The sequence below is a fragment of the Gobio gobio genome, assembly GCF_949357685.1.
Source record: "Gobio gobio genome assembly, chromosome: 20".
Taxonomy (NCBI): domain Eukaryota; kingdom Metazoa; phylum Chordata; class Actinopteri; order Cypriniformes; family Gobionidae; genus Gobio; species Gobio gobio.
Window position 1 is genome coordinate 14,159,385 of NC_137113.1, and position 72,089 is coordinate 14,231,473.

At 38.4% G+C, this 72,089-nt stretch overlaps 4 protein-coding genes across 34 annotated transcripts in view; 3 read left to right on the top strand and 1 right to left on the bottom strand.

The window, feature by feature from the left end:
* Nucleotides 1-3,043: 3,043 nt before the first annotated feature.
* chmp6b (charged multivesicular body protein 6b) lies at nt 3,044-8,125 on the bottom strand. 2 transcript variants are annotated; one of them, XM_079801235.1, is made up of 9 exons: nt 8,012-8,125; nt 7,514-7,758; nt 6,903-7,012; nt 6,721-6,808; nt 6,508-6,594; nt 6,339-6,404; nt 5,238-5,318; nt 5,073-5,142; nt 3,044-4,988 (listed from the first exon to the last, which is right to left on the bottom strand). In XM_079801235.1, the coding sequence occupies exons 2-9, from the start codon at nt 7,574-7,576 to the stop codon at nt 4,933-4,935; spliced, it is 621 nt and encodes a 206-aa protein (XP_079657361.1). In that variant the 5' UTR covers nt 7,577-7,758; nt 8,012-8,125; the 3' UTR covers nt 3,044-4,932. The 2 variants fall into 2 exon arrangements, with proteins under 2 accessions (XP_079657361.1, XP_079657360.1); XM_079801234.1 differs by having other exon boundaries at nt 7,514-8,095.
* Nucleotides 8,120-41,222, top strand: sec24c (SEC24 homolog C, COPII coat complex component). Of its 7 annotated transcripts, XM_079801226.1 has the most exons (26): nt 8,129-8,270; nt 15,935-16,125; nt 16,780-16,863; nt 18,236-18,353; nt 18,543-18,712; nt 18,800-19,519; nt 19,718-19,860; nt 20,974-21,042; nt 22,233-22,344; nt 25,308-25,435; nt 25,530-25,668; nt 25,755-25,870; nt 25,953-26,077; nt 27,344-27,535; nt 29,109-29,202; nt 29,452-29,568; nt 29,778-29,948; nt 30,045-30,141; nt 31,155-31,300; nt 33,605-33,743; nt 34,219-34,337; nt 35,525-35,575; nt 37,025-37,204; nt 37,285-37,476; nt 37,686-37,775; nt 38,353-41,222. In XM_079801226.1, exons 1-26 carry the CDS (start codon nt 8,266-8,268, stop codon nt 38,491-38,493), a joined length of 3,849 nt encoding a protein of 1,282 aa, XP_079657352.1. In that variant the 5' UTR covers nt 8,129-8,265; the 3' UTR covers nt 38,494-41,222. The 7 variants fall into 7 exon arrangements, with proteins under 7 accessions (XP_079657355.1, XP_079657357.1, XP_079657358.1 ...); XM_079801229.1 differs by lacking the exon at nt 16,780-16,863 and having other exon boundaries at nt 8,120-8,270; XM_079801228.1 differs by lacking the exon at nt 20,974-21,042 and having other exon boundaries at nt 8,128-8,270.
* Nucleotides 12,910-14,826, top strand: LOC307116826 (zinc finger BED domain-containing protein 4-like). The gene is made up of 2 exons (XM_079801233.1): nt 12,910-13,270; nt 13,557-14,826. The coding sequence occupies exons 1-2, from the start codon at nt 12,930-12,932 to the stop codon at nt 14,050-14,052; spliced, it is 837 nt and encodes a 278-aa protein (XP_079657359.1). The 5' UTR covers nt 12,910-12,929; the 3' UTR covers nt 14,053-14,826.
* A 25,504-nt stretch (nt 41,223-66,726) lies between the features above and the next one.
* The window catches only part of camk2g1 (calcium/calmodulin-dependent protein kinase (CaM kinase) II gamma 1), a 102,470-nt gene continuing 97,107 nt past the window's right edge, over nt 66,727-72,089 (top strand). For 21 of the 24 annotated variants that reach the window (XM_079801237.1, XM_079801258.1, XM_079801243.1 and 18 more), the window contains exons 1-2: nt 66,759-66,936; nt 68,187-68,281. In XM_079801237.1, the coding sequence (XP_079657363.1) occupies nt 66,872-66,936; nt 68,187-68,281 (160 nt within the window). In that variant the 5' untranslated portion in view covers nt 66,759-66,871. Of the gene's footprint in view, nt 66,937-68,186; nt 68,282-72,089 lie in introns of all 24 variants that reach the window. The other 3 variants (XM_079801260.1, XM_079801252.1, XM_079801249.1) reach the window with 3 other exon arrangements.

Below are 72,089 nucleotides of genomic sequence, written 5' to 3' on the forward strand. Positions count from 1 at the left end.
GCAAGTTATACGTTCAGATTACTTTTTTCATGTAACCTGTAAAAAATTATCGTGATTTTAACGGTAAAAAACTGTAAAAATGCTATACGGTTAAAAAGAGTTAACTGGTTAACAGAAAGTTTCCATAGTGTTTAATGTTTAATTATATTGGAATTATTAGAACCATTTAAATTACACTGGGTTACCATAGTGGAGAAGAGTGGAGCGATTGCCTAATTCAACACGTCATTCTAGCATTTCATAGCACTTGGCATGTACATTATGTGCTATTGCTGGCTAATAGAATGAAAGCTAGTTAGTACAGTATTATAGATCAGTCAAGTGACAACAAATATATACAAAAATAAACTTGTGATTTGATTGGTCAAGCCCTCCTGTGCACACCACTTTTGTTAGGTAGCCATTTTAAAATCATTGTGAGACTACTCAATTCGGTTACTCAAAAATTACTTGATTCTATGATGTTGAAATTATGTGAACAAATTATGTTTGATTAACTTAATTGATTCATGTGGAACCAATGTACATGATTAAATCATGTAAATCCAACGCACCTTTTTTTTCCAGTGTACGGTGAATAACTGTAAAAGATCTAACCTTACATTTAATGTTATTTTACAGTAAAATACTGTTAAATTTACAGTTTTTGGAAGTGGAAAAACAACAAGTCGTGTAATTTAATTTACAGTGAAAAAACATAAATTGTCATTCCCAGAATTCCTTGGGTGACACTTCACATTTGATGTATTTTCATTGAAATAACTGTTTCTTCTTATTTCTTCTTATTTTTTTCTAATCAGTTATGTACATTAGGTTTTTATGTTATTTAATGTTGTTAAATGAATGTCTGTGCACCTCCTATTTATTAGTATTGTCCTCCAAAGCTTGTGATGAGCTTTGATTCATCATGTGACCCACTGCGATTCGTGGTTGTCAGTATATACCAAAGGTACATAACAGATATTAGTATTTCAATAGGTTGGTATTTAACATTATTTCAGTAAATGAAGCATGGTTATTTACTGTAAATTTAACTTAAATCTGTAAAACCTAAAACAATGCTACCGTATGTTTTACTGTAAAGTTCTGGCAACCACAGCTGCCGTTTTTTTACCGTACATTTTTTAAAAGATTTTCTTTACAGTGGGGGTTACTTTTTCAAATAAGTAACGCAACACTGTAAAAAAAATCCCCGTAAAATTTACGGTAAAAAAACGGCAGCTGAGGTTGCCAGAACTTTACCGTAAAAAAATACAGTAGTAACGTTTTAGGTTTTTAGGGACAGCACCATATAATTTAAAGGTTTATAAAGTAATAATTACGGTTAAAAAATGTTTTATTTTACAGTTCAAAACCGTATCATTTAAAGGTTTATAATGTAATAATTACTCTAAAAAATATTTTACAGTTCAAAACTGTATAATTTAAAGGTCTATATTGTGTATACACTGTAAACAATTTACGGTCAAAAATCATATTTCATTAACTGAAATAATGTTAAATTACCAACCTATTGAAATGCTAATATCTGTTATGTACCTTTTATATACGGACAACCACCAATCACAGTGGTGATGAGAATCACGTGATTAATCAAAGCTCATCACAAGCAGCTTTTAAGAGGACAATCCTAATATATAGAAGGTACTCAGTGTCATTCACACAAACACTAAACACCATCATTGTAAAACACATGAAATTTAAAAAATGCAATAAACATTAATTTAACAACATCACATGTAACATAAAACCCTAATGTACATAACAGATTAGAAAAAACAAAGAAGAACATAGTTATTGCAATGAAAATACATCAAATGCGAAGTGTCACGCAGGGAATTCTGGGAATGTCAATTTACGTGTTTTCACTGTAAATTACATAGTGACTTGTTCTTTTTCACTTCCAAAAACTGTACATTTAACGGTATTTTACTGTAAAATTAAATGAAATGTAAGGTTAGATCTATTACAGTTATTCACCGTATATAGTACGTAAACTTTCTGTTAACCAATGAACTGTTTTTCACCGTAGCATTTTTACAGTAAAATACCGCTAAAATCACAATAATTTTTTACAGTGAAGTTACTTTGTTTTTGCATTTATTGACTGAAGTCTCTCCTGTCCTGTTGAGAGAAATCAGGAGTAAGTGCAGAAGCGTTGTGTGCACTGTTTAAACATCATGGTTATTGTAGTTCTAGACTAAATGTGAGCAGGCAGTTACTCATCTTACTCATCTAATGCATTACTTTCCATAAAAAGTAATGCAAATTAGTTACTATTTTAGGGGGTAACGCAGCTTTCCCCAACACTGTGTATTTTAGGAAAAGTTATACAGTAATATTACCACAATATTTGGACCTTAATCAGAACATGATTTGCATGTAAACGTGACCACGCTTTATGGTGCTAATGGCCCTGACACCTTTTACAGCTGTTCTGATGGAAAAAGCATTTAAATTGTTGTTCAAACTTTGTTAGCACAGCTGCATGTAATTTTCGAATGAACCCCAAGACCTTGATTAGTTAGATTGTGTTGATTCCAGTTGGAGCTGATCTCCACGGGATCTCCCGAAGATCCGGACTGTGCTCTAGTGTTTCCCTGCTTTAAAGGTCAAGCGAGAGAGTAAACTGCATTTAATGGTGTGTGCTTCTTGATTGCAAAGGTCAAGAAATTCCATCTGATACAATGGAAAATTTCCTTTCTTTTGTTTCTTTTCCAGCTGTTGCACATACACAGCTCATGGAGAAAAGCGCATAACATTAGAGATGCTTCCGTCTAGAGGCCACATCGATTGATTTCACATCACAGAGGAAGTCTTATCTACTGGACCTATCAAGACCGAATGTAAAGGGTAAATAAAAAGCAACAAAGCAAAACAGAGATCAATGCAGACCCCTAAAACCAGCAGCTCTTCAGAACAGCTGTGATTAAGGGAAAACTTGCTTTAAATGTGGGATGAGAAAAGGCCAAATGTAATTTAATTAAGATAAATTGAAGCTCTTCCATGTTTTAATATATAGACTTTAAAAAGGAAGGATTTAAAATGATGTGGAGGAATTCATTTTATGTATAGCTTTTTTTTGTTTCTAGGAAACCCAGTTTCTGTCTTTACTGCACATTATTCACACCTCCCTATGTTTACCGATCAAAGTCCGTTGTCTGACAGTGTAACAGTATGAAACTGCTTCACATTGAGCTCTGGTGGAGCCATTCAGACTCGTGGGGCAGCCGCCCACTCCCATAGTGCTTTGTGTCAGGCGAGATAAGAGCAGCCCCACACAGCTCCAACTGCCTGGTTCCAGACAAAGGGCTTCCAACAAAGCAATACAGGTACTTGGTTTTAGGTCAATACCTTTCAAACAATGGTCTAACTTTGGCTTGCTCATAAAATTCTGCACAGTGATAAAAATTATATTTTTTTCTGAACTGAAAATAAACAGTTCTTTGATTTTTTTGATTGCAGATTTGGTCATTCTGATCTGAGTTTGAGACATTGTTGAGATTTATTGGTCATTTATTTCAACATCTCCGTTTGATCTCAATGCTGTCTAGTTGTTATATTGTGTGTATTTAATGTATATATACTGTACACTCCCATGCAAAAGTTTGGGCTCAGTAAGCAATTAACTTTTATTCAGCAAGGAAGCATTAAATAATTTATAAATTGATTGAAAGAGTAACGGCTGTTGAAAATTCAGCTACAATTTTTTAAATATATTCAAATAGAAGTTATTTTAAATTTTAAACTGTTTTTATTGTATTTTTTATCAAATAAATGCAACCTTGGTGAACTTTAAGAGTTCTTTTAAAAATGTTATCCCAAAAATTTGAGCGGTAGTGTATACGAGAAGATATTAAAGACATCTCATTTGTGTATTTCTTTTCTATAATTAAGATTAATGATATATCGGAGATTATTTGGGGAAATGCATGATAACCTGCAGTAAAAGCAAGCCACGTTCCTGCTAGACTTGTACCAAACATAGCTTGCATTATACTGCTGCCTAGTGGCTGCTAGGCACAAGTGATGAAAAATTATAAAATAAAATGTATTGTTGCAGAATTACAAAATGAAACGAGAAAAACTATAAACTAATGTACTTAATGAACAGTGAATTCACAGTACAGTGATAAGAGTGCCAACATGGGAAAATGAGTTAAAACCTAAAAAAAACTTGAGTTAAAATAAATCAGTGCATTGGTCATAAACAAAAAGGACAATGTGATTAGTTTTGCTTCTATATATCATGTTATACATGTATACTTCATAAAAACAAAACACTGTGTACAGCATAATGCAATAATTCTGAACAGAAGTGGTTTTGACTTTAAATGGACATTTCTGCTGTGTTATACCTGTATTTTCCCTCAAGGATTTTTATGTATCTATCTATAAATCAGCTTTTACTACTTCTTAAGCCAGGCTTGTTATAGTTGTAGTTTTTAATGACATCTTTCAGCACAGTGGAAAGTTTTCAGAGCATAAAAAAAAGAGTATGCTCATAATGGAAACGCTTCAGTTTTATGTTCTTTGAGACAAAACATGGCGTACTAAAGTTTGGGAATCATTTTTAAAAGAGATTGTTATAATAACAGTGATGCATGCATTAAAAAAAGAACAGGCTTAAACATGATATGCCTTTGATATATAATTGAAAGATCAGACAAAACTGTAGGGTGATTAGAAAGACCAGGCACTGTTAAGAGTAATCTTCAGAATGATCATCTTACTAAACTAAATGGCATACAGTATGCGATGTATCTACAATTTAAAAAAAATGGCATTGATGTAGGGTTGTCAACATGTACGATGGGGAGGACTGTCAATTACTCCCCAGAGTTTTGTGTGGGATGAGCCCTTGGGGTCTCCATTGGGGTGGCTCGAGAGCAGACACGGAGGTATGACAGATGCAGGTGGACAGATCTGTATTTACACCGCCACCATCTCTCGCTCTGGTTTCTTTTTCGCCCTCTCCTTCTCCCGCACTGAAACATTACAAAAGTGTTTTCTAAGCATTTGCATACTATGCACTGTATGCGTACAGAAACAGAGAAGAAGAAAACACGGACCTGGCTCTTGCTCTGGAACCTCTGGTAGTTCTTCTCCAGGCACGTCAGGAAGTTCAAGGTCAGCTTCTCCCTGAGCACACACAGGAAATGCATAAGCCAGATGAAAACACAGCAGCTGACACAACATCAGTAACAAGGGCTGTCAGAGTTTGTTCATGTACACACCTGAGTGATAGCCTCCAGCTCTGCTAACACAGCATCCTCATCTTCCTGGGTCAGAGATCCCGCCAGCATATCATCAATTTGCTGCATGCACACACAAACACACACACAGACAACAAGGAATGAGGGGAAAACCCACTTCTACATTGCGCACAGGAGATTTAAACAGCAACAAACACACAAGACCCAGCGTGTCTGCGAGAGAGATCCAGCTGCCTCTCAGTTCTCATAGGTTTGAGGATGTAGCACATGCGGTGTAGAGTAGAACGGATCATTATAGCCTTTTATGGCTGCTCATCTTTAGACTTTCTTTTTTTTTCTTCATTTTGACACAAAGTGCATGTCAGTCGAAAATTTCTCTGGCATGTGCTCAAATAACGATCAGTGAAAGATCATTGTGTTGCACAACAATCTGAAGAGAAATCGGTCATCACTGCAGTAGGAGACTTTTTCATCTAAATCTGGATGTGTTAGGATTTCGAAAAATTTAAAGGTAAAAAGTTTTTACGTGAACTGAAGAAACAACTTTACTAAATGTACAAATGAATACATGTGTGACATTGACCATGTGAACTCTTTGAACAGGATCAGATCAGAAGTTCTTGGGGCATACCATTGTATACATTTTTCAATTTAGTTTTCTACTCAAATTATGCTGACAATATAATAAGTGATGAAAACGTGACCCTGAACCACAAAACCAGTCATAAGGGTCAATTTTTCGAAATGTATACATTATCTAGAAGCTGAATAAATAAGCTTTCCATTGATGTATATGATGTATGTTTGTTAGGATAGGACAATATTTGGCCGAGATACAACTATTTGAAAATCTGGAATCTGAGGATGCAAGAAAATCTAAATATTGAGAAAATCGCCTTTAAAGTTGTCCAAATTAAGTTCTTAGCAATGCATAATACTAATAATAATAATTTATATATATATATTTACGGTAGGACATTTAAAAAATATCTTCATGGAACACTTACTTAATATCCTAATGATTTCTGGCATAAAGGAAAAATCGATAATTTTGACCCATACAATGTATTGTTGGCTTTGCTATTGCCACAATGAAGTTAGATTTTAAAAAGCAAAATGTACCTTCTGATACTCAATGGCATCGTGTGTTTCATCCATAATCTTCTCCACGTCCTCTATGGACAGCATCTGGTATGAGAAAAAAAGAATAGAGATATGGCTGTACAGTTTAAATTACCCAGTACATTATACTGAGCACGACCAAGAATAACATTAATTTCTCATTACGTACCTCATGCATTTTCTTCAGGCAATCATTGCCAACTTTCAGTCCTTCAATGACTTTAGTCTCTATTTGTGCAAATTCAATATCTTGTACCTGTAAAACAAAAATAGGTCTGATTGTGATATGCATGATAAATGGCAGACAAGCTACAGAAAAAGGTGCAACCATGTTAACACGTGTCATATCTAACATTCTCAAAGTAAGATCTGTTTTATTTACCATCCGCTCCAGGTTGCCTATCTGATTTTCAGTTTTGTTCAGTAACTGGTCCTGGTAGCGTTTCTTCTTGAGGAGTAGGAGTGCTTTCCTGAACAAAAAAAACACAAAATATGATGAGAGTTTCAGCTTGTTTTAGAAAGCTAGACCTCCTAGTTCTACAAGTAACACATGATCACACTCACTCTTTCTTTCCATCTTTCAATAACTGTTTGGCTAGTTGTCGCTCTTTCTCTACGTGAAACGTGATCTTCTTCTGATACTGCTTCAGTTTATCTCTCTGCTGCTTCAGTTGCTGCTCACACACAAATAATGATAAAGAAACATTAAATGAAAGCGAAAAAGAGACAAGAAGTACAGTAATGATCCTATAGCAGAGCTGTTTTCTATACAATACAACATAAACTGCACTTTCATTTTTGGTGTCCAGTTGTCAATCAGCATCAACAGAGATCCCTAGTGGTACAGTGAAATCCACTATATATATATATATATATATATATATATATATATATATATATATATATATATATATATATATATATATATATTAGTTTTCACATACATACATACACTTATATGTATGTATGTATGCAGAAAACTAACATACAACATCAATAATTTATTATATTATATTATATTATATTATATTATATTATATATATATATATATATATATATATATATATATATATATATATATATATATATATATATATATATATATATATATATACTGTACGTGTATATATATTTCTCTTATCAGACTTAGCCAGTTAGCAGCTGTCTAACACACCAGCACAGCTCTGTCGTGCTCGGTCACCCGAGTTGCTTTCTTTTTCCCGAAAAGATTTCCCATGTCGATGCCGCATCCCCGCCACTATCTGTCCTGACAGGGGTGGTGTTTCTAAGATTTAGAAAATGGTAATTCCATAGGCCGCGTACGTCTGTAAGTCCATAACAGCAACACTGAAGTCTGAGCTCTGTGGAAGAAAACGGCAACCCGGCCTACCGGAAGCTATGCCCTTCAAAATAAAAGCCCTGTAGAAACCACTTGTTTTTATCAACAGCAACAATAATAATAACAATAATTACAACTATTATAACTTAGACATGATTAAATTATTAAATATGTTAAAATGGCCGTTAGGTTTGTTCAGCAAATATCATATTGCAAATATCCCACATATCCTCACGGTTTCGATTTAGTGCTGTGGTTACAAAATAAAAGTATGCAGCACATCTACTAAATTAAAGTCTACTTGTCTGTATAGACTAATTCACCGAGCCACACCTTTTAGGTCAGATAGCAATTTTACTAGTCCAAAAAGTGAAAGTTAAATGCTGTCCTCCATCAACTACTACTTCATCATGACCGGATGTGGACGTGGCATACATCCTCAGTTCTTCCGGTGCGCATGAGGAAGGGATTAAACGTCTGTCTCTCTGCTCTCTTTCCGTGAAAGAACGGCAGCCTTATCGCGTTTACCGGCGTTTAGAACCGGAGCGGCGCCCCGACGACTCGTTCGTTAACCCATCGAGCTGTTTATGAGGTGAGCTGTCAGATGGCGCTAGATATTTGTTCTTTTATTTCGTTATTTATTTTCCTGTCAGTGCTAGCTTAGCTTAGCACATTCAGCGCGAGCCGCAGCGTCGAGTCATTTATGAGTTTTATTTACACTTAATACAATAAAGTGACACATTTTGCTGTAATTCATACGAAATAAGGCTCTATTGATATGAGATACGTGTTGGCAGACCAAGTGGGTCATTTCCTGGTTGTGTTTTAATATCCAGCAACAATAAACATCCCAAATTAGCTTAGCAAGAGGTGAGAGAGTGAGTGGATTTAATGTCCTCACACGCCACTTAGTGATTTTAAAAACACAATCGTGTATTAAAGCTTAACGTGTGTAATGTTACTTAATGTCCCAGTTAATAGTATGTTATTCGCTTTTATTAGCACATGTGTTGGTGCTGTAATGCATCTGTTTGACTTGTTATGATTTTGTTACTCAACTTCTTGGGGTCTCTTAATATCATGATATTAATGTAGTTTTAGTTGTGTGTGTTTTTTTTTATATATATATATATATAGTGTGTGTGGAACACGGTCATGTCCCTCTCTATTGCTTATATTTTCCAAGTGTGTGTATGAAAGTAAAAGGACGACAGCACGTTCGAGTCTCCGACGCAGAGTGAAGTCATAATTACATTTTTCTTAAGTTGTCAGAAAAGGAATATTCACTAACACTAAACTTTAATGCAAGTTTTCTGTGAATGCTCATTAAAAAGGAAGGTCTCTTAGTTTTCCCCATGGTAAAGGAATGGGTAATTGAGATGTTTTGTTTTATTCCAGAACACGCCCCTTTATTGACAACTGTATCTCTATCTCCATTTAAAAATTTTAGAGGATCCTGCTTTTTCTACCAGGCTTTTTTGTCAAATCCACTGATGGACAAGCTATTGAATTTTTAGAGGCAGCTTGTTTGTTTGATCATCGGTGTCTTTAAGCCTTAGGCCATGAAACCGGTTGCTTAGGTCAAGAGACTTGCGACTCAAGTTTGAGTCTCAGACTTGAATTTCCATTTCTGCTGGTTTCCCTTTACGTAATGTTGTCACCCATGTTGTGATCTTTTACACAACTCCTCTGAGTATGTTCAGGTCGTGCAGCAGGCCTGTCATTTCATTTCAGACAGATAGATGGAAAATGAGCGTGTTTATCTCTGGAAGTCCTCACACATGGGATACTGTATACTATTACGGTATCCATTGCCTTGAATTATTCAACATATTATTCAAGGCTGCGTTGTGCTAAAGCTCCTCAGCTGTTACATGCTAGAAACCAGAGGAACCGTATTTTTTTTTTATAGAAGATGCTTTGAAATCTAAATTTAGATCTAGATATTTCATAATAGCTGTTGAATCTCCTTTCCATATGCATTTTAAAGTCATCCTAACACCTGCTGTTAAGAAAGCAAGTGTGCTGGCACTAATTGTGTCATTTGAGTCCACTCCAATCTGCTTGTGTTTCATTGATGTTTGTGAAATTGATATGTGGTAGACACTATTAAACACTATTATATAAGCAGCTTCAGGAGTTACTCCAGTAAAGTGTGGACTAGTGAGTTGAGTTCGTCATGAGTCTCAGATGTTTGGGATGGGTGTGGAACACATTGCCGTCAGACATCTGCTATGTTCTGTGAATGTTATTAGGGTGTGCTTTCTTTAAATATAGGTAATGTTTTTGTTGTGTGTCATCATCATCCTTTTTACTTTCATAATGCCTTTTCTTTTATTTAAATATATGTATTATTTCTTTTATTTATATTTTATTTGTGTGTTCTATTACGTAATTTTATTCATCATAATTAAATAACTTGTTCTATTCTGAAAGAACATTTCTTTTTCTTATTTGGCTGGAAAATACTTACCAGGCCACGTGGTCCTTTAATGCTAATATCCAAATAGCTATTTGGTATGGGTGTAACGGTACACAAAACTGATGGTTTGGTACAGCTGTTTTACAAAAGTGCTTTTTATTTATTTTTATTCAACAGTGGTTTACTGAAAAAATTGTCGGCCCTTAAATTAATTCAATTATAACAAACATTTTCTTAAAGATAATGCTGTGTAAACTGTAAACTATACATGGAGCCCTTACTTACACATTATAATATCAAAGGTTAACAACAGAGCCCAAACTATTAGCCTAAATTCAGTTGTTATTTATTTTTAGATATAATAATCAACACTCATAAGCTTCACATAAGGCAGTTTTTGCATTAACTACTAAATCAAAATTTTTATTTAAATTTTTTTTCTTCTCCAATTTGTTGTTGAAATATAATAATTTAGGGCGTTTTCACACCTGAAAGTCCGCACCAAGGCCCGAACCGAAGTTCATGTTTTGATACATTTTATACATTCGGTTAGTTTTGGTTTGGTTTGGTTTCACATTGCAATTATGCGAGCGCACTAAAGAACTTTACATGACACACTTGCGTCCACTCGTCATCATCTATGTGGGCTGTATCTGGACATTATTGGTTTGTAAACAAACGTGCGTCTGACGTCAGCGTCTTTGACAAGAATCGGGCGCATATTGTTGCCACTATTGAACAGTGCGCATTGCTTGACTATTTTCTTTCCGTTACATTTAAAAGTGGACATTTCAAGCTTTATATACACATATTTCTCATGTTTGTTAGACAAGTAACAGACCTTCTGTCTTCTGACATATTGCACATCTTTTCACTTTTCATAATCAATGTAGCCTAGATGAAATTTAAAAATAACATTATAATATTTAAACATAAACAGGAGTTTCCTGTAAATGGTCTGAAAGTATGAACCACACAGAAAATGCTTTCACACTAGAAACGAACCAAACCTTTGTTCAGTTTGATCCGGACCGAGACTACCTCTTTTCGTCGGACCAAATTTCGTCTGTTTGGTCCGGACCGTGGTACAGGGGAGGTTTCACACCTGTAATTTTGATTCGGACCAAACTGAAAAGTCCGAAAATCCAGACCAAACAAGGTAGGTGTGAAAGCGCCCTTATACACAGTGGCTGTCATTTTCATGACAGATTTATTTAAACATACATTAAATAATCAAGACAGCACTGATAGGTTCAGTGGAATATAATGAATATATAGGCTAATGTAGTGCATATATTTAGCAAAAGAGTTTGTTTCTCTAGTGAACTAACAGCTGTGGACTCTGAATGACTTCTGAGGTAAATGTGATGCTACGTGACATTGTTTAAAAGCCATTTTATTGTCTTTCCGTGGTTGAAACACCGATTGAGCAATTAAACGACATATGATACATTTCAGTAAGTTGTGATGTATCCTCAACATACCTTAAGAGATATTATTTCATGTTTATTCTTTAGGAAGAGATGAGCGCGTTCACTCGCGCCCCGCCGCTTGAACTGACATGCCTATACAGTGATCAGTCACGTCACATTAAAGAGCGTCAAAACGGCATTTATCGTTTGAATTTCGTGATAAAATTGACTGAATACTTAATATTAGTGATGCTCCGATCGATCGGCCACCGATCATGATCGGCAGATATTGACTAAAATTAGCTTGATCGGCGAACCCCAAAAGCGCCGATCAAAAAAGCCGATCACGTGACGTAAATTACTCGTGCGACTTTTTCACACGTGCATGCACGGCGCACAGGTACACAACAGCAGAGCGGAGCTTGTCAGTGGCAACATGAGCTCTCCCATCTGGAAGTTTTTCAAAGTGTCCGATAAAGACGTAAAGTTAGCCGTTTGCAATGTATGTCGTGATGAAATCCCCCGAGGTGGAAGCACGCAACGTCATTTTAACACCACTAACATGATTAGGCATCTTCGAACACGCCATTCAACTGAATATGCCGAGTATGAGAAACTAAACCAACCGAAGCCAACAACATCCGCATCCCTCAACCAGCCGACTGTGAGTGATGCATTCAAACGACGTGAACCATACAGCAGGGATAGCAAGAGGTGGAAAGACATCACGTTCAAAATTATGGAATTCATTTGCCTCGACGAACAACCTCTATCCGTTGTGGGGGATAAAGGGTTCCGTCGCCTGCTAAGCTGCCTTGATCCACGATACGACCCCCCAGGCAGGAAATACCTAACTGATGTGTGTCTCCCCGCGTTGTACCAAACAGTGTACACACACATTGACAGGCTTCTGAAGGATAGTGTACATATTAGCTTCACGAGCGATATATGGAGTGCAGACGCCTGTCCAATGTCCCTGCTAAGTTTAACAGCACACTTTATTGACTCAAACTTCGAAAGACACAACGTCGTGGTACATTGTCAGGATTTCACAGGGTCACATTCTGCGGAGGCTTTGGTGAACGCATTTAGCGGCATGTTTCAGTCACGGGGGATACAAAGAGAAAAAATCCACGCAATTTTAACAGACAACGCCAAAAACATGCAGAAAGCAATGAGAGACGCAGATTTCCCTGGCTTGCCGTGTGTAGCGCACACTCTCCAGCTTGCTGTGCATGAGGGTGTATTATCCCAGCGAAGTATTTTGGATATCACAGCCTCAGGGAGACGAATTGTTGGGCACTTCAAGCATTCTCCGTTGGCATATACCCGGCTGGAAAATGTTCAAAAGCAACTCGGCCAGCCGATTAAAAAACTCCGCCAGGATGTGTCCACTCGATGGAACAGTACATTGTACATGTTCCAAAGTCTGTTAGAACAGAAATTGGCGCTTGCAGCCTATGCTGCAGAACATGAATTGCCATGCACGTTCACAATTCACCAGTGGAAATTAATCGAAAATATGGTCTCTATCCTCGCCCCGTTTGAAGAGCTCACACAACAAATTAGCTCATCAACTGCGTCCGCTGCGGATGTGATTCCGTGCATAAGAGCTCTCACCCGACTCTTGGAGAAGACGGTGGAGTCTGACCATGGTGTGAAAACATCAAAAACCGTACTACTGGAAGCTGTCAGAAGACGGTTTGCTGACATTGACACACAGAAGCTATATGCAATTGCGACGGTGCTAGATCCAAGGTAAGAAAAACTTATATCACTTATCATTAGTCTTCCCTTCTTTCAATATTTGTCCAACTATCTCTTTGTTTTAAATAGATAATTAGGCTTTTCCTATGCCTTATTTGAAGGACGGCTTATAGTAATCTAAAATATTTTATATTTTTCGTCATAGTTGAAAATGGGTTACTCTGGTAGTATTTAATTTTTGTGACTATGTAATCTGACACAAATGTATGTGTGTGACCTGCGTGGCATGTCACTATAACTGATTTCACATAGTTTTTCATTTTTATATCCATTTCAGATACAAAGACAGATACTTTCCAGAGGCAATCAAACCAACTGTGCGTGATCTTTTTCGGGACGTTGTTACAGCCCATTGCCACACTGAACTGCCAAGTACAAGCAGCGTGGAGGTGCCCAGTTCCAGCAGGTCAACAGACAAAAGCCCACCAGCTTGCTCTTTACAGGCAATGTTTGCTGAACTGGTGGAGGAGGATACAGGACAAACTGATGAGGAAATCACGATCGTCTCACAGATCAACCAATATCTAGCAGAGACCGTAATGCCACGCAGTGGTCAGCCACTTGCTTATTGGCAGGCGAATAAAGGCCGCTTCCCTGCACTTGCACAGACAGCAAGAGCATATCTTTGTTCACCATGCACAAGTGTGGATAGTGAGCGACTGTTTAGCACGGCTGCAAATGTTATTGATGACAAAAGAAACCGACTGACATCAAAAAATGCGGAGATGCTCATAGTCATCAAGAGAAACTTGCCTTTTATGATTGAGACCTGAATGATTTTGTACACTGTAAAAAAAAAATCAGGTCTCCAATTGAAAATTTTCTAGTGACCGATCACATTTAAATTTTTTAGTTGGCCAAATTGAATTTCTTGAACTTTAATTTAATTAAATTGCATCAATTCACAGAAATTCAATTTGGCCAACGGAAAAATGTAGATGTGATCGGTCACTAGAAAATGTTCAATTGGAGATCTGAATTTTTTTTACAGTGATACTCTGTGTTAGTAGGCCGAGGCCCAGCAAGTTTAGGTTTGAAACGTTTTGTGGCCAATTGTTTAATTTTAATATAAAAAAAAAAAGGCTATATTTTACAAGCAGCCTGGGCCTATGTGACCTCATCCCATCCTAAGTTCATCTGGTTGGTAACTATCTGCTTGGCCTCCTTGTTTCTCTGTTTTGTTATTTAGGAAGGATGGCATTGGCATACAATGTAGCTTACATTCTTTTTTTTTTTTGGATCTGATGTACTTGGTTTCTCAACTACATCAGACATTCATAATAATAACAGAAAAAAAAACTTGCCATAGTTTTGTCCTTTGTGGCAGTAGCCAGTTTTGGTGTAAGAAGTTTTTCATATAGCTGCCAATTATTACATGTAATCAGTGTTTTAAGAGGCTACATCCCATTAAGCTGATATGATGTGTGTTGGTCTGCCTAACCCCTCTTTGTTTGGAATCATTTTATGTTACTCTACCTTATTTGGGAAAGATGGCCTACTGTAGCCTTAAATTCTCATTTTCTAAAATAAACACTTGGTGGTTCTTCAAGATCTTGACTCTAGCCTATTTCTACAGTTCTGTTTCATTTCTACAAATGGTGCAAACTCTGCAAGATTATAGATAAAAGATTCCCATTCCCCTGCCATTCTGTGATCGGCAGTGATCGGCAATCGGCAGATCATGATCTTGGTGATCGGTAATCGGTGATCGGCCCCAAAAATGCTGATCGGAGCATCTCTACTTAATATGTTCATGTGGGAACTGTGGGATTGAAGTGTGTTCCGCGCTTATAACAAGCCGACTGTTAACCGTTAAAGATTGCATTCGGAACCGTTCGGTACACAAGTGCACCTGCACCGAAAGCCCTGTACCGAAACAGTTCGGTACGAATACGTGTACCGTTACACCCCTACTATTTGGACATTTTAGGCTACTTTTTTAAACCTTTCTAAATTCTTGAAAATAGTTAATGTGGTCGTTTGCCTGTTAACATTTTATAAAATGAATGTCAAATCATCTTAAGAATGAACTTGACCTCCACCTCGTAGCTTTCATTCACATCTGGCTCTATTCTGATCTAAAATACATGATCAAAAGAATCCATTCCCTTTGATAATTTTTGTAATGTAATTTTTCAAAAACTGTATCATTAAGAAATGTCACATTATGCAAGTTAATAGGATTGCGAATGCTAATGTTTACCCTACATATTTATTATTTGACCATGGAATACAACAATAATGGAGTAACAATTCCTCTTGAATACTGGATCCTGTTTCACTTCAAACAGGTGTGAGGTCTATGCTGGGTTTGATTCTAATGCTTAAATTTAAAGCAAAATGTTATTTGTTTGCTCATCAACTTCCTTGTGTTGCTTGCTTTTAGAAACCCCAAACCTTTTTTGGATTGAAGAGTGAAAGAGCTTTTCTGGCAAAATTCTCTTTTATGTCAACATTTGCTGCACTGGTCTGAGCTTAAATGATTAGTCGTGAGTTTTGCTGTGCCAGCAGTCCAGCAGCACATGTCTTTAGACCCCTGAAAGCGTCAGAGCGACTAACAAGACCTCTTAAGCACTTCTCACTGCAGTACCTCATAAATATAGATTTACTCACTCACTCACTTTCTCCTTATCCTTTTTTGTGCCCTGTCTTCAGAGTTAGGGATGAACTGAGAATGAATGTCAACCAGCAACCTCATATGGCCTCTCCTTATGGGCAGCCTCAGCCTGGGTATCAGGGCTACCCCCAGCCTGGCTATGGGGATGCCCACGTGCCATCGGGATATCCAGCTCAGTATGCACCTTATAACGGGCCCGGTTCTACCTACCCACAAGGTCCACAGCAAGGTAAGGGGATAAAAGTTCAATATGATTGTGACTGATTAAAAAAAAAATGTTATGACTGGTTATTATCATTTAATAGGGCCTTAAAGGGATGCTACTTCACTCAAAAATGTAAGTTCTTTCATTTGCTCATGTCGTTCCAAACCTGTAAGACTTTCAATCATCTGCGAAACTCAAATTAAGATATTTGAAATGAAATTTCCTTTTCTGTCCCTCTGTTTACAGCTATGCAACTTTCCACTTTATAGGTGAATAAAAGCCTAAATTAAAGCTTAAAAAAATTTGAATAAACTGCTCAATTCGTTTTACGATATCTTTATGATCTTTTTGAAGCATCAAAATGGTAGTTGCATAGATGTCAATGGAGGGACAGAAATCACTCTGATTTCATTAAACATATCTTAATTTGTGTTCTGAAGATAAACAAAGTCTTACTGGTTTGGAACAACATGAGAGGGTGAGTTAATGATGACAGAATTAAAATCTTTGGGTGAACTAACCCTTTTAAGTTCAATCAGCTGTGCTTGTTCAGAGTGTGAAGAAGAAGAAAGTGACAGACAGATATATCCCTCCCAGCCTCCTCTTTTTACCTGTCATCTCCTGTTTTTACTTCTTTCTTTTTTTCATTTTTACTTCTCTCTCTTTCTTGTATTGCAGGATATTCTCCTTATGCAAGCTTTCCCTCTAAGACTCTTGCAACAAACTTAGTCTCTGACCTGTCCTCCTCTCCTCTTGACCTAGGTAACTGGTTTAATTCTGCTTAGCAACCTGTCCTTTTCTCTATTCCCTGGGATTTGTTATTGACTATTGTTATTGCGCTGCTGCTCCTGTGGCAATGGAAACAGCAGGATGTAGTCAACTTTTGCCAGTCATTCTGCCTGCCCGATGATATTTACATAACTTTTTTTTGTAACATTTAAAACCTTTGTAATGCTTGTATACAGAGTCTAAAATTGATTCTGGTACCAAATGCAAGTAAAAACAAGCTTTGATTTATACAGAATTATTTGACTCACTGTTGGCTGATGACGTTGTAATCAACTGCAACATAATACATAGTTTAGGTTGAACTTTAAGGGTGCGTTCACACTTGTAGTTTGGTCCGGACCAAAAAACAAAACGTACAGTCCTGGTCCGCTTAGCGTTCACACTGGCATTTTTAACAGCGAACCTAAAGTTACCGAACCAAAGGCATAGGGATACGGTCACAACCTGATTGGTCGGCTTTTATGACGTATATTTCGCGACGGAGCTTCCTTACGAACATTCAAAACAATGCTGTGTGCTGGATTAAATGCAATCATTTTATGCGTGTACATATGGTTTCATTTTTACCAGCTGAGAACTCACGAAGAGCTCATAAAATGTTCAAAAACATTCAAAACAGCACGAGGATTTCCTCTGTTGTATGCAGAAACGAAGATCTGCATATATTGATGAGGCACTTTACCTCCTCGTTGCTCCACATTTGCCCTACTCATTTTGGATACACCGATCTTTCCTTGTCGTCAAATCAGCTGACTTGAAGCAGCATCTTGTGACAGCACCTCCTGTTTTCGGTTCGTTTACATGTCTTTGGTCCGTGTTGCATTCATATATCAATCGAACCGCACCAGAGTTCGTTTGGAAGCGGACCGAGACCCATCTTTTTAGCGGTCTCGGTCCGCTTGTTTGGTGCGCACCAGGGTTCGTATGGCAGCGTTCACATATGTTCAAATGAACCGCACTAACCGAGCAATTGCACCAGGGTTCGTTTTATCAAACCAAACATGACAAGTGTGAACGCACCTTAAGAATGATAGTCCGAAAAAACTCTGGCCTATAACAATTTTTTTTCCTATCCTCTCCCATTCAGTTTAGCTCCCACATTTCTATTTACAAAAATGTAGAGAGAGAGAGAGAGAGAGAGAGAGAGAGTGAGAGAGATAGAGAAAGCGAGAGAGAGAATGAGTGACTAAAATGTAAAGACAAACAAGTCTCTATATTCTAGGCTGCATTATTTGCTTACATTAAATGCCTCTTGTTGCTCACAGATAATCATAGAAGTTTGAAATCAAAAGTGTGTTACTAGAACAATGAACCGTTTAATTATTTATTGTCTGTCCTCCTAAAGGTATGAGAGGACCCCCCACATCAGGGGCACCACCTGTCTCAGGTGCCCAGAACTATTCTCAGTTTGGGCAAGGAGAAACTCAAAATGGACCACCTCCGATGGGTGCTCCACCACAGAGGTCGTATCAGCACATAACCATGTCCTTTCCCTCTTATCGATTTATATTTGGCTTATCTTCAGTTTTGTGGCTGACATTACAAAATGGATTATAAATAATTTCCCTTCAATGCTTTATGAATGCAAAGTTATTTATTATTCTCTGCATTGTCTTGTCTTACTTTTGGTCTTACTTTAATTACTTGTTCAGGCCTCCAGTGTCGCAAACTTACACTCCAGCTGCGGTGAATCTCTCTGGTCCTCAGCCCCCGTATGGACAGCAGTTTGGAGCTCCACCTGTCAGCATTCAGCAGATGACCAATCAGATGTCCAGCATGCAGGTTGGCTCCACAGCACCATCCCCTGCAGGCCCAGGCTATGGTAAATAACTTTTCTTTGCAAACTTTAACATCATAAAAGGATCTAGAGCATCGCTGTGATCAACAATTTGTTCTTTCTTTTTTCTAGCCCCTACTTCCGTATCCCAGGCCCCTATCTCCGCTGCCTACACACCTGCAGGTCCTCCCACTTTCTCACTCACCTCCACTGCTCCCACACAGCCTCCCCCTGCTGAAGCTATGGCTCAGGCCCCCCATCATTCCTACTACGGAGCTCCACCTCCTTCCCAGCAGTCTTTCCCAAATTCTGCCCCGCCTTTCTCCTCCACTGGCCCCAGTCAGCCCCAAGCCCCACCACCTGTTTCTCAACAGTCCTTCCCTCAAGTTCCGCCTGTCTCTCAGCCTAATTTTTCCACAGCCCCGCATCCAGGTCCCACCCAGTCGTATGGAGGCCCACTTCCTCCACAGCCCTCTTTCCCAAGACCTCCACTTCCAACCTCCCAGCCCTCCACTTTCCCTGGAGGCCCACCACCCACCTCAACTCCATCTCAGCTACCAGGTGTCATGCAACCCCAACCACCAGTTTCCCAACCCTCACCTTACCACTCAGGTCCACCTCCAAACGTTACTGGGTTTCCACCACAAGTTGGTGCTCCACCAAGGCCTTCTGGAATGCATGGGCCTCCGATGTCATCGCAAGGGCCTCCAATGTCATCGCAAGGGCCTCCAATGGCACAGGCTAATCATGTACCCCCTTCACAACTTGGCATGCCACCTAGTCCTACCAATGCTTCCCTGTCAGGGCCACCACCACAGCCAGGAATGCAGGGATATCCTCCTCAGCAAAATGGTGCGCATCAGTGTTGCTAACTAAAAACTAAAACAATTAAAAAGAGTTTTCGGTAATTGTCTGTGACAGTTACATGTCAGTGTATTTAAGGAAGCTATACAGGTTTGGAACAAGTAAAACATTTTATTTTTGGGTGAACTAACGCTTTAACCACCCTAATTAATTCACATGCCTTTGATTTTTTGTTTTCCCTACCAGGGGCTTTCGGGCAGGTCAGAGGTCCGCAGCCTGGCTATTCAGGACCATATTCTGGGCAGCCAAATTATGGAGCGCCATCCGCTGCACCTGCCCCAGCACCATCTGCCCCAAAGAGGCTTGATCCTGATTCTATTCCAAGCCCGGTATGAACAGTCCAGATCTGACACGCACAAGTACCACAAAACAAATCACTGTCCACCACACATCCACTGTGTTAATTTCTCAAGTGTGCTTTTAACAGGGCTTAAACCGAAAACTTTGGATACACTTGGCCGAAAACCAAAACCCAAAAAACTTTTAATAATAAAAACCCTGTGTATTTATTATTTCAAATTAGCTTTTTTTGTATAATTGTATTAATATTATATGTTTAAATGAAATTCTATCATTTTAATGAGACTGAATTTAAGAAATACGAGACAATAAAATCAAATAACCACACTTTTATTGAAAGTAGCACACTAAAATCGTTTTTTAAAACACAACACGCTGCATATTGCCTGCCATACTTTCACTTAAATGTAATGCTTTAACGGTTGGTGCCATATCCTCATAAAAACTCAGCGCATTACCATTGTGAATAGCCTATTATGATTTGACCACTGAGCGCGGGCATTTCACTCACTGCATAGGCGGTCCTATTTGAATTCATTATTGGTTTACTGTCAAATTAAAATACTAAACAGAACGATAAAATAACATTAACCGGTTAAAGGCGATTTCAAATAAGCGTTTCTGTTCAGAACAATTAAACTTGATATTGTTTTGTTGTTCAAACTGGTTCAGAGCCCTGGTTTTTAATACATTTATCCATCATTTTCAGTACTAATGCACTTGGATACACACTCACTCACATACACACAGACAAACCCTCAGTGTGTAATGAAGAATATCTATGTATATAGGTGTGTGATATGCTTGTGTTAAAAAAGGCTTCGCTCTGGAGTCTCCTGTGTCTGATGTGCATGCACTATGGCGGCAATAAGTAACAACAACATCCAGATTCATAGATTTTTCAAGGCTTAACAATTGTGCACGTGCTGCCTAGCAATAACTGCACACATGTCTCTTATACTGCCTGCTAAACAGTGTGATTAATCATCAGTGATTCTAGGCCTGGAAAAAACAGAGGAACTGTAACTGTGGTTACACTTCTGTTTATCTTCTCTGCTCTCTCTCTTTTTCTTTTGTTTTGGATTCTCTCTCTATCCCTCTCCTCCCCTATAATTTGCTGACTAAATTGTTAAAATATAAAGCAAGCCTGTGACATGCCGCCTGTGCAGAAAACAAGACATAGAATAGACCCAGACGCAATCCCCAGTCCAGTAAGTGCCTCGTGTCTCTCTGCTGTTCTGTGTTGTCATACTGTATCCCGATTTCCCTTTTCCTTACTCATAGGGATGCCAGTGACTCTATCTAGATGAATATTTTATTCTCTGTTCTTATTATGGAGCTGATATAAATAATGGCTCTGTGCACCAGACTAACTTCCTTATTGAGATGGGCACACCTCTATAACATGAAAAGCGATAGTTCATAAAATGAGAGTAGTCATTATTTACTCGCCCTCATGTTGTTTCAAAACTATGACTTTCTTTCTTCTGTAGAACATAAAAGATAGTTAGAGATTTTGTTTTTCATCCATACTATGGAAGTCAATGGCTTGGTTTCCCAACTTTCTTCAAAAGTTTGTAACGACATGAGGAGGACTAAATAATGACAGAATTTTCATTTTGGGGTGGACTATCCATTTCAAATCACAAATTCTTTGAATAATTTTGGAAAATTGACTCGTATTTTATAATGTTTAGACCAGTCATTGGTACCCACCCAAAACAGTTCCTATCAACACCCCTGCATGCTATAAAGTGACAGTGTGTGCATGACTGGCATGTTCTTCTTTATGGTTTAATAGGCTCTCTCTAATGTAAACATTATAGCCCATCATGTAAAGGAATATTCTGGATAAGATGCAACTCAAGCTCTGTTGATGGCATCTGTGGGATGACAAAAGGACCGTAATAGAGCTGTAGGGTTGATGTAATTTTGTTGGCCAACCCGGAAGCATTATCTGGATTTTCCTCTGCAATCTGCAATTCCTCTGATTATAGATTTTATAGAACATAAACACTGTGTGACCAACAAAGTTTGTTTCTTACACATTTTTTCCCATCATAAAATAACAAAAAAAATTAATCCCCACAAGTGGGGACTTTGGGTCGATGGACCTGGAAGTTAAGAAATGCTGTTCATTCATATTGGGTCTGTTCAGTAATATTAGAGTCAAACTGATGGAGACAGCATGTATCAGGTGCTGTTGATGAAGCTTAACTTATTCAAACCTGAATATTCCTTTAATCTGGTTTAGATGATCAGATGTGGCGCTAAACTTTTAAACGTTTGGATTATTTCTATACGGGCATAAAGAGATGCATCAGGTGAATGGTTGGGGTGTGGTGTTTGTTCATGTATAAAGGTGTGTCACACTTTCATAGGTTGGTGTTTGTTCCCATAGATTCAGGTTATCGAGGATGACAAAGCAAACAAGGGAAGTGAACCGTTTACTACAGGGGTCAGAGGTCAAGCCCCACCTCTTGTCACCACCAAATTCCAAGTTAGAGATCAAGGTAAGAATAGAGATTCGATACATTTAGTGTATGTTTGGAATGGAAAACTAGCTTTAATATACTTATTCAATTCTTTATGCTGCAGTAGTAAAACAGTAGGCTTTATTCCAGTGGTTCTCAAATGGGGGTACGCGTACCCCTGAGGGTACGTGAAGGCACTCCAGGGGGTACGTGAGATTTTAAAATATAGCCTACATATATTTAAAAAGTAGCATCCATGCAACAATTCTTTTAAAAATAATTATTTAATAAATATTTCAGGAAAATATAAGAAGTTCATAAAATGAATTTTATATTCAGTAGGCTATTCAATTTCATTATCCAAAAAACCCAGAGTCTCCCCCATACCAGGATGGTTTGACCCAACCTGTCATATGCCGCCTGGCATCACCTGTCAATCACTTGGATCAACGATAGGGTGTCCAGACGTCCCTGTTTCCCGGTGACAGTCCCGGTTTTTAATGTTTTGTCCCCGACTGGAGTTGTCCCCGGAAATGTCCCCATTTTACAGCTCGTTCCAAACAACCCGCAGATATATTGGAAAAAAGCGGCCAACCAATATACAGCAGCTACGCTGACTCTACTTGGTAGCGCGAGCGCCGCTACTATGAAGAACGTACCGAGTCGAGAGCACAGAGCGCCATTATTGTAAAATATCAAAAGAAACCTTGTTGTTGCTTTCAAGGTAGTAACATACTAACTATTCGTTTTTAATTAAAAGTAATATTGTATGTGCTTTATAACTAGGGTTGGGTACCGAAATCCGGTTCCAATATGGCACCGGTACTTATATAACCGGTATGTACCGGACCGAATCAGAACGCAGATTTCGGTTCCTCATTTCGGTGCCAAAATTCAAACGTGCTTTCGCGTGCTTTGGCTGCACCGAGCCAGAGACAGACGCTCAGCGCTCGTCACATCACAACTCATGACAACTATTCAGTGTTTTCAACCACATCATGTTTATTCCAGGTTTCAGACATTTAAATGCTCATAAGTAGGCTACTAGCAACAAAACACCCACTGATGTCTATGAAAGCGGCAATGACAATCCTTTCAGACGGTTATAATTTAACTAACGTTACATGTTTTATTCACATCAGATACATACATGCACATTATATAGTAACTATATAGTTTACTCTATTCTTCTTCCAGTTCACTGGTCACTTACTTTCATGTATTTCGTGAGACGAGAATTAACTTGTGTTGTAAATCCGACAGATCCGATTCTGAGGCATAAACTAACATGGCGCCGCCCATTGCGCTTTATAGATCAACTCACACACATTCACTCACACATTTGAACATCAGATAGTTCGTGACACAGTTAAGAAGTTTGTGAATATTTTGAATAAAAAGAAAAAACGAAATAAACCCGATACAGCTGAGCCGTCAGCGCTATGGCGGCTGCTGTGTGTCATGTGAGAAACATGACGCTTCGCCATGGAAACAATAAGGCGATGCGTTCTAAAATATTTAGCCAGAGAATATGATCATATTTCAAAATAAAGCTGAAGCTCGAAGCTGGTTTGTAGCAGAGCAAGAACACAGACGACTGCTGTTATTACTGTAACTGTTATTTAGGGTTATATTAGGCTTGTTGTAGTTGGGTTAGGTGGCTTAGGTTTTACTGTGTTTGTAAATAAGTAAATTATAATTTGTAAATAAGTAAATTGTGTTTTGTATTTATTTATATTCATACATTTAAGTATACATTAAACTTTTAATAAATGGTTCAATTTAAATAAAAAATAAATAAATAAAAAGCCATTTAATGTCATCCACCTCGTTTTGTGGCCTTTTTTTTTTTTTTAAGTATCGGTTCAGGCACCGTTTAGGCACCGGAACCGTTTTAAAAGTATCGGTTTGGCACCGGAATCGAAAAAAACCCAAACGATACCCAACCCTATTTATAACAGAGCCTCAACAAGGTGCAGGATTGTTTTGTCCCCAAAAGTTCCGCAGTCACAATGCAGTGAATACCACACATCTGAACTATAACTCAAATATAAAAACCTTAACCCTAACCCCAAACAATTACACTTGCAACCAATACATGTGCAGAATACATCTACTTTCTGCTTAAAATTATCCTAAAATGCTAAATAACAAGACCAATTAAGGACAGTAATAATTATTTTCAAGCATAAACGTAACACAACTTTTGAAGTAAAAAAAGTAATTTATATAGTATAAACTTAAATACAATTATAAAATGTTACAATATTTGTTGAATAGTTTTATTTATCATATTTGTTTTATTTTTGTAATGTGTTTTTGTTAAGTCATGTTACAATATTGTTTTGACCTGCCTATTTACAATGGTTAGCTTACCATTAACTATTTTCATTGTTTATTTATAATAATTTTTTTTTTTATTGTATTAAATCCAGACCAAAAACTCCTAATAATCAAACTAAATCATAATACTTATTAATTTTAATGATAATATACTAATATAATAGGACTCCACAGCAACAACAAAAACATTCAAAAATGTATTGTCCCTGTTTTTTAATTAAAATATAATAACAAATGAGATTTGAGTGATATTTTGACCACTCAAATAGGAAATGTCCCTGGTTTCCATTTCAGAAATCTGGTCACTGTTTTCACTACATTAGTTTGAATCACTACATTTTAGTGATGAGAAATATTTTCAATAAATTTAGTCATGGAATATTATCATTTAAAATGTTCGAAATAGTAAAAAAAATTCAAATGTTTGAATTTTGTATGTGTTTATCTGTTCCAAAGTTTAATAAATCAGACACTGATGGCACAGTGCTGTTTTAAGTCTTTTTTTTTCCAACCAAAAATTCTTTGCGCTGGTTAGGGGGTACTTGGCTGAAAAAATATTTCACAGGGGGTACATCACTGAAAAAAGGTTGAGAACCACTGCTTTATTCCATGATGTTCCTGGTCTTAATAAAATATGCATTATATTCATCTCTTTAAAGGGAATGCAAGTCCACGCTACATCCGTTGTACAGCCTACAACGTGCCCTGCAATTCCGACCTGGCCAAACAGTCCCAGGTGCCCCTGGCTGCTGTCATTAAACCCCTGGCCACTCTGCCTCCAGATGAGGTAAAAGACTGCACTCTCTAAATGTTGTGGTTTGCCTTTAAATGATTGCAAAAGGGCCTGTGGGTAATGGCATGTCATTCCTTTTTACTGGCAGTCGCCGCCATATCTCGTGGATCATGGAGAAAGTGGTCCCATACGCTGTAATCGCTGTAAGGCCTATATGTGCCCGTTCATGCAGTTTATTGAAGGTGGCCGTCGTTTCCAGTGTGGCTTCTGCAGCTGTGTCACCGAGGGTTAGTCATGCTCCAGTAACAAGTTTATCACGTTGAATTCATCCTATTCAACATCTAATGTTTTTGTTCTCCTTTCACTCTCCTAGTGCCTCCCCATTACTTCCAGCATCTGGATCACACAGGGAAGAGGGTGGACTGCTACGACCGACCGGAGCTCTCGATGGGCAGTTATGAGTTTATGGCTACTGTGGACTACTGTAAGGTACAGTATAAATTCCAATCATGCCACTGCAATCTGTGCTGATATGTGTGAGATTGCTTATTTAAATATTATTTATTGACAGAACAACAAGTTTCCTCAACCGCCAGCCTACATCTTCCTAATTGACGTGTCCTACAATGCTGTGAAGAACGGCATGGTGGGAATCGTATGCCATGAGCTGAAGACACTGTTGGATTACTTGCCCAGGTGAGAGTTCAAACACCAAGCAGTTTCAACCAGGGCTCTGAACCGGTTCAAGAAACGAAAACGAAAACTGGAAACGAACGAAATTAAGAGGAACAAAAACGAAATCAAAATCAATTTGAATCGTTCTGAACAGAAACGTTAATTTGAAATGACCATTAACCGGTTAATAACGTTATTTTATCGTTCTCTTTAATATTTTAATTTGGCTGTGACCAATGATGAATAGAGTTGTACAGCGTGTGGCGTTGACGTATCAAGCGTGAGTGAAATGCCCGCGCACCAGTCATCTATGAATCTTCCGGTAACGCAAGTCAGTATGAGCGCGCATTTTCATGCCTCAAGTACATTTCTTTCCCCGCTGAGGTCTACAATGAAAGCGCAGGTATTGGAGGACATTCTTTTCGTACGTTTAAATAAGCAGTACGGACTTTAAGCTCAAATAGACTGATTTAGGCTAGTTTATGGATTCCGTTTAAGCCTATCCAAGTGGGTTACTAGCATCTATCAAACATTTTTCATATAGTCTTTCACATTGCCAATACAGGACAGGTCAATGTTTTCTATATAGACGGTTGATGCTTCGTATTAAATGGTATGTTATATTGCATTAAATGATCAAGCTTTATTAGCTGACTGAATTTTATTATGTGATGCAAGACGTTGCGCAGTGTTTGCTTTGAAATTACCAGTTGACGGTGCATTAAAAGAGCAATGGTTATCCAGTTTATTTATTCTTTATTCATGCAATTTTTTAAAACAAGTCGTGTTGAAAAAGTTATGTACAAAGAATGTTATCACGCTTCTGAAAAGAATTAGGCATAAGAGGGCCAATTTAGATTGTCTAACGCTCCATTAAAACAGGTCCGCTGTTTATGCTTTGTAATTAATGCATGTATTTCTGTTGTGGTTTTAAAAATGTTATGAAATAAATGTTCAAGTTTAATTACCATGCGTTATATTAGGCCTATTATTGAGTGAAAAAAGTCTATTTATACATATTTGTTTAAAGTATAGGCTAAATTAAAATAACGTTATTAACCGGTATTTTTTCAAATCAAACCGTTTTCGGAACAGTAATGTTTATTGAGGAACGCAAAAACGAAAACGCTATAATATCGATTCTGCTCAGAGTGAACCAATTGATATTTTTTTCCGTTTTTAAGCCCTGGTTTCAACCATCAGAAACAACTACAGAAATCTGTTGAGTTTTATTGCATGTACAATAAATAGTATAATTTTGACATTGCCTATTTATTGTTTCTGCAGACAGAATCCTGATGTGGAATCAAACATTCGAGTTGGCTTTGTCACCTACAATAAAGTGCTTCATTTCTATAATGTGAAGGCCTCCCTTGCCCAGCCACAGATGATGGTTGTGTCAGATGTGGCTGACATGTTTCTGCCCCTGCTGGATGGATTTCTGGTCAATGTCTCAGAGTCCAGGGTGGTTATTGAGAGGTAGGCTTTGGGTTTTTGTACACTGCACGATTTTATTTGTAAATCTTTTTGAAAGAAGTTTTATGCTCACCAATGCTGAATTTATTTAATCAAAATGCAGTAAAAACAGTAATATTATGTAATGTATTACTGCAATCAGTGTTAATTTAGTTGACAAATAATTTTCGTCAACAACCTTTTTTCACTGATGAAAACTAGACGATAACTAAATAAAAACTAGTGTTGGATGACAAAAACTATGACGAAAATCAACTGTCATTTTCGTCAACAAATAAAAGGGAGGGACGATTAGGGAAGAGATCCAGTCAGAACTGACCATCTGTAACAGATGCGCACATTTGATTTGAACGTGCTGATCAAACCGCTGGAAAACACGGCGCTGTTGCACACGCTACAGGCTCACGCATCCCCAATACAGCGCTCCAGAGCGGCTCACAATCAATGAATAGCGCACATTTATGCCTGGCAATTGTTTATGAACTAAAGCTGATGAATAATGACAATGTTTAGGCCCACTTTACTATGTTTATATAGTAATATGTTTTAGACGGTTGTAACCATAGACATCATTTGAGTCTATGGTTGTAACAATGCATATTTTATCTCCCTCATCTGAATTTGAAGCATCCTGCGACTGCAATAGTAAGGCGCATTTCAAAATAAGAGTCAATGTGTATTTTGACCTTGTTTATAATTAAAAGTCACGTATTATATATTCGTTTTTGGTTACACAATAAACTGTATTTAATTTCATTCCCATTTAATTCATAGTCAGGAGGAAAGACCAGTATTTGACACACATTCAATAAAGTATCAGGGTTATAATAGTTAACTAAAACCATTTAAAAAAAATCTTCATTACTTGAAATTAAATAAATGTTAACTGAAATTAGAAAAATAAAATAAAACTTAGTTGAAGCTTTAGCTTAACCTGATATGGCCTACTAACTAAAACAGAAATAGAAAGTTACGAAAACTTTATAGATGTTTTTAAAAAACAAACACAAAACTGTGAATTGAGCTCTCTTTCGTGTATTTTTAATGTCAAAAACAAAATGTCAGTTCAAGTGACAGTCGGTTATGTAATGCTTAATGTATTACAATTTAACTAAACTCATTAGATTTTAGTCGTCTAAATCTACTGTAGATTTAGTCGACTAAAACTAAAAACAATTCAGGTGACTAAAATATGACTAAAACTAAATGGCATTTTAGTCAGACTATGACTAAAACTAAATCAAAATTTGCTGTCAAAATTAACACTTACTGCAATATAAAATGACTGTTTTCTGTTCTAATATATTTTTAAATGTAATTTATTCCTGTGATGGCAAAGCTGAATTTGATCAGCCATTACTCTGGCTTTCAGTCTCTTGTGATTTTGAAATGCTGATTTGGTGCTCAAGAAGCATTTCTTGAAACCATGATATTTTTTTCAGGATTCATTGAAGAATAGAACGTTTAAATAAAAAAAATATATATGAATGTTGTGAAATTATGAATGTGTTTACTGTCCTTTTTGATCAATTTAATGCATCCTTGCATTTATTTTGAAACTGTTTATTATCCCCAGTTTGTTGGATCAGATCCCTGAGATGTTTGCAGACACGCGGGAAACAGAGACTGTGTTTGGACCTGTTATTCAGGCTGGGCTGGAAGCGCTCAAGGTATGTGATCTTATTGCATCAGCACAAGTCCACAGTGGGTGTACATCATCATATGAATGTTAATGATTACCGCAACTCGTTGTGATTTCAAAATGATGTCAGCCTTGTAGCTCCTTTTCAAGATGTTAAATAGTGTAGTGTTATTCATATTATTCACGATTTTTGTTTGTTTGTTTTTGGCTTGAGTATTTTGTGTCCACACTGAGTGGAAACATTCAGTGATAATGACATTTCTGTTTTGTCTTCTAGGCAGCAGACTGTGCTGGAAAGCTCTTTGTTTTCCACTCGTCTCTTCCCATTGCTGAGGCTCCAGGCAAACTGAAGAACAGGGAGGATAAGAAACTAGTGGGCACTGATAAAGAGAAGGTACCATGACCTTTTCCTCTCAAATCTCTACTTCTCATTACATTCTGTCTGTCTGTCTCTGAAAGACGCAATCATGAATGAACAGTGGCAGCTAAGAACTATGGGAACATTGTAACAGGATTTTTTTCATGTGGTATTTATAAGGACGTTTTTTTAGGAAGACCCTCTCCATTCGACATATCTTGAAGTTCCTCCCATTTCTTTTGCAGTCACTATTCCAGCCACAAGTTAGTTTTTACAACACCTTAGCCAAGGAGTGTGTGACGCAGGGTTGCTGTGTGGACCTTTTCATCTTTCCCAACCAGTATGTTGATGTAGCAACGTTAGGGGTGGTCCCCACTTCAACAGGCGGATCCATCTACAAATACACCTACTTCCAGGTAAGAGAGAACTATACCACCCAGTCATCATGGCCATACATGACCAGATCAAAGAAATCTCCTAACCGAAAACAACGTGCATTATGATTATTGCAGACTTCGACTGACCAGGAGCGTTTCCTCAATGACCTGAGGAGAGATGTGCAGAAGCAGATGGGCTTTGATGCAGTGATGAGGGTCCGCACCAGCACAGGTGAATAAACAGCTCTATACACCAGAATTTGAATAACCGTCCAAAAGTTTGGTTTCGGTAAGATTTTGAGTTACTAGGCTCTATACACAAGATTTTGAATGTTATTGCGTGCATATTATATTTATTTAATAAAACCAACGCTGCTTTTATTTGACCAGAAATATAGTAAAACAGTGTTTTAAAATATTGTCATTTAAAATAGTAGGATCCACTTTATATTAGGTAGCCTTAACTACTGTACTAACATTTAAATTAATCATTTGATACAATCCACTTATTGTGTACATGCATGTTTTTACATTGTACTTACATTTTTTAAATTACTTGCATGTAATTAATTTCTGTAGTTACATTTATAATGACACTGTTGACACTTCCCTTACACCTAACCCTACCCTTAAATTTACCCATATCACTACACCTGTCCCTAGCTTTACCCGTATCCCACCTCAATATCAGTAAAAGTGTGTGCAATACAATATGAACACAATTTTTTGATGTAAGTACATAGTAGTTAAGGCCACCTAATATAAAGTGGGACCCAATAGTATTGCATTTTAACATGTAATTTATTCATGTGATGTCCGTAGCTGAATTCTCAGCAGCTTCAATGTCACATGATCATTCAGAAATCATTCTAATATGGTGATTTGGTGCTCAAGAAACATTTCTTATTACCATTTCAGCATTTCAAACTTTTGCACTGTAGTGTAAATCACCTGTCATTATGACAGAGGTGCTCAACTACAAAGGCTAAGAGGGCCACTAGAGGGTTTATTTATAAATGCCCCCCAATAAAAACTCATTTATAAATGTGCCTTTTTATGATTTGGTTTGTATCGCTGTTCTGTGGTCCTGATTTTGATATTACATTTTTTTTATAAATATTTATTACACGACTCACAAAGGCATAAAGCCATGTGACCTTTGTCCACTTCCTGTTTATTTATTACATTTGATTTGAAGTTATGGCATAAAGGCTGATTTGAACTTGTGTGCGGTGATTTGAACAGGTATCCGGGCGACCGACTTCTTTGGTTCATTCTACATGAGCAACACGACAGATGTAGAGCTGGCAGGATTGGACTGTGACAAGACAGTTACCGTGGAATTCAGACATGACGACAAGCTCAGCGAGGAGACTGGAGCTCTAATGCAGGTGTGTGTGTGTGTGCGTAGTGTTGTTTTAGTCAACGAAAAGTATGACTAAATATCGTCGTCAACGAACCTTTATAACGTGATGAAAACGAGACGAGACGCAACGTAAATGCTGGTCATGTGACGATGACGAATAAAAACAAGACTAAATGTGGTTCACAAAATAAAAACTATGCTAAAATGTCTCTTCATTTTCGTTGACGAAAATGAGACGAGACGAAAAGTCGCGTTTTTATTATTATTTTGCAGTATTTTTGTGCGTCTCATTCAGGGGCTGCATCAGGGCGCACTGCTCAGACGCAGGTGACATCACTCTCTTCAAGCCCCACTCGCGCGGCGTTTTAGAAGATTTAGCTCCGGTGAGTGAACGAGACCGCTGGGCGGGCAGTCGGGGTTCGTAAGCACTATTCGGACGGTAATTATTTGTCCAGCGGTCGTATGGTGTCTTTATCATTTACAGGGGCTAGTCAGTGATTTTATTGTCGTCTTAATCCAGAATATCAGTGTTTTTCTCCCACCACCCGTGTAAAAATCTCCGGCCGAATTACCTAAATTACTGTTTGACAAACACCAAGGTCGTGTGGTGCCTTCTGAATCCACATCTCTGAGTTTTCAATAATATATAACTTCAGAATTCACGGTTTATATCCTTTTTGGCCACTGCAGAGCACCGTGCGGCTGTGCTTCGCTGTTATTTGGATGCATTTGAAAGATCTAGACTTGAATTACTGAAATGCTGGCAAGTATTTACAAGAGCAAGATATTTCATCACCGCTCAAAAAAAGAAAGAAAAGCACGTAAACATTTGAAATGGGCCGTTATAACAGCAGCAATTAGATATGTTAAAATAACCGCAGCATTATGATTACCTCATAAGCGAATAAGAGGCTGTATTCACTTATTTCCGCTCATTTCCATGTGGAATAAAATTACATCCTTTATTTTGAGATAAAATACAAGACAGAAAAACATTTAAACTATAATGTGGGTCTAATTTTAAACATTTCAAGAATTAAATAATAATTTGGATATTATTTTCCTATTATTAAATTAAATATGCATTTATTCTTAAGACATTTGGAAAAACTTTTATTACATTGAAGTGGAAAATAAAACAGGTGTTGTGGAAAAAGATGGGGAGAAATGTGGCCACAAAAATCACAGGAAAAAACACCACGAACCTTAAGAGACATCTCAATGTTTTTATTTTATTTTATTTAAATGTATGTGTGTGTACTTCTAACATGTTTAGTTGGTAAAATAAATATGTTGTAACTTCAAATCAGAGTGTCTTCCGTGTCTGGAATGGATGTATTCTTGAGTCTATAAGACTATAAGTCTATAACAATAATATAATAAGATAACAATGTTTGAAATGGGTTTGGCTAAAAGAAGATTTTGGTTTTGTCTATAATATGTACTTATACTATATTGACTGGGTTCAATAGAATTGCATTACTAAAAAGAGACTAAAATACAATTTTCATTGACTAAAACTTGACTAAAATGTCATCAGTTATCGTCGACTAAAACTAGACGAAAATAGCCATAGATAATTCTGACTAAAATAAGACTAAAATGCTCAGACTTTTAGTCGACTAAAACTTGACTAGACTAAAAATAGTATCACTATGACTAAAAATAGTATCACTATGACTAAAACTAATAAAAACTAAAATGACAGCTTGACACAAAGACTAGACTAAAACTAAAATTAAAACAGGCCGCCAAAAACGTGTGTGTGTGTGTGTGTGTGTGTGTGTGTGTGTGTGTGTGTGTGTGTGTGTGTGTGTGTGTGTGTGTGTGTGTGTGTGTGTGTGTGTGTGTGTGTGTGTGTGTGTGTGTGTGTGTGTGTGTGTGTGTGTGTGTGTGTGTGTGTGTGTGTGTGTGTGTGTGTGTGTGTGTGTGTGTGTGTGTGTGTGTGTGGGTGTGTGTGGTGTGTGTGGTGTGTGTGGTGTGTGTGGTGTGTGTGGTGTGTGTGGTGTGTGTGTGGTGTGTGTGGTGTGTGTGGTGTGTGTGGTGTGTGTGGTGTGTGTGGTGTGTGTGGTGTGTGTGGTGTGTGTGGTGTGTGTGGTGTGTGTGGTGTGTGTGGTGTGTGTGGTGTGTGTGGTGTGTGTGGTGTGTGTGGTGTGTGTGGTGTGTGTGGTGTGTGTGTGGTGTGTGTGGTGTGTGTGGTGTGTGTGTGGTGTGTGTGTGGTGTGTGTGTGTGGTCTTGCACACATGTGAAGTGTCAGCTCAACATTTAGTTACCTCAGCTGTACTGACCTTTTTGTACTCCTTTTTTTTTTTCTTGCTTTCCCTTCAGTGTGCTATTTTGTACACCAGCTGCAATGGTCAGCGACGGCTTCGGATCCATAACATGGCTGTGAACTGCTGCTCTCAGCTGGCAGACCTGTACAGGAACTGTGAGACTGACACCATCATCAACTTCTTCGCCAAATATGGTGAGTGAAACCACACACATCCTCTCACGTTGGGTGGATCAACACCACCTCACTGCTTCCTGCAGTAGTATGCTATGGGCCACCTCTGTTATACCAATGTTAGATTTAATTTTATTTAGCTAAAGTTTGTTTTATTTTGATAATTTTTTTGGTTTGTGTTGGTTTTAGTTTGGTTTGTTTTTTTGTTTTTTACGAGGGAAAGCTTTCTCCCCAGTTTACCTACATCATTTAATAAAACTAGGTCGCAAAGGCAAGTCATTAATAAATGAAATGTCAAGATTGATCGTCATAACCATCAACACCCCTACTTATTCAGCATCTTGGCAGGGCATTATTACACATTTCTCATGTTTAGTTAATCTTTATATAGGCATTTTCTTTTGAGAGTCTTAAAGGTCCAGTTTTTATTTTTTTAATTGTGCTCTTGGACCATCTAATTTGAGTTTTAAGAATATATTTTTGTATGTCTTTGCAGCATATCGGAGTCTACTCAGCAGTCCTACCAAGAATGTACGCGATGGCCTGGTGAACCAGTGTGCACAGATCTTGGCCTGTTACCGCAAGAATTGTGCCAGTCCATCTTCAGCAGGGCAGGTAACTATAGAAACCCACGCACAGAAACACAGTGCTATAATGAAGACAAATACTGTTTCTAAGGGATTTTATATATATATATATATATATATACAAAACCTTTCAAAAGTTTGGGTTTGGTAAGATCTTTTTATAGTTTTGAAGTCTTTTACAGAGGCTGCATGTATTGGATCAAAAATACAGTAAAACAGTAATATTGTGAAATATTATTACAATTTAAAATAACTGTTTTCAATTTGAATAAATGTAATTTATTCCTGTGATGGCAAAGCAGTTTTACTGCAGTCTTCTGAGTCACATGATCCTTCAGAAATCATTCTAATATACTGATGTAAAACAGCAATATTTACTCACTTTTGATCAATTTAATGCATCCTTGCTGAATAAAACTATTGATTTCTTTTTTTTTAAATCCCAAACTTTTAAATAGTAGTGTACACTGATGCTTAAAGGTAGTTTGTGTCTATCTAACTACAAATCCTGGAAAAGAAAAATGGTTTGCATGATTAAAACAGTTTACACAAAAATATTAAGCAGCAGAGATTTTTTTTTTTTTAAATTGATAACAATAATAAATGTTTCTTAAGCAGCAAATCAGCATATTATTAGGATTTCTGAAGGATTATGTGACACTGAAGACTACATAAATGATAATGAATATTCAGTTTTGCCATCACAGAAATACATTTATTTTTTTTATTTTTTAAGTTATTTTAAATTGTAATATTTCAGAGTATTACTGTTTTTACTATATTTTTTAATCAAATAAATGCAGCTGTCGTGATGCTTTCAAAAACATACAAAACATGACTTTTCGAACTATAGTGTGTGTATATATACATATGATTAAAATATTACATACTGAGGGTTTTACATTTTTTCACTCACCAACCAGTAAATGAAGTTACCACTTACCAGCCATTCAGAACTTCTAGCCAAAACAAAAATATCAGAAATAAACCAGATTATCAAAGTCACAGCTTATATTTAAATATATTTATTATTAAGATTTGATCACTGTTTGCGAATACCATTCAAATAAAATAAAAACACAATTCTCTGTGACTTCTCTTATAATTACCTGCACGTACCTATAAAGGCGCTAGGGCGCTTTTTGCCCAAAACTCTTAGACATGCGGCATTTGTGAAAACGGGTTGGAAAAAGTAGTCTCTTAATTGTCTCCTAGGGCTCTGGCGGCACAGCAGACGGGAAGCGCCGCGCCGCAGACGTCTCACAGGCAGGTTTATTGCACACCCGTCGCGTCTTTCTGTACTCGCGTTCTCAAGTTCAAGGCAGCAGTCCAAAACATTGAATCTTATCACAGTACAGGCCAAAGTAAACCTCAAGAACGAATAAAGTGGCATCAATGATTTTTAAAATTAAGGTATTTGAAAAAACAGCGCAAACGTAAAGAGAAAGTACGATCTATATTATTTATCTATGAAAAAAAAAAATTCAAGCCACATAAATAAATCTGTTACTGAAAACTGCTCAATACACAATCTCTTAGAGAAGTCAGTCCGTACATATATTTGTCCTAAATCGTTGTATTTTAATGGAAACCTATGTGAATGCAGATATTTTAAACAGCCGGAGTCGTAGTTGGGTGTTACATGATCTTGGGAGTCGGGGTTATAACATTGAGCTTCTACAAAGGCACAAGCACCTGTAATCCTGGGAGTCGGACATTTCTGTTCTAACCCTTTAACCAGATTTCGCTTCTCAGTTTGCGTTTAGATCATAGTAAGCGCTAAACTCCGGGAAAGTTTTCCGTCCAATTATCCAGTAAGCAAATCTACAATCAGTCCAAAACAACGCTAATGTAAAGAAAACCAGGCTTCCAGTATCTGTTCAGCTCTGAAACTTAAGCTCTGTCATTGTTTCTGAAGAGAGTGAGCCCTCACGCATCTTGCTCTGTGAAATACAGCCTTAACGGAACATCCCATGACACGCAAAATATGTTTATCGGCTGGATAAAGCAAGCCAGCATCTCGCTAGTAAAGTTTTAATGGATGTGGATTGGAATCAAGGTAAATAAGATTGCAGTGACGTACAGTAAGCATGCGCGAGTCCGTTACATCGATGCGCAAACGATGCACTGATCGCACATTGTATTTATGCACACATTTCACTACTTTCACGTTATTTTTCACACACATTCAGGATCATGTATTTATCTGTCATGTGTATGTTGCTGTGTTTAGTAATTGTGAATGGATCCATGTACAGTAGTGGGTATATGGAGTCAGGTCAAGGCAATTGGTTTAGGGTTTTTTGTTTTTGGCATCTCCGTGTGATCCTGAACGGTATCACAACTTGACTTGTCTAAAATGTTAACAAGCTCTTTGCTGTGGCACTCAGATTGTACACTCTTTTTCATGGTGCTTTGGTGTGTATAAATGTATGAATTATATGGACTCCTTATATTATTTGGTTATTTGCTGTCCTTTTTGAGTCTCCAAGTGTCCTTTTTTTGAAAAGGCACTTAAATTTACCTTGAAGAAACCTTGCAGAAAATACAGTTTTGCGAGAATCACCCTTCAATCTGATTGCTGGATGTAGCAAATGATGATATAATATTTTTTAATTGCATTCATCATTAATCTAGTTTAACATGTTTATTTTATCTCAGTAATTCTGTCATCCTACATTGTATTGATATTTTCTTGTCTATTTGTCTGTACAGTTGATTTTACCAGAATGTATGAAGCTGCTGCCCGTGTATCTGAACTGTGTCTTGAAGAGTGACGTTCTGCAGCCCGGGGCAGACGTCTCCCTGGATGACCGTGCCTACCTGAGACAGCTGGTCAGCGCTATGGATGTGGCCGAGAGCCATGTGTTCTTCTACCCTCGACTGCTTCCTCTGGTGAGAGACACAAAACAATAATTTCACCCATTTGATTTGGTAATTGAGCTGTGATGGTTACGTTCCCGATTTCTCTACAGCAACAGCTGGATGTTGAGAGCATGTCTCTGCCTGTGGCAGTGAGAGACTCTGAGGAGAGACTGTCTAGGGGAGGAGTGTACCTGTTAGAGAACGGAATGAACATTTTCCTTTGGGTAGGGGTCAATGCCCAGCAGGAGCTGCTTCAAAACATCTTTGGCACAACAGCCTTCAGCCAGATAGACCCCAGCATGGTACGACCATTTATAAGTGCTATATTTAAAATCAAATAAAACACATGCATATTGTCCATAAATCATTTGCTTTATACCTCCTAGAGAAGTGGTTTTATAGCTTCTAAGCACATGAAACTTGAAAACAATTTGTGCATGCAAAATGTTATGTTTTTAAAAATATTATGTGAACATTGGCATTTTTTTTATTGTGTGTGTTGCTGGTTTAGACCTCTCTGCCGGCTTTGGATAATCCTTTTTCAAAGAGACTGAGGGAGATTATCGAGTCCGTCAGGGCACAGCGCTCACGATACATGAAGGTAAATACGTCACAGGGCTTGATATTATGCTTTTGCAGATTTTTGTGATTTTGACAGCTGAAAAGGATGTTTACTTTTCTGAAAGCTTAGATCATTTTTTGTTTTACTTCAGTACTATAAAATTATTAGCAAAATGAGATGAGCATGAGAAATATGAAGGCAAGATAATCCAGGAATTATGCATGACCTTGACTAAGGGGGAAAAGTGAGTAGTTTTCAGTCCAGATTAATGTTCATCTGTGATTATTCTTCACTACCGGGTGGGCAAGGGTCACTCGTGATTTATAGGGTGTTTTTACACTTGAATCCTCCTTAAAAGAACCGCATTTCGACCAAAAAAAGGAAATCTTACATTCACACTGTCTGTGACCTCTTTCTGGACCACATAGCCATGCTAGGGATTTAATTCATTTTTATTCATTTTAATGGGTTTTATTTTGCTTTATTATAATTTATATTTGTAATTTCGCTACTTTATAGTAGGCTTGCAATTGCTACTAATGTTTTTTTCTTCCATAAGTTTACTTGCGTTCTTTTTTTCCCTAAGAATGCATGAATTGAAATTCTTGTCTTTCAGCTCATGGTGGTGAAACAGGAAGACAAGCTGGAGCTGATCTTCAAGCACTTCCTGGTGGAGGATAAGAGCAACAATGGTGGGGCCTCTTACGTGGACTTCCTGTGTCACATGCACAAGGAGATTCGTCAGCTCCTGAGCTAGGAGCATCGGGTCCACCCCCCTCCTCCTCCTCCTCCCTTGGCTCTGTACTCAGAAGCGCTTTAAGTTTTTTATTTAACATAATAAACAAAATCCCGTTGCCCATCATCTTCTCTTCCTCAAGTATAATCTCATCCACCCTGACTCTTGAGGAAGACGCCACCTTGTAAAGGAAATGTTGCTTCGTCAGATTACGGTGTTCTTTTGGTTTTAGTGGTGGGAGTTTTGACCCGACCTTCTCCTCCTCCTCCTCCTCCTCTTTCGATGGCAGGCTCGTGAGACTCTGTGCGTGTGTGATAGGGAAGCAGATATGCTGTTGTTAGCGCTCTACAGCTGATCTGGGATCAGGTTGCGTAGCCTCAATTAGAGCTTAACCCGCTTTGTGAAACGAACATCTGGTTTTAGAGTGTGTTTGACTGTGAACTTCGATGTGGATTGTACTGGGTGTTCTGACTGTGAGAAACACTAGCACTGATTAATGGCCTCTAGGCACAGAGGGACAGAAAAATAACCGCATTAGAAATTAATCTAGACCTACTCGGAATAGTGAAATGAAATCCCTCATCTTATTCCAATAGGAATCGAAAGATGTTTTAGAACAAGTTAGATTCATTTCTACTCAATTATTTGTCTTTTTCTGCCCCGTTTCCCTTTTATTTATCTCTCTCGACCTTGGCCTTACTGATCGTGTCTCTCCTTTTTCATCCGTTATTCTGTTTATCTTGTTTAATTTTTGTAATTTTCACCTTTTTAATGTGTGCGAAAAACCTAATAGACTCTATGGGAGTGTGAAGTGTGCTGTTAATCGTTCACAATGTCTTTTACTCTGAGAAAACATTTGAAATAAAAGTCTATGCATTAACTTATCATTGAAAGAAAGAGGGAAAGCTGCTCAAGAGCCTGAGCGAATGTTATCTGCACGCTTCTTTTCTCCTTGCCATCACCCTCATCCTCCATAGGATGCAGATACGCCCTAAAACCGATACGTTAGTGCCGTTTCTGCGTCCTGATGAGGAATATGGATCCCTACGGATGCCCGGACAGGGAGTTGAATTTCAGATGAGCCTCTCGGGAGGATGGGAGTTGTCAAGGCCGTTCGGATGGTTCAGTAATTGGGCATATATTACAGAAGCATTCTGGCATTCATTGATTTCCCTTTTAAGTTCTGTTTTTTTCCTTTACTGTATGGTCTGTTAGTAACCTGTATATTACATGTGCTTGATCATCATGTATCAGTTATGATTTAATATTATGTTCTAAATCTGTGTGAAGGTTTATGGTTTTGAGCAGGTGGAGTCTCTCTGCTCTAGGATATTAATCTTTGTGCAATGGAAGATTGTGCTGAGAGTGGAGTGTGGGACGCATTAGAAACTGACCATTTCTAACCGTTTTTCCAAGCGAGCGACGTCAAGCACATGCGGAATTGTGACCTTAAAAGCAATCAACACTGAATACCTTGTCATCACATTTATTACATGTACAGAATTAAAAATCACATTTTAAAAATGATGTCAAGCTAGTGTGCTTTGTTGAATCTTTAAGTGAACTGCGTATGATGTTTGGGTGAGCTGAATGATTCTTTTCTCGTCAGTCCTCATCTCAAGACTTTCTGTAATATATATTTAACTCTATCCAATATTACAGAGCTCTTTTATATAGAGGGGTGTGTGTGTGTTTTATTGGAGGTGTTTTCCTAGTGAGGTTCTCTTCAGAACGGAGGGATCAGCCTTTTTCTTCATTTTGTTTTTGTGTTCGTCTCAAACCCATAAGTGTTGGCCATAGACTTAATGTCTTTCTTGTTGAATCTATGCCTCCTGACTGCAAATAAATAACTGTATAAATTCATTGATTGACTCCTGCCCTTAAAAATACAATTCAGTTTCTTAACAGGGTTCGGATTACAATTATATGGCCAAATGATGCAGAAATGAACATTGAAATTTCAAGCAAGAGTTTAACATCCTGGCCTAATTTTTATACATTTGTTCCGAATGAGTTGGATCTTGTGTGTCGTGATCTCTGATCTTAATCTCGGCTCAAAGCACATGCCATGCTCAGAACATCAGACTCACTTAAAAAAAAAAAAACCTAAGCTCTGTTATGTAATGGAATAAGCCAGACTTTAAGAGGAAGAGATGTGATGGTTGCATTAAAGGTGCGTTATTAACTCCCAGAGAGTCAGGCAAGAGTTCTAGTTCAGAGTGTTTTAGCATGGTAACGGACAACCACCACCTACACGCAAAAATTGGGGTCAGTAAGATTTTTTTTTTTAATAAAGATTTTATTTAGCATGGATGCATTAAAATTGATCAAAAGTGTCACTAAAGATATTTATAATGTTCCAAACGATTCTTTAAATAAATGCTGTTTTTTTTTTTTTTACCTTTTCGTCAGAGAATCATGACAAAAAATCATTCACATTTTTCACAAAAATATCGCTACTAATAACGCTGCTTATCTTGAGCAGCATATCAGAATGATTGTGACACTTAAGCAATAGTGTCTGGCTGCAGTAATGATGCTGAAAATTCAGAATAAATGCAGCCTTGCTGAGGCATAAGAGTCTTCTTTCAAAAACAATCTTGCAGACCCCACATTTTTGAATGGTAGTGTAAATTATTTTATTTTTTGTTTAATACATTTTTTTATTTGATAATACTTAAACATATTTTCCTAATTTATTGGATGTGAGCCTTTATTGCTTTAAAATAAACGGTAATCTGTCCACCAGCAGCTGCTGTGTCTCTCTCGTTCACTCACTCGCCCACAGGGACTTGATTAAAACAGATATCTGCTCAGGCATATAAGCTTGAGGAGTGTTTGTTGTCATGTCTAAAACACTCAACCTGACACACACTGATGTGATGTGTATACCAGTCTTGGTTAGTTTTATGGTGTTCAGCCCATATCAAGGCCATATACAGTATATGCTTACTGCTAAAAGTTGACACAACTTAATTTATATATATATATATGCAAATCTATACACTATATTGCCAACAGTTTTCTGACGTCTGCCTTTACATGACATCCCATTCTTAATCTGTAGGGTTTAATATGGATTTGGCCCACCCTTTCCAGCTATAACAGCTTCAACTCTTCTGGGAAGGCTTTCCACAAGGTTTAGGAGTGTGTTTATGGGAACTATTGATCATTTTTCTAGAAGCGCATTTGTGAGGTCAGGCACTGATGTTGGACGAGAAGGCCTGGCTCGCAGTCTCCGCTCTAATTCATCCCAAAGGTGTTCTATCGGGTTGAAGTCAAGTTCCTCCGCACCAAACTTGCTCATCCATGTCTTTGTGGACCTTGCTTTGTGCACTGGTGCGCAGTCAGGTTGGAACATGAAGGGGCCATCCCCAAACTGTTCCCCCAAAGTTTGGAGCATGAAATTGTCCAAAATGTCTTGGTATGCTGAAGCATTAAGAGTTCCTTTCACTGGAACTAAGGGGCCAAGCCTGAAAAACAACCCCACATCATAATCCCCCCTCCACCAAACTTTACACTTGGCACAATGCAGTCAGACAAATACCGTTCTCCTGGCAACCGCCAAACCCAGACTCGTCCATTGGATTGCCAGACAGAGAAGCTTGATTCGTCACTCCAGAGAACACATCTCCACTGCTCTGGAGTCCAGTGGTGGCTTGCTTTACACCACTGCATCCGACGCTTTGCATTGCACTTGATGTAAGGCTTGGATGCAGCTGCTCGGCCATGGAGACCCATTTTAGAAGCTCTCTACACACTGTTCTTGCGCTAATCTGAAGGCCACATGAAGTTTGGAGGTCTGTAGCTACTGACTCTGGCGCTGACCCCGTCTGTGATTTTACGTGGCCTACCACTTCATGGCTGAGTTGCTGTTGTTCCCAATCATTTCCACTTTGTTACAATACCACTGACAGTTGACCGTGGAATATTTAGTAGTGAGGAAATTTCACAAATGGTCTTATCGCACAGGTGGCAACCTATCACGGTACCACGCTTGAATTCACTGAGCTCCTGAGAGCGGCCCATTCTTTCACAAATGCTTGTAGAAACATCTGCATGCCTAGGTGCTTGATTTTATACACCTGTGGCCATGGAAGTGATTGGAACATGAATTCAATGATTTGGAGGGGTGTCCCAATACTTTTGGCAATATAGTGTATAGTATGTGAAAAACAGTACACTGAATGTGTAATCTGAATATATAGGCTGCATCCAAAATCGCATACTTCCTTACTAGTAAGTGAAAAACAGTATGCAATAAAAGAAGTATGCCTGAATACTTATTATTCATACTACTCATATTCATACTATATAGAAAATAAAGTTCAAATTCAAATGTAGTACCTACTCAGACAGTTTAAATTTCGGGTGTTTCTATTCTGGAAAAAAAAACCCCGCAAAAAAATATTGATCACTCATCTTACTCTCCAGATGTTCGTCCAGTCAGAACAACCCCTGCTCCAATACTACAATGAGAAAAAGAGGCGTACGATTTATTTTGAAACAATTTTCACTTAGAAATCACTGGTATATTTCACAAATAACAACAAAAATTGGAAAGTAGCACATTGAATTGAACAACATTTGGAAGTAGAAAGACTTAAACACACTCAAAAAAAATAAAAAATATAATTTATTAAAAATAAAAAATCCATCAAATTGAACTGAATAATCCTTACATATTTTTATTGAATAACTGAACAATCCTTAATCAATTATTTAATTAAAATATATAAGGACTATTCAATTCAATATGACGGAATGTTAATATTAATTGAAATGCGTAATAATAATAAAATAAAAAGGCTTTGTGGGACTCCTGAGGCAGCTGACAGGTACCGGCAGGCTAAACGGACTGCAGCCCGGGTGGTCGTGGAGGCAAAAACTCGGGCCTGGGAGGAGTTCGGTGAGGCCATGGAAAAAGACTATCGGCTGGCCTCGAAGAGATTCTGGCAAACCGTCCGGCGCCTCAGGAGGGGGAAGCAGTGCCCTACCAACGCTGTTTACAGTGGCGATGGGCGGCTGTTGACCTCGACTGGGGATGTTGTCGGACGGTGGAAGGAATACTTCGAGGATCTCCTCAATCCCGCCGTCACGTCTTCCATTGAGGAAGCAGAGGCTGGGGGCTCAGAGGAGGACTCGTCCATCACCCAAGCTGAAGTCACCGAGGTGGTCAAGAAACTCCTCGGTGGCAAGGCACCGGGGGTGGATGAGATCCGCCCTGAGTACCTCAAGTCTCTGGATGTTGTGGGGCTGTCTTGGCTGACACGCCTCTGCAGCATCGCGTGGCGGTCGGGGACAGTGCCTCTGGGATGGCAGACCGGGGTGGTGGTCCCTCTTTTTAAGAAGGGGGACCGGAGGGTGTGTTCCAACTATAGGGGGATCACACTTCTCAGCCTCCCCGGGAAAGTCTATGCCAGGGTACTGGAGAGGAGAATCCGGCCGATAGTGGAACCTCGGATTCAGGAGGAACAGTGTGGTTTTCGTCCTGGTCGCGGAACACTGGACCAGCTCTATACCCTCTACAGGGTGCTGGAGGGTTCATGGGAGTTTGCCCAACCAGTCCACATTTGTTTTGTGGATTTGGAGAAGGCATTCGACTGTGTCCCTCGCGGCGTCCTGTGGAGGGTGCTGGGGGAATATGGGGTCCGGGGTCCTTTACTGAGGGCTGTCCGGTCCCTGTATGACCGAAGCAGGAGTTTGGTCCGCATTGCCGGCAGTAAGTCAGACTTGTTCCCGGTGCATGTTGGACTCCGGCAGGGCTGCCCTTTGTCGCCGGTTCTGTTCATAATTTTTATGGACAGAATTTCTAGGCGCAGCCAAGGGCCGGAGGGTGTCAGGTTTGGGGACCACACGGTTTCGTCTCTGCTCTTTGCGGATGACGTTGTCGTGTTGGCCCCTTCTAACCAGGACCTTCAGCATGCACTGGGACGGTTTGCAGCCGAGTGTGAAGCGGCTGGGATGGGGATCAGCACCTCCAAATCCGAGGCCATGGTCCTCAGTCGGAAAAGGGTAGTTTGCCCACTCCAGGTTGGTGGAGAGTTCCTGCCCCAAGTGGAGGAGTTTAAGTATCTAGGGGTCTTGTTCACGAGTGAGGGGAGGATGGAACGGGAGATTGACAGACGGATCGGTGCAGCTTCTGCAGTAATGCGGTCGATGTACCGGTCTGTCGTGGTGAAGAAAGAGCTAAGCCGTAAGGCGAAGCTCTCGATTTACCAGTCAATCTACGTTCCTACTCTCACCTATGGTCATGAGCTTTGGGTCATGACCGAAAGGACAAGATCCCGGATACAGGCGGCCGAAATGAGCTTTCTCCGCAGGGTGGCTGGGCGCTCCCTTAGAGATAGGGTGAGAAGCTCAGTCACTCGGGAGGAACTCAGAGTAGAGCCGCTGCTCCTCCACATCGAGAGGGGACAGCTGAGGTGGCTCGGGCATCTGTTCCGGATGCCTCCTGAACGCCTTCCCGGGAAGGTGTTTCGGGCATGTCCAACCGGGAGGAGGCCCCGGGGAAGACCAAGGACACGCTGGAGGGACTATGTCTCCCGGCTGGCCTTGGAACGCCTCGGTGTCCCCCCGGAAGAGCTAGAGGAAGTGTCTAGGGAGAGGGAAGTCTGGGCATCTCTGCTTAGACTGCTGCCCCCGCGACCCGGCCCCGGATAAGCGGAAGAAGATGGATGGATGGATGGATGGGCTTAAACATTTTTTGTGTGTAAAGTAGCAAATCGCAGTTTGTGTTTGAGATCTGAAAGGCCTTTAAAAAAATAAAAAAATGAGCCCTTAAATGTGTCACGTACATTAAATATATCAATGCAGTACAGAAATCTGCACTCATCAAGTGACTTCATCAAGTGAAGTGGAAACCATATTTTTCAGCCTCTTCTGTCAATTTTGTTCGTTAAAAGACTTTCTTGAAACGCCTGTGTAATAAATCAATATCTGCCTTTTCCGGTGAGACAGCAGTATTTTTAGAAAAGCAGAACAGAGCCTTATTACCCTCATGCCGAGTATGAAAATGTCCTATACAGTATATCATAAAAGTATATTACATTGAAGTTCACTAAATAAGATCAAATAAGTGGCTTACACTGTTATTACATTTTCTTGGAGTGTCACTAAAATATCCCTAACAGATAACAGATATAACAGATGTCATTCAAATCTGATTTAAATCAGTTGATAAATATTTTGAAGGTTGGAGCTTGTAAGTGCTGTCCAATTAGAGCGCTGCTGGCTCTGTGACGTCATGGAGAGTGAACCCGTGGAGACTGTGGCTCATGGAGACTTCCCTGTTTGTGTGCAGCAAATCAGGCCTTTGACACCTGCAGTGAGAATCAGTCGCAACTCACATCAGACATTTAGCACTAACAAGGCCCCTGCCACCCTCTTCTCTCTTACACACACACGCGCACACATACACACACACACACACACATACACACACACACAGGTTTGTTTTGCTATCTAAGTGAGAACATTCCATAGGAGTAATGTTTTTTATACTGTACAAACTACTGTACAAACCCTACCCCATAACCTGCCCATCACAGGAAACATTCAGCATTTTTACAATTTAATAAAACATTGTTTTGTATGTTTTTCATGAATCCCAAACACACACACACCTCACGTTCTGCTTTGAACCCTGAAAGGACCGTGTGATGGGTGTATATCCCAGACATCTGCAACCAAGTCACTGAACATTTCTTCCTCTGTTTTCAATAGGAAGCCTATTTACAACCCTACATATTAAAATGATATATCAACTCATGGCTTGTTGGGCACAGTCAGAGATATGCTTACTTTTCTAATTAATTACATTTTTTATTTTTTTCCCCCACAGAACCCATTATCGTTTAATGCCATTCTTTGATGGAAATGACATTTTAAAAATAATATTCACTGACATTTCTGACAATTAGACCGAGGGACATTATTGTATATATTGTGTATAATATTGTGAAATATTTTTACAATTCAAGATAACAATATTCCTGTGATGGCAAAGCTGCATTTTAGCATTATCTATCTATCTATCTATCTATCTATCTATCTATCTATCTATCTATCTATCTATCTATCTATCTATCTATCTATCTATCTATCTATCTATCTATCTATCTATCTATCTATCTATCTATCTATCTATCTATCTATCTATCTATCTATCTATCTATCTATCTATCTATCTATCTATCTATCTATCTATCTATCTATCTATCTATCTATCTATCTATCTATCTATCTATCTATCTATCTATCTATCTATCTATCTATCTATCTATCCCCATTGATATCCATCCATCATCCATTATCGTTTAATGCCATTCTTTGATCGAAAGGACATTTTAAAAATAATATTCGCTGACCATTTATGACCTTTTGAATTTTGTATAAGATTGAGAATCTATGCCTATAAAATCTAAAATCTTTACGGATTTTGAGCATTTTAGAAGTAGCAAAAATAAATGATAAACACATGGACACTGTTTCTTGGCCTTCATAAACCAAGAATTTAATTTCTTTCATTAAAAATCACAGGGGCGTAAATGTGCCCAAAGTTAAATTAATGAGCAGGGCTTTGTTTTTATTAAAGGACAAACTGCATAATAATAATAATAATAATAATAATAATAATAATAATAATAATAATAATAATAATAATAATAATAATAATAATAATAAAAAAATGCTATTATATTTACTTTTTTTTATTTAATGCAACAATATAAGTGATTTATCCCTAGGAGAAAATAACAAAAATGCTACAAAACGAAATTCAAAGACTGGCTATAAAAGTAGAGACGGTTTAAAATATATAGCCTACAAACCTTTTCTTCCTGTATATGGAATAATTTCCCCACTTTGTCCAGCAGGTGTTGCTGCTGGTGTCAGTGTGTTGAGGATAGTAAACACACACCGTCTCCTGTTCTGTCCTCTTGTAGCCTGTTTCTGTCATAACACGTTCAATTAGGCCTATCTGAGCAATCACACGGAAGAGTCAGATCTGTGTGTCCTGATTAAGACCTGCAGATGAACTTTAAGATTCTTCATAAGGAGACAGAATGAAGGCAGAGTTCCTGCTCCATCTGCATGTGTCCGTGTGTCTGTCTGTGCAGGACAGTTTTCCCCACCCACCAGGATGACCACCTGCCTACCCGAGCATCATCACCTGTCAGCTATATGGGTCACAGCTGTGCATATGCATGCGTTTGTGTGGATGAACGTGTGGGAGCCGTTGCTTTTCCCAGCCCTGAATCCAAACTCCAAAGTAAACTAGAATATATAGTTCCACATCTAATTTCCAATCAGAGAAGGAAAGCTTTGTATGCTCTATTGTAGTGGTTTCCAATCTTTTTTACTCAAAGGCCACTTTCCAACACCATATAATTAAATAAAAGCCACCTATGGGTTGTAACTGATTACATGTAATCTGGATTATGTAATTAGATTCTAAAAATGAAGTACTTGAAAACTGAATCCCACACCGCATTTGATCACTGGATTTACAGAAATCATTTCACTTTTAACAAGTGTTTTCTCAACTTTCCAACATTGCATCTAATCAACTCCTGATAAACACATTAATTATTATTTGAATTATCACTCAATGAGTCATTTAACCATGTATTGCAGTCTTTAGGTGGCCTTTGTCTTTCAAACTCATTAAAAGGTAAATTCATGTAATTTCATATTTACATGCAATGTAAATTCCCCAACTTTTTTGTCAGCTGAACCTCTTTGACATAATATATTTACTTGAAGTTCTGAGATTTTATGTTAATAAGTTAGGTCAATATTAAAATTAAGTCAATAATAATAATAAATAATAAAAGTTCATGGTTCTCTGATGTCGTTAAATGGTCACATGACATGTAGGTAAACAAATAAAATATTTTATATATTTGGTTACACTTGTTAATATTAGTTCATATGAAAAATATGGTAACAAAATATTTTAGGGTTCAATTCTCGCTATTAGCTAGTTGCTTATTAACATGCATTTAGGATATTGGCTGTTTATAAAGCACATTTTAATGCTTTATTCTGCATGACCTTAATCCTACCCAATACCTACATTTAAACGCTACAAAAACTATCTTACTAACTATCAGTAAATTAGGAGTTTATTGAGGCAAAAGTCATAGTTAATAGTGAATATGTGTTCCATTTCTAAAGCATTTCAACATTTTCTAATTATTAAAATCAAATGTTGTATTTGTTTACATTAGTTAATGAACCTGAACTTACATGAACTAACAATGAACAGTTGTATTTTTATTAATTCATGTTAACAAAGATTAATAAGTACTGTAAATATTAGTCAATGCATTAACTAACTTTAACTAATGGAACCTTATTGTAAACTGTTATGATTTATTTTATATAATAATTTTTTATCAATTTTATATAATAACATATTTTTTAGTAAGTGTTTTATTTTGATTATTTTTGTTTTAAAATTATTAATTTTACACTTTTATGATTTAATTACTCAATAGCTTTTCATTAAACTAACAAACCTCAGTCTGGGAAACCCTGACGTAATGAAATATTTAATGCACTTCATGTTGTTGGTAACAAGGAATGGAATATATTTGCTTTATTTTTGTATTTTGTATCAATATGGTACAAGATTATCCTATTCAAACCAATGTGATAAACGAGTTAGGTCAAAATTAATCCAAAAGTAATCCAAAAGTAGTCAGATTACCTTAAAGGTGTAATGCAATGGATTCCTTTACTACAGTAACTAAAACATTTTGTCATGTCATTTGGAATCAGTAACCAAATACAATTAGTAAATAATCTACCCAATATACAGTGTGTGTGTGTGTGTGTGTGTGTGTGTGTGTGTGTGTGTGTGTGTGTGTGTGTGTGTGTGTGTGTGTGTGTGTGTGTGTGTCTGTGTGCGTGCGTGCGTGCGTGCGTGCGTGCGTGCGTGCGTGCGTGCGTGCGTGTGTGTGTGTGTGTGTGTGAGAATAGGCCTACTGTATGTTAAGGCATCTTGAAAGCATATTGAAAGCAAGACAGAGCCATTAGCTCACTAGTTTGGGACGGGACCGGTTGTCATCCAATGACATACGTGGTCTGGAAACCTGTTCGAAAACAGCAATTGTATTTACATTTGTTGATGCTAAAGGAGCAGAAATAGCCATTTACTTGCTTATTTTAGCTTGGGCTTGAAGCAAAACAGCAAAACAATACAGACATGCAGTTTGCTGCTAAGGCATTGTAGGTATGTACATTCTTATCCAATGAGGTCAAAGAGGTGTGATATAGATAGCAGGCATTTTTGCTAACAGAGATAAAGAGGAAGGAAAAAAGCAAGGAATGAGAAAAGGAGGCAGGGATGTTGCACTCCTCTGCACTCCCTCGGTCCCTTGGCTCGTATATCACTGCGTTCAGCCCTCGCCGAGGACTTGTCAAGGAGAACCCTGGAGTGTGCCTCCCAGTGCCGTCTCCGCCTGACCTCAGATCAGTCCTGATGCAGTGAGTGCAATAAGCCACAAAGTGGAAGTGAAAACGGGGAACTAATCCGGAGTCAGCTATTAAAGGGACGTCTCTACCCTAGAGCAGACGTGCTCAGGCTTGACCCACATTGTCACCAGCCCGTTCGCACTGCCGCTCCGGATGCTCGCTTTGCTCTCAGCGGCTCCCTATCAAGGGCAGCAAACAGTCGTGCCTCACGGACGGTTTCACACTTTACTGCGTAACCTGGCTGGACTTTTTGATATAGGATGTTCTCATGGCAGAACAATAGATATTCAAATCTTATTGAGTATAATCCTTCTCTTTTTCATGCATCTTTGCTGTTTAAAATCTTTCAATGACGCTGTACAGTGGTCACAGGTTTTTCACCATACATTGTGGTAATTTAGAGAACAAATATGTAACTTAAAAAAAATATTTTTTTTTGTAGCTAATACATCAAGGTCCTCGGAAATCTTTTGTAAAATTGAGAGAGGTCCCGGGTTCAAATCCCGGACGAGCCCCCAATTTATGTTACGACCCGGTGTCATGAGAAATCCTGTCCCCCCCGTGAAATAGTGTCCGCTTATGACCCAACGTGGTAGCTGTTTTAAATGCCTGATCGAAAGCTGTTATCAAACAAACAAGCTCAAGACAGAGGAAGCTTGGTGAGTCGCCCAACATTGATGGTTTGAAAGGGAATCATTGTAAAAATTAAACATTTTGGTTATTATTAATAATAATAATGCTAAATGATGTCAATAATATGAGTTAGAAGAAGCAGGTTTAAAGTCAGTGAAGGGGTTAATTAACCCTTATGATGGGGCTTCCATGTATCCTATGATAGTATCATGTGTGTTGATGGATCCAGATGGTTATTCCTGAGATCATCAAGCACCTTCCCCCAGAACAAAAACAGAGTCCTCCATCTATTGACATCTGTTGATGTACAGCATAGAGGACAGGTGTAGGATAACTTCATGTTGTGCCTGTATCTCACTCTCACCAGGGGTGCAAACATTTAAAAAAGTGTCCTCTGTGGTTTTGTGCCATGTGTTGATCGGTCCAATGTGTCCTTCTGTCAGTCTATTCCCACTTTCTAATAGTCTGTCACGTCGATGAGTTGATGAGGAGTCGACTTCACACTGTTACTCAATGTGACTTTCCTGTTTCTCTGTTCCTTAGGTTGTTGTTGTTGTTGATGTTGTTGTTGTTTTGTCGTATGATCATGAAATACATGGCTAAATAAAGTCCGCTATTCACTGGGATGAGTCTTCAATGTCACATGATCTTTCAGAAATCATTCTAATATGCTGATTTGATGTTCAAGAAACATTTCTTATTCTTATTATCAATGTTGAAAAAGGTGCTTCTTTTGTGGAAACATATTTTTTTCCTTGTGTGAGGGACCAAGCAGTCAAGTGCAATGAACACAGGATTTCCAACCCAAAGATTTATTACATGCAAAACAAAGTTACAAATTAAATTAAACTTAAAAAACTGAATGGAAATAAAGGCAGGTCTGGGCTCATAAAAAGGGTAAACTAAAGAGAATCAAACTTAACAGTAATCAAACAAACTAAACAAAGAAAACATGGCCTCCCACATGCCACACATGGGGAAACTTCTATACACAAAGGACTAGTCCATTACACACACATAGGGAACCACAAACATCAATTAACACAGTTAGAACGAATAAAGTAATTAATTCACAAAAAAATAAAGAAATGGGTCATAAACAAGTTAGTTATATACACAAAAAATTGCAATAAACAAATAAACAAACAACCCTACTCCCCCTCAGCTAATTCTGCAACATGGATTCAACCACTGGAACAAAATGGTGTCCACTGACGTTCCTTTATTAGAACGGACTTCCACAGAAGTGCAGCGTTTTGCCCAGACAGCGTCAAACCTCCGCTTTCCACACGTAGGTAACTTAAACTCAAAATAAATTAATATTAACACAATATACCACTAATAACTGGAAAGTGTGCACCCAAACTAGTCTAAACTAACTAAATGTAAATTAGAAATAAAATGGTGAAAATGAACCAAATCTGTGTCTGTCTTTATTATGAAATATATAGGGTGATCTGCAACAAAATGTTTAATTATGAAATGTACTAAAGGACAACCAAAATAACATGTAAACAAACAAAAGAGAAGGATTCATGTCTGTGTGTGTGGTTTAGTTACCGCCTTGCTGTGTGGCAACTTCTTAGTTAATCATTCATAGTTAATAATCTGCTCCTGGATGAAGGCTCTGCCTTGGCTCCTCCCTCCCTCGGCTCCACTCGGGACCATCAAACTTACGGCTCCGTCTCTCCACCCACTCCAACTCTACTATCAAATCCTGCTTTCAGATGGGACTGAGGTAATTCGATTCCTGTCTCCTGGTCGTTGTGATTTATCCTTAGCTGATTCCATCCATTTCCTCCTTTGGCTAAATGGTTCTGATTTATTGCTGGAAGAAGTTAAAGAGGACAATTACAACCCTCATCCAGTCCCATCCTGAAAGCGTTTGGGAGCTCCAACTCACCCCGACCCAACAACCAAACCCTCCACAACCCTGAACATCAGGACCCCCTTATCCGCTCCAGAGTCCATCCAGCCCCAGAATTCAGCAAAGAGTCTGCTCGAGTGAGTAATGTTTCCGGATCCGTTCCTGAGTGTGAAGTTCCCAAGTCCGTTCCAGTGTGTGAAATCCCTGAATCCGCTCAAGAGAGAGAAATTCCCCAGTCCGTTCCGGTGAAAGAGAATCCCCAGTCCGTTCTAGTGAGTGAAATTCCTGAGCCTGCCTTTTCTGTCTGCCCTGGTGGGATAGAACCAAGCTACAATCTCCCGTGGTCTCTCTTGAAACCAACACGGAAGTGACTTAAACTGCAATTCATCGACTGCCCGCTAGAGACAGGCTCCAAAAGGAAGTCAAATCTGTATCTCCCCCATGTTAAAATGCCGTACTTTACAGCAGAATGTTTACAGCCTGGTACAAAAAGTGGTTTTGGTCTAGCTAATTTTGTGAGGGGGTGAATTTTTTGATAACTCATCCGTTTAAATTATATTTAGACTTAAAGTTCTGCATAATTAAGGGCGCGGACACTTGAGTGACAGGTGGATTGCTACTATGGTCAAGCTAGGCTGGCGTGGTTTCAGCAACCAGGCACCTCAGCTCCATCCACGTCCCGCCTCTTTGCCCATTGTCAGTTATCCGGGAGTGATGCTCTGTGACGCACTGCTAAGATGGCAACGGCCAGCTTTTAGGCTTCAAAAATGCTCTTTGGAAGCCTACGGACACTACGTCCATATTTTTTTTTACAGTCTATGAATAGAACAAGTGGTCCTTTCCAGTTACATTGCTGCTGTTATGTGTGTTTGGGCCACACACACATAACAGAGTCTGACCAGAGTCCAGTGATGGCTCCAGCCTCTGACCAGAATCCAGTGATTGCTCCAGTCCCTGACTAGAGTCCAGGGATGCCTCCAGCCTCTGACCAGAGACCCTGATGGCTCCAGCCTCTGACCAGAGTCCAGTGATGGCCAGAGTCCAGTGATGGCTCCAGCCTCTGACCAGAGTCCAGTGATGTCTCCAATCCCTGACCAGAGTCCAGTGATGGCTCCAGCCTCTGACCAGAGTCCAGTGATGGCTCCAGCCTCTGACCAGAGTCCAGTGATGGCTCCAGCCCTTGACCAGAGTCCAGTGATGGCTCCAGCCCTTGACCAGAGTCCAGTGATGGCTCCAGCCCTTGACCAGAGACCAGTGATGGCTCCAGCCCCTGACCAGAGTCCAGTGATGGCTTCAGCCCCTGACCAGAGTCCAGTGATGGCTTCAGCCCCTGACCAGAGTCCAGTGATGGCTTCAGCCCCTGAGTCCGCTCCAGACTCCACTTCAGCCCCAGAGCCCAGCCCAGAGAGTGTAGCGCGGACCATCATTGCTACTGCTATTTTGTGTGTGTGGGTTGCACATACAGCCGTATAGTTCCTCCCAATACATTTATTTTGGGGGGGTGGGCTACCTGTCCACAGCCGAGGAGGCCCGCCTAGAATTGCCCGCTCTTCCAGACACGGCCGAGGACGCTGTCCCAAAGCCTCCCTGTGAAGCTGGCCCCTCCCTGGCTCCCTGAACTACCGGCACCTCCCTGGCTTCCTGTATTGCTGGTGCCGCCAAGGAGGCTTCCTGCCCCACCTAAGCCACCCTGGCCATCATCTTTTCCAGCCTTTCATCATCCTTCATGGGCCCCCACCCTCCCTCCCCTGTGGATTTATTATGGCGCGAAGATGTGCCTCTCGGGAGATGTCACGTTTTGAGTTTGTTTTCAACCTGTTTTTCTGTTCTATTCATGTCTGAGTTTCTTTGTTAATCTTCTAGGTTGTTCATTAGTTCTGTCACCCTCTGTCCCCTACCTGTTTATCACCATGGTTTCTGATTGAGTATTCTGTTCAGGTGTGTCTTGTTAATTAGCTGCCTTTGTTTTTGGTATATACTGTATAAGCCCTCAGTTTCAGTTAGCTCCTTGTCTGGTATTAGTCATGTGTTGCAGTTTTCTCCTGCATTTCAGTTGGTGGATTTATTAAAGGTTTCTTTGAATGCCTCCCTTCGTCTTGCGCTTTGGATATACACGACACTGTGACAGTTTCCTTTGGTAAATTATTACGAAGTAACTCTGTTCATCTGTGCCTGTTTAGCGCCCTCATCTAGTCTGTGTATTTATACTCTCTGTCCGTTCTTGTTGATGTTTAGTGGTTGCGTTATCTTATGAGTTTCTGTGACCGGTTATCTGTTGGATTATTGGATTAAATATTGTAAGTGATCTACTCCTGCGTTGTGCGATTTATATACACACCCACACTCGTGACAGCCAGATGGATGAACACATGAAGACATTAACTGTTGTTAACATGGCTTACAGGTGAAAAGAATGAAGAAAAACAAACAAGATTATGATGCGACCCATTTAATATCTCCTGTTAGTAAAGCTCTGATTTAAAGGCAGATATGAGTATTAACAAGCTGCTCCGTTGTTCAAGCCACTGGATTTTCCTCTAAATTCCTCAGTGAAGCAGCGAGAGGAGAGATGTGCTGACTGTGTCTGATCTCCAGAGCACTTCAGAGTCTGATAGACCGCAGGATTACAGTGTGGAAGAGCTGATGTGAGAGAACATATTGTGTGCTGCAGCCATCGCCCAGTCTTTCTTTTGGTCTACATGTACAGTGGGTTACAAAAGTCAAATGAATACAACATTTTCAGTTAGATATTACATGGCATGTTTGTTTTAAAATTGGAAACATTTATCTAAAACATTTATTAGCATTTATTTCCAGGTAGATTTTGAATTCTCAAAAGTTGTGCTGCTGAATAATAAATCCATCAAATGTAGACGTTTCATCTGTAGTAGATTAAAACCATTTATATTCACTATTTAAATGTCTATGACATATGAATTTCCTTGACTTTTCTAGACCTTTTCCAGAAATTGTAACAGTGGTTAACTGGTTCCCACAAAAATATTAAGGAGCACAAAAGAACAATAAAAAGAAATGTTTCTTGAGCAGCAAATCTGCATATTAGAATGATTTCTGAAGGATCATGTGACACTGAAGACTGATGCTAAAATTAAACTTTCAAAATGGAATAATGCTAAATTTTTAAATACATCACAATAGAAAGCAGGTCATTTGAAATTCTAATCATATTTCACAATATTGCTGCGTTTTACGGTGTTTTTGATCAAATAAAAGTATTGAACAAAAGACAAAAAACTAGAGAACTAGACTAGAGAAAAAACAAACAAATGAAATTTCTATCTGAATGAGATGCAGGCAGGAATTTACAAAACATAAATTCTACTCAATTTAAGCTTGTAGAAAGTAAATTGTAAATACCAAAGTTATAAAATGAAGCATATCTGATACGGTTGTTCCCATCATGCATGGGGCATGAATAATTATACAGTTGCATGTTTTCCGGCTGTATTTACGCTGTTTTTTAATTGTTGTTATAGGTTCATTAACTTGCTGTTTTGTGATATCGGGAGTTCATTTTCTACTCAAAATGACACATTTATACTCAAAAATGGTCCAACGAATGATACTGTTATTGTGTATTTTGTACAAAGTATTGAGTCTGTGTTCGGGTGGGTACCACACTACTTCTATTGTGTGTATATATGTTGTCTACCCAATATTTACTGTATTATTTATTTAGAGGTTCAAATTAAAGCACACTTTAAAAGTATGGCTTAATTCAGCGCTAAGTTTTTAGAATAAAATGTACTTGAAACCGAGTATTGCAAAGGAAATGTCAACTAAGTAGAATTTACTCAACAAACTTTGGCTGGCCAAGATAATAGTACTTATTTTCTTTGTTAAGTTTTTCTCAGTCGCTTTGGTACATTTCTCGAAGCATCCTCGACATTTGCAAAACAGTTAGTGCATTTCACAAAACAATTCATACCAATAGCAAAACACCATGGATTACTTGCAAAAGCCGGTCTCTTGCTCAAAATCATTAGTTGTCCCCAAGTCCTTGTGTCATTGTGTATGAATAAGACAGTCAAATTGCTTAGTCATGTTGTCAATATAACAGTGTACTCTGGAGGGATGTTCTGATGTAAACTATGGCTAAAGTTTTGATGACAATTATTGTAAATTGTAGGTTACACCTTAGTGTATGTGGGAGTTTGATTGCAAGAGACTGGACAAGATTCACATTTGTGCTTTTACTGTTTGTACTGTAATTTGTTGACAGAAAGAAGAAAAAAAAAGTAGAAATGTGAACATAGGACAATCTCCTTAGGGAAAACTGTACATGCTGTGCTGTAGGAATTACAGTGCAGTCTTCCTGACGTTCCTGTCTGTAGGGTCACAAATTCTCATCCACATCACAACAAATATCTTTAGAAAAAAAGTCTAATGGAAATGTATATGCTTAGTATGACAACTTGTTCAACCATTTTGCATGTAAAGACTTATGCTATGAACTAATGCTTAAATGTTGTGGGGGGTGAGACTATTCAACAGAGACCCATTATAATACATTTTGATCAACATGACATAAGCAACTGATAATGTAGGAAACAGCAGAGAATTGTATAATTATTTGCGTGGATGTACCAAAGCATTTGCAACTTGTTCAAAGAAATGAGAAACTGCTTTTTTGATGTGCACAACTGACACAATGATGTGAAGATTGAACAGGTAGTTTGAGAATTTCAATTCTGATCTGAGAAACATAAAGCAACTGAGAAAAACTGTAATTTACTATATGTGAAGTTTACTTTAAGAAAAATTAAGTTTTTTTTACTTTTACTTTATACTTTATTTTACTTCGACCTATTGTTTTTTTTTTTCAGTGTACAGCCTTGGTCTTACTGACCCCATATTTTTGAATGGTAGTGGATACACAATATATAAATTATATATATAACGAAATTGAAATGAACAGTTATTTTAAACTATTTTGATTCACAATAGGAAAATATGAATTAGCCTTGAATCGTGACTAAACAATGGAAAAATTGATGAGACTCATCTGTATAATATTGTGTATTTGTTCATGTATTACATATTATAATTTGCTATGTGCAGAGAGATGGGGAACGTCTCTTTGGTTTCTCTGTGGGTGTAAGGAAGAAATTTGAACTGTCATGTACCATCAGTACTGCAGCCTATCTTAGAGCAATGCAGCGACCCACGCAGCTCACACATGTACACACACACACACACAAAAGATAACACAACCAACTCTTTCTTTGTGCCGCCGATGACCTCTCTTTGTCTGCACTCATGCGAAAATCACCAAAACACGCACACAGTGAGTAATGAGGACGCCTGGGCTGCAGTTAAGTGTACATCACTGTTTATGTCTTCATGCATTATTCACATGTACAGTCAAAACATCTGCCAACATTACTGTTCCACTCATTTGCACGGGCTGCTTCAATCTACTTAAAAAAACACATACTGTACATACGCAGCTTTAAATGCCTCCTCAACTGACAGGAAGATGAGTCATATTGACTTTAAAGAGCCCTTAAAGTCAACATAAAATCAAATACATTTCCTACTCTGTATTTTGAACGATTCATCAGTGGATGTTATTGCAGATAAAGAAAGATCATTTGATCGACCTCTAACACAACTTTCCTATTCAGTTGATGTCACCTAGGCTTCTCAGGTAGGAAACATAATGTTAATGAATAGCTAAATATATACATTATTGTATATGCTACTGTTGGGCAATGCAGCCTTTCTGAAATCTGTAACCTGATCAAAAGGGACAGTAAATACATTTATAATGTTACCAAACAATTATATTTCACATTAATGCTATTGTTTTGAACTTTCTATAATGGTTCCCACAAAAATTGTAAGCAGCACAACTGTTCTCAACATTGATGATAATAAGAAATATTTATTGAGCAAATCAGTATATTAGAATGATTTCTGAAGGATCATGTGACACGGGAGATGCTGGAAATTCAGCTTTCCATCACAGGAATAAATTACAATTTAAAATATATTCAAATAGAAAACAGTTATTTTAAACTGTAATAAAATTTCACAATATTATTATTTTTTTATTAAATAAATGCAGCCTTGGTGAAGGCTTCTTTCAAAAACAATTAAAAAAAATCTTAATTATTTCAAACTTTTGACCCCCAGAGAGAGAGAGAGAGAGAAAGGAGGGAAGGATGGATGGATGGACTTATCTATCTACTTACGGACTCCAAACTTTTGAGCGGCAGTCTAAATATGGGTTATGGCAATGATATTGAATAACAATAGATTAGAAGTGTTACAAGTGGTCTTGTTGAATATTACATTCTTTGAATAACATGCTATGTATTAAAGTATTATAAAAAAAAAAACTAAATAAAAAAAACTTAATCCACCTCTGAAAGAATTATCTTTTTTTCTGATAATTTAACCAAGGCCAGGAAAAAGTACAATTGTATTTTTGTTGTTTGGACCTCGGTGTACGGCAAAATATGTTCTTTTGTGTTCGGAATGACATGAAGGTGAGTAAATGATGACAGAATTTTGTCATTTTTGGGTGAATCTATTCCTTCAAGACTCGCATTACGAAATGAAGAGACACAGTCTGTGTCAGAGAGGCACTGTTCGCTTGCATCTCATCACATTAACCAAAACGGTAGAATAACAATACAGGAAACACAGCCCAATGTGCACAGTGACGGAGGGAAAGCTCTCAAGAGACAACAAATACAATTGCATTCGTTTTGTCTTTCTCCACTTATATCTGGTTTCATCTCTCCTTCCAGCATGTCATACTCTCCATCAAATTCTGTCTTTCTCCTTCCATCTCATACAATCTCTCCACACGTTTCTTTCGGTCCAGCACGGCTCTTTCCATTTCTCTCTTTAATAATTCAGAGCAGGAGAGGTGTGTGTGGTAAAGCAGTGGCCAGCTCTTCATCTGCTCTGTTCTGAGAGGACAGTTCCACCTGCTCACTCCTCCAGCCACTGATATGATCTCTAAAACGCATATATGCTGCCACAATAATCATTTCAAACTATTTCTGCAATATGCATACAGTACAATGTATAGCAATATGTGGAATAGAATACGCACCTACTGCACATATTATGTATAAAAAACTAAATCAAAACAACAAATATATCTCTATGTGTGTGTGTGTGTGTGTGTGTGTGTGTGTGTGTGTGTGTGTGTGTGTGTGTGTGTGTGTATATATATATATATATATAATTATAATATATAAAATTATCATTTAATTATTTTAAACTTTTGACCCCCGTAGAATTTACACTGACCAGGCATCACATTATGACCACCTTCCTAATATTGTGTTGTTCTCCCTTTTGCTGCCAAAACAGCCCTGACCAGTTGAGACATGGACTCCACTAGACCCCTGAAGGTGTGCTGTGGTATCTGGCACCAAGATGTTAGCAGCAGATCCTTTAAGTCCTGTAAGTTGTGAGGTGGGGCCTTCATGGATCGGACTTGTTTGTTCAGCACATCCCACAGATACTCGATTGGACTGCGATCTGGGGAATTTGGAGGCCACGTCAACACCTCAAACTCATTGTTATGCTCCTCAAACCATTCCTAAACCATTTTTGCTTTGTGTCAGGCGCATTATCCTGCTGAAAGAGGCCACAGCCACCAGGGAATACCGGTTCCATGAAACTGCAACAATGCTTAGATAGGTGGTACTTGTCAAAGTAACACGACCCACGGTTTCCCAGCAGGTTTCCAAAGCATTTGTTCCCCAGGTAAGCGACTCACATGCATCCACGTGATGTAAAAGAAAACGTGATTCATCAGACCAGGCCACTTTCTTCCATTGTTCCGTGGCCCAGTTCTGATGCTCAGGTTGGCACTTTCGGCAGTGGACAGGGGTCAGCATGGGCACCCTGACTGGTCTGCAGCTATGCAGCCCCATACGCAACAAACTGCGATGCACTGTGTATTCTGATACCTTTCTTTCAGAACCAGCAATGCAGTAGTTCCAAACAGAATTCCACTATGCACACACACAAATTTCATCGGACCGGGATCCATAATCCAATTCCCCGGCAACACATTAGCAATATCTCTGTTCATTGCTTTCTTCCCTTCACACTCTTTCTGTTGCTAGTCTTATCTCTGCTGAGCTCAGGCTGGGTATAAAGCGTAATCTTTCTTGTCTCCCTTTCGCCGCTCGCTCTATTTCACCTCTCTCCTCGCTTCTCCGTGGTCTGCCGTGTAAAGCAGGTCAGTCGAGAACGGGCGTTGAGGGGGAAGATGCTAACACAAGCTGAAGTGTGCTGTTACATAAACACTGTGGGAGAACCTCCGGACACCTTCCCACAGGCCTCTGCTCACTAATGCTGAAGCTAACATTATTATCATGTAGCGCTCTGTCCTCACACACCCCCTCCACAGGCCGTCGGCCTGCTTAATTCAACTGATACACACAACCACTGTCACTCAAGGGCTCCGCTCAATAATATGTGAAAGAACACCACTTACAGTACATTGAGTCACTTTAAGTCACTTCTGGGGCATGACTGAACTATAAAGAAAGGTTAAGAAATGATAGCAGAGAATAAAATGCATTCATCCAAGCAAATCCATACACAAACCCCTCGAAGGGGCTGTTCGGAGGTGACACGTGGATTATACTGAGAGAATTTAGGATGCAGGAAAGGGAAATTTCAAACTGAAACATACTACATCAGTTGCCTCTATACTAGAGACCAACTAAATGAACTGGGCAGCAAATGAAGACTTTTGCCTATGTCTGATACGGATTTTTCTATTGGCTATGAATAGAAAAAAATATTCATCATATGCCATTTCAGCCCTGGAGTGTTGACCCCATAGCTCCACCCAGACCCTCCAAACCCATCACTCCACATCGGTCTGTCGCCAAGTCAGATCCACCTTGGCTCCTCGCCCCTGTTACGGCCAGCTCGTTTCAAGCCGCAACATAAAAGAGGGATCAAACACAAACGTTTAATCAATACAAATTGATTTATTTTCTTTAACAAATATAACAATAACCACGAATTACAAACAGAAGTCTAGGGAAAAATAAAGAAACAAAGAAATAAACTAAATAACTACAACAAAATATTAAAGCATTAAAATATTAAATAATAATAAATTATTATTATTACATGAGATAAGAAAATGTAAAAGAAAGAAAATCAATGAGACATAAAGAGCCACTCCCGTGAGAAACTATCCCACGGAGAGTGCTAACCCAAATGAAAACCTAGAGCACTTAAATACCCTAATCCACAAATTAATCAATTAACATGAAGGGAGTGACTCAGAAACTCCCATAGTCTGCCACCAATGGGTGAAGAGAACACTCGGGTTGGCTCCACCTGGGACCCTCGCCCCCATGGCTCCACCTGGAACCCTCGTTCCTACGGCTACGCCTTGGTCAGTCTTCGCTCTGACTTCGCCATGGACTTATGGGCCTTCGTTGTTGACTCGTCCCTCCACTCCTTTGATTCCGCCTTTCCTCCCGATCCACCTCAGTCCTTGGTCACACCAGCTCCACCTCAGTCATCTCGGCCGCTTGTTCCCACAGCTCCGCCTTGGACTCCAGGACCTTCCGGTCTCACCGACTCTTTGGTTCCGCCTGGGTCTCCACTGCCATCAGCTCCGCCTCAGTCAGTCATCCTCCTGGTTTTGCCTGTCAAGGCTCCACCATGGCTCTTCCCTCCATCGATTCTGTTGTGGGATTACGTCCTGGGATTCCGGCTGGGGATTCTGTTCTGGCTCCTCGTTCCGCTAGCTTCTCCCTGGCTTCTGCTGCTGTTTTGTCCTCCCTGGCTCTTCATGGCTCCCCTGCCCTGGTTCCTGGCTCCACTAGCCCCCTCCTGCCCTCCTCTGTTAGACTCTTTTCTTATTTTTAGCGATACAAGAAGGACGTGCTTTCTTGATGAGAGGGATATGTGATGGGTTATCTGTGTTTGTTTCTGTTTTGGTTGGGTTTGTCATGTGTTTTAGTTCAGTTTCTTGTGTTTCAGGTAGTTTCTATGGTTTTTCATTGATTTCGTTGATTGGTTTGTTTGTATTTAAGCTCTGTGTTTCTTTCAGTTCATTGTCTGTTCTCGTCGGTTTATCACGGTTGTTCTGTTCCTGGTTTCCTAGTGTTCTGAGTATTCTGTTTTGGAGTTTATGTCAATAAAATCTAAACTGCTGCAAATAGATCAAAGCTGACAATTGTTCACTATATTACCACAAAAAATATTATCAGATTACTCGATAAATCATCAAAATATTCGACAGATGTTAGTGACAGCCCTGGATTAATTAAACCATTTCAAAATCCATTCGGTCAAATAAAAGACCACTCCCAGGCATATATTTCGTCATCTTGTATCTACATATATGTATAGTTGATAGTTACTGATACAGTTACTGAGGATCAGTAACAGTTGTGACTTGTGATACACTGAGCATATGATAATAGACAGCACTCCATGCTAAATGTGTTAATGTGCTGCACTTGTGAGCGTACAGTAGGTGCAAGAAGTGAGAGTGATTCTGCAGGGACCATGTGGAGTCTCAGTCATCAAGAATGAGTGATGAGTTCAGCGTCTTCACCATTGACAAGTCAGAAAATTAGAGCCAGTGACATTAACAGCTGAGAAAAGCTCATTTTTCTGTTGTTTCAACCTGTTAACATCTCTTTCTCTCTTTCTGTCACTTTCAATCTCTTTCACACTCTGTTTCTCTCTTACTGAGTCTCTCGCTGAAAACATGTAGAAGTCACATACAGAGTATCCTTGACACTTAACTTAGGAAACGACATGTGCCAACATGTTTGCAACACTAACTGATGCAGCGTTGAAGTATTTAGGCCTGAGTGACTGGTCTTTAAAATCATCCACATGATCTTCATTCATACGTGTGGAGTAAGATGTGTAGTGTAGGACTGTGCATTCTCAATTTTATATTTTTCATCTTAGACCACTTTGGAACAATCTGGATGGAAACAATATTGTAGGATTTTTTTATATTTTGACAAATAATTAAATGGTTTAAGACTTTTAGTTTTAATTATTTTAATAGAATAATTACATTTTTTATATAAAAATAAAACATGTAAGTAAGATTTTTTTCCATATTTACATAAATAATGAAATAGTTTATTTAATTCATGTTTAAAATGTAGTTAAATATAATGAATAAAATACAGCAAAAATGAAGAATTAAGCGTTTCAAAAAGTTTGAAAACTCAAATAAACAAAATAAATCAATTTTAAATATTTAAAATCGATTATTTAATTCAATTTAAATCAAATTTGACATTTTAATTAAATAAAGTATATATATATATATATATATATATATATATATATATATATATATATATATATATATATATATATATATATATATATATATATATATATATATATATATATATATATATATATATATATATATATATATATATATAGGCTATATATATATATATAATGTTTCTTATTCATTTTGTCAAAATATGTCATAAAAGTCTCAGACTTTAGATTCACTTGTATAAATAAATATATCTAAAGATGCTTATTCAATTAATGTTTAAAATGTAGTTAAATATAATAAATAAAATGCAGCAAAACCCATGAATTAAGTTTTTAAGCATTCATAGACATAGATGCTTTTGTAAATCTCAAATCTGATGCCTGATTTTATAAATTGAGCTTATAAATATTTCATCACAAATAAATCATTCAACCATACATTAGAATTGTTGAATGTTTCACAGAGCCATCACACACTGTTTATCCTCTGCAGTTTATGAATTGATGTATGGAGCAAATGGCATGCATGCACCCATGTGTTTAGACCTCTCTCCATCTCCCAGACAAGAGCTAAACTCTGTGCTCCTAATTTCAGCCTGGTGAAAATAAGCCCATTGATCTCTATTGACTGATGACTAATTTATGTGCCTCCATCGGAGTGTTATGTCTTGCAGCATGAGTTGCAATGTCCGGAGTTTTCTTCATTTGGCTGCCGGGGTCTTTGCAAAAAGTGCATGAACTGCAAACACTGTTGAATGCAGAGTTTGGTGATTTCCTTAATAAATCATCTTTCTATAAGATGGCATAATGTGAGTGCTTTGGAAGGAGGTTAAATGTTGGTCTCATTTGCATGTGTTCATCCATTTGATTTGTTGTTGAGTTCTGCCTCGGATATCATTGGCTAAACGCCTTCACATATTCTGATATGCACAAATGTGTTATGATATTGGATAATCAAATGAGTTGCATGTTTTGCATGATCAGGTCAAGCTTGTAATTTCATTGGTTGGATATTTTCTGCGTGTGATATCTGTGCAGTTATGCATATATTCTGATAAGGCAATGTGGGCAAGTATAAGATGGAAGAAATGGACCACTTTTTTGTGATTTGAAGTACAATTTATGTTAGCATTGTTGTCAGCATGTATGGGATATCTTAACCACTGTTCTGGAATTCCTGTTCCCTTTGAACTGCAGGCATTTTCATGGACCAGAATGGATTTATGTTTATGAGGGACTAATGGATGAAAGTGATGAATATTTCAGATGAATAGTGAAACTGCATCAATTATGCATGGCTTGTATTTAGTGATTACACAGGCCAATAATTCTGAGACTATACAACACTATAACTCATAGACACACATATGTTTAAAAAAAAATAAGCTTCATTTACTAGGCTGCTACAACTAAATATGCAAACTACTAGAACGCTAATCATGAAATGGACTTAAAATGACTTCATCATAATGGGAATCAATCACAAGAACGGATCTTCGCCAGCCATAACGAACTTGACTACTTAGATGTAATGGTCCTCTCTCACTTGTTTTTCAAGATAAAACTCTTTGCCTGACGCTTTAAATGGAGTTCATCCATGCAACCTGGCATGAGAGTGAGAGAACACACTGTCCCTTGAGCGAAGGAATAGAAGCACTTACAAGGTGAGATACCTGACAAGCAAAGTCTTTTTGAAAGTGCAATGGGATTTATAAGAGCTTTATGGCCAGATGATGAAGTATTCTGATATTGAAATGGCAGCAAAAGCAATGTATAGCTACTGAGATTAATCCAGAGATGAATAATTGTTTGTAAAAGTTATTGAACTGAAATTGGTTTCATATGCATTTTCAAAGCTGCTTAAGCAGTGTCCTTAGGTCTGACATACTATTCAACTTTGCACAAAAGCTTTTTATTATTCTATTCAAACATGCTAAACATGCTGTTATTATGACTTCATATTCATTACGAGACAATTGAAAGTTGCATAAGGACTATTTAGTGAAGGCAAAAGGGTTTAATAAATGTAAAATAATACTTAAACATATGTCAATGTTGAATAAAACAAAGTTTATGGACATGTCAGTTACCTACTACACTCAAAAAAAAAAAAGGTTCTATATTGCACCAAAAATGGTTCTTGGCTCGTAATCATAGGGGAACCTTTTTTTAGTGCTATATAGCACCAATTTTGATGCTTCAGCGGTTCTTCAGCGGTTCTTCAGAGGTTCTTCACCGGTTCTTTGACTAAGGTGCTATATAGCAACTCTGAAGAACCGCTGAAGAACCACTGAAGCCCCAAAATTGGTGCTATATAGCACTAAAAAAGGTTCCCCTGATTACGAGCAAAGAACCATTTGTGGTGCCATATAGAACCTTTTTTTTAAGAGTGTACCCTTTGTTTATTTCTATGTATGTTATTACGATATGAAACACTACTGATTATTAAAAATTTACTTTTTTTATGCGATCCAATGGGATAATATGACATCTGAACTACCAGAAGAAGTCAAATGAAAGTCATTTCTATCATGAAATCCAGACACTCCTCACTTTAAAAAAAGACAAAGAAAGCTGGAACTAGTAAAACCTTTCCGTACTATTCATAAAAAGTAAACACACAGTACATAACTTCAAAGAGAGAGAGAGAGAGAGAGAGAGAGAGAGAGAGAGAGAGAGAGAGAGAGAGAGAGAGAGAGAGAGAGAGAGAGAGAGAGAGAGAGAGAGAGAGAGAGAGAGAGATGAAATTCCAATGTTGTTTTATTATACTCCATAATCATTTTTATTATACCGTGGCGCCTTTTAATCTTTTATTGTGCTGTCTACATAATTTAATCAGTCAAATGTTTGTCGTTGTAGGCTATATTATGACTAAAAACGACTCTTGCCATTGTTAATATACATATAAGAGCGGTCTGTCTGTCACCCTGCCCGTGACTTTGCTGATTGCATGGAAGTCTCGCGTTGTCTCGCGTTATGTTCTCTCCACCCCCACCACAACCAGCCCCTCCCCTCCACTCTTTCCGTCTGTATCTCCCTTCTTTCTCTCTCTGGAACACATGAGATTCTCCTCCCGAAACCTGAACCGCAGCAGCAGAGGCATCGACCCCCCTCCCCACACGCACACACAACATGGCTACAATCGTAACCTCGACCAGGTTTACGGACGAGTATCAGCTTTACGAAGAGCTGGGAAAGTAAGTGCGCGCAACATTGTAGCAGTGTGACGTCATCGGCGCAAGTTACTCTTGTTTGTTTCGTTCCATTCTTTTATTTGGATGTTGACAGCAGGGGAAATGACTTGCTAAGAGACTCGTAAACCTCTCCGAAAGCCACGCACGGGGGTCTTGATCGGATCAAGACAGCCCTACAGTACAGCACTCGGTTCTGGACTTGATCCGATCAAGCCCCCTGTGCGGATCTAAGCTTTAGACGTTTTAAATGTCAGGCTGTATTGGTTTTGAGCAATGTATCCGTTAGCGTAGAATGTTGAATGTAGTAGGCTATGCAGTGTGTTTTGTGTTCACGCCTTGTTTTATTTTAAGGGCTTGCTGATGGGCAGGAAGGTTTCCTCGGTTACTTTGGGTATTTGGCTGCCACTTTTCGTGGCATTAACAATGTGGCTTGTTTTATGCTCGTAACCTCGTAAGGTTTAATTATTTTCTTCTGCAGCTGCTTAACATGATTGCAGCGTAGTGCACTATGTAGTGCGCTAAAGAATATGTAGCTGCATGCTCGATATAACAATAAAATATTGAATGTGTCGCACACACAGTTAATCACACTTTAATATCTTAGGAGGGGAGCGATAAAGAGGGATTATAAAATCAATAAATGAGCAGTGACGCCTTTCTGAGAATTCAATCTCACTTTTAGGAAGAGCATTAGAGCCTTTCTAACATGCAGATGCGAAGTGCGCTTCACGCCGCCCATTTTTCTGAGGGCAAATGTCATAATTGTAGTATTGTGTTAAGTCCAATTTTGTGCAGACATGACCCAATTTGCTGATTTGCACTTCTTTTTTGTCATGTTTTAACGTCTCGCGATGTCCGGATGACTGTCGAATCTTTTCAATGAATCGGTCGAACCAGTTCACAAAAATCGGTGAATCGGTCCGAGCAGTACTCGAGTCTCTATAATGATTATTAATATACTTTTATGTAAATGTAAATTATTTTTAGATTGCAAGTGTGAACACATTACAATAATAAAACCTTTATAAAATTGTATTCGCAGCAACATGGTACATTTAAGAGCATACAATATGCCACGCCGCAATCTATGCTTGAACCGGTTCTTTAAAACAAACTATCAGACTTCTCATCAATAAATAATAATGGAACCGCTGTTACGTCATCAGTGACTGACAGCTCTTCCTTGTTTCAAGAGTCAGGTGCATCTTTTACTTTCGATGGAAATCAAACTCTTGTGTGTTCTTCTTTTGCAGGGGTGCCTTCTCCGTGGTGCGGAGATGTGTGAAAAAATCCACTGGCCAGGAATATGCTGCTAAAATAATTAACACAAAGAAACTGTCAGCAAGAGGTAAGCGTTTGTTTCAGCACTCTTCCAGTGTATACAGTACAGTGGGATAAAGGTGCTTTGTGTTGTGTTTCGCTCTGCGTTCACTGAAGGGAAGAGAAAAGACATCGTCTTCGGAAGTTTGAGTTTTGTGGCTTTTATTCCGTGTCTGTTTATTTGAGGGCATCTTTGTGGTTGCGCACTCATAAATGTTGACATACAGTAAGTAAAATGGCGGATATCAGGGGAAACAAACCAAAAATATTGATGACTTATCTTGCATTCACAGGTGTATCCAATTTTTTTTGTCCAATGAAATGTTCTCTAGAATGAGAACATCTCCCCCTTATGGTGCATTCACACTGGGCGTCTGTGTGGACGCTTCTCATTTACTTTCAATGAGTGACGTCATGTGTTGCCGAACTGAACTGTGGGTTCCATTGCGTCGCGTCACTGGCGTTGCTCGCGGCAGAAGTTGAAAACCTTTCAAGCGCCAAAGCAGCCAATCAGATCGCTTATGCAAATACCCTAGCGCAGACTTTTCATGCAACACCGGAAAAGTAATGTGATTGGCTGTTGTCGCTATGATGGTTGCATCAGCACCAATCTTCAGACACGGCCAAGCGTCGATGCAGACGGCCTGTGTGAATGCAGTGTAATTCCACCATCTTCTGACTAGTGCTAGATTAGATTATTTCATTGGTTGGTTGGTAAACAGAAGTAGTTATTTCACCAATTGTCAGTCTACTCACAGCCTTTAAGTAAAAATGGAGTAAAATAGATTTTTTATTTGCTGTCAATAAATATCGGTATTGTCTTTTAACGACCTAGTCGACCTCTACTTCTGACTACCAACACGGTTATAATTATTATAGGATCAATTGTGTGTGTATATATTCCATAATATAAAATAGAAAAAATATTATTAAATATTACATGCATATTACATGTGTGTAATATTTCATATTTTTAATATTTTGAGTTAATTCATTCATTTTAGTTTGTTTTAGTAGTTTTGTTATATTTTTCTTAATTAAAACAAATTCTATATAGCATTTTTTCAGTTTTAGTTTTAATAGTTTTAGTACTTAAACTTATTTAATTTAGTCACCAATGCAACATTTTTAATTTTCGATTAAGTTTTAAGTTGAGGTTTTTCATGTAATATTTATATTTTATTGTATTTCAGCGTTATTTCAAATTGTTTTAGTTCACAATACTGTAGAAATAACAAGTATTAAATCAGAGTTCGTGGCTGTGATGTGGACTAAAGGCTGAAGGCTATTTAAAAAATGACAAGCCCATTGGTATGTACTATGAACTTCCTGTTTCAAAAGGAAATAGTCGCAGTAGAAAAGAAAACTGAACTCCCCCTGATGGTCGCTCTGCGCAGACCTGTTTAGCTTAATAGCTGTGTGTTGAAACCTGGCCTGCTGGGATGGCCGCAGTCCTTCAGATGTTTTTGTAGAGGAAAAGCATGCAGAAGTGTTTGCCTCTGCCTCTGCCTCTGTCCAGCCCTGTTTTTCTCAGAACTTGAAGAGACGCATGAGAATGCGTGCTGTGCCCTGCAGCACAAATCTGGCAAATAGTCCCACCTGCAGTTTTGCAATAATTTTGTGAACCTTTTTGGGCAAGCATGTGTTTATCAGTACCATGTGTTGTCGCAGAACTCGCATGCTTTGTGCGGCTCCTGAAGACGAAAGCTGCTTTTGATGAGGGGAAAAAAAGAGATTGCGCTTAAAAGGATAAAAAAAGGACAGATTTAAGGTGTGTTTCAAGCCCCGCTGTGGTTTCTATAAGATGGATATATTCAATGGCATGTGTTTGTATGGCTCATTTGAATGTTCAGTTGCTTCCCTGATAAACGGGAAAACGTGCGGTATTATGGGAATGTCAGAAAGGCCTATAAGCTGAGTCATACACAAGAAGGATTCTGAGTCAGTTCAGCTGATAGTAAACTTTTTTTATTGCAGAGTAAAATGATGACTGTGCTAGAGCCAGGGTGAAGCTGTTCTGAGCTATTGATGATCAATTGACATGTTCAACGATTTGCATTTTTAAAAATAAATCAAGCTTTTTCCTGCTTTAGCTTGTTGAGTTTTGGTCTGCTGCGTTATATCTAATTATACCTGCCTCAGCAGGTTGGAGAAGCTTGTTTGTCATAACGGCGGAAGGTTAGCAAGTGAAGTGTCTTGTGCAATACGTCTTTCCGCCTTCCTCGATTTGCTGACTTGCAGTTTTCCATGGAGCTAATGTGAATTTAAGTGGAAAGCATGGACAGTGAGGGTCTTGTTTATGGCACAGCCATTTTCTTTGTTGAGTGCTTGTGTCCAGCAGCACAGCCAATTAAGGCTGGACTGTGCTTCAGTCGTCCGGGTAGCAGAGGAAGAGGGGCATGACTGAATCCCTTTAACTGCTAATATGGAGATTCTGGAAGATGCCCAGGGAAAGGTGTGGTTCTTGTCATCATGGTGTAACTCCATATTCAATTCATCAATGTCTCATTTGAGATGGATGATGGGTTTAATGTTCCTTCAACTTTCGCTGATGTGTGTGCATTTAATTCTAGTTCAATTCAAATAGATTAATTTGCAAGGGATGGTAATCTAATGATTCAATTTAATGCATTGATTCTGGTTGCACTTAATAAGGTTCTTTGTTCCTTAGCGGTTCCATTAATGATTCCCTGTACTTTTGAGGAAGTGCCAAGTAATTGATTCTTCATAGCATTTACTACATTTATGTTTTGATATATTTATAGACAAAAATACCAAGTATACAATACTGCTTTTGTATTCACTGTACTGTGATTTCAGAAGAATTGTGACACTGACTGAAGACTGGAATAAATGGCTGCTGAAAATTCTGCTTTGCCATCACAGGAATAAATAACATTTTCAAATATATTCAAGTAGAAATCGGTCATTTTGAATTGTAATTTTACAATATTGGTGTTTTTACTGTATTTTGGTTCAAATAAATGAAGCCTTGGTGATCATAAGATACTTCTTTCAAAAGTATAAAAAAGCAAAAAAATCTTATGCCAGGTTCAGACTACAAAATATCGATTTCCGAGGGTCCTCCACAAGTGTGTTTAGTCACATCTGTGGTGTTGACCAATAAAAGCACAGAAGCTGAAATTATGTGTAGTTTGACATGTTTCTTGTCCATGATACTGGGACTATCGTTGTTAATATTGTGTAGTCTGAAGCCGACATTACCGACCCTAGAATTTTGAACAGGAGCGTGAATTATGGAAAGTATACTTAATTTAAAGGCACAATATGTACGATTTTTGGATTAAAATATACAAAAACCACTAGAACAATGTTATATATGTTGTTGACTTGTGTACTTTCAGTATCCCAAATCAAAGTTTCCAAGAATGTTTAAATCCAGCGAAATAAGCAATTTTAACCACCAGGACGCGGACCGTGTCCGTGTGTCTTCTATCAATGACATCATACCCGCGTTACCATTGATTTTGTTTTATTTTGTTGAAACCATGGAAACACCAAAGACGCTTTAATATATTATGTGTTTTATTAGACAGGTGAGCAACTGTTTGGATATATTAATTGACAGAAAAAGAATCAACACAGTTAGTCTTATTGTTTAAATCTCGTTTTCTTGATATACCGCGTAGTACCATGTTTTACCATGCCTAATATTGATCTAGCTTACTGCAGTGTGCAACAAGTGTCTCATAGTAGCCGCCGAGCGAACGCACAGAGTAGCATTATAACTAGTGCTGGGAATCGATTAAAAAAAACGAACTAATTATTCGCATTGTTTTCTGTAATTAATCGCAAGTTTTTAAAATTGATATTGT

Excerpts from the sequence above, each read along its gene's own strand:
- sec24c (XM_079801226.1), top strand. Across the intron at positions 25,871-25,952 it reads CTACTGTGGACTACTGTAAG|AACAACAAGTTTCCTCAACC; the intron begins GTACAGTATAAA and ends ATTTATTGACAG. Across the intron at positions 35,576-37,024 it reads GCGCCGCAGACGTCTCACAG|TTGATTTTACCAGAATGTAT; the intron begins GCAGGTTTATTG and ends TTGTCTGTACAG.
- chmp6b (XM_079801235.1), bottom strand. The coding sequence starts at position 7,576 with ATGGGAAATCTTTTCGGGAAAAAGAAAGCAACTCGGGTGACCGAGCAC. Across the intron at positions 6,809-6,902 it reads TTGAAAGATGGAAAGAAAGA|GAAAGCACTCCTACTCCTCA; the intron begins GTGAGTGTGATC and ends TTTTTTGTTCAG. Across the intron at positions 4,989-5,072 it reads GGTTCCAGAGCAAGAGCCAG|TGCGGGAGAAGGAGAGGGCG; the intron begins GTCCGTGTTTTC and ends GTAATGTTTCAG.
- LOC307116826 (XM_079801233.1), top strand. The coding sequence starts at position 12,930 with ATGTTCCAAAGTCTGTTAGAACAGAAATTGGCGCTTGCAGCCTATGCT. Across the intron at positions 13,271-13,556 it reads GCGACGGTGCTAGATCCAAG|ATACAAAGACAGATACTTTC; the intron begins GTAAGAAAAACT and ends TATCCATTTCAG.